General features: G+C 38.2%; 3 protein-coding genes across 4 annotated transcripts, besides 2 other annotated features; 2 read left to right on the top strand and 1 right to left on the bottom strand.

Moving 5' to 3' along the window:
* Positions 22,805–23,720: an enhancer, noted in NCBI's record as "OCT4-NANOG-H3K27ac hESC enhancer chr11:6822577-6823492 (GRCh37/hg19 assembly coordinates)". NCBI's record gives its function as "activates a minimal SCP1, AML or CMV promoter by ChIP-STARR-seq in naive and primed H9 embryonic stem cells {active_cell/tissue: H9 hESC(naive and primed)}" and the evidence as "EXISTENCE:reporter gene assay evidence [ECO:0000049][PMID:30033119]".
* Positions 23,721–24,637: an enhancer, noted in NCBI's record as "OCT4-NANOG-H3K27ac hESC enhancer chr11:6821660-6822576 (GRCh37/hg19 assembly coordinates)". NCBI's record gives its function as "activates a minimal SCP1, AML or CMV promoter by ChIP-STARR-seq in naive and primed H9 embryonic stem cells {active_cell/tissue: H9 hESC(naive and primed)}" and the evidence as "EXISTENCE:reporter gene assay evidence [ECO:0000049][PMID:30033119]".
* OR6A2 (olfactory receptor family 6 subfamily A member 2) lies at positions 25,377–33,330 on the top strand. Its single transcript, NM_003696.3, has 2 exons — positions 25,377–25,522; positions 29,182–33,330. The coding sequence occupies exon 2, from the start codon at positions 29,358–29,360 to the stop codon at positions 30,339–30,341; it is 984 nt and encodes a 327-aa protein (NP_003687.2). The 5' UTR covers positions 25,377–25,522; positions 29,182–29,357; the 3' UTR covers positions 30,342–33,330.
* Positions 33,331–33,507: 177 nt separating this feature from the next.
* On the bottom strand, positions 33,508–42,046 carry OR2AG1 (olfactory receptor family 2 subfamily AG member 1). The gene is made up of 2 exons (NM_001004489.3): positions 41,595–42,046; positions 33,508–40,048 (listed from the first exon to the last, which is right to left on the bottom strand). Exon 2 carries the CDS (start codon positions 40,026–40,028, stop codon positions 39,078–39,080), a length of 951 nt encoding a protein of 316 aa, NP_001004489.1. The 5' UTR covers positions 40,029–40,048; positions 41,595–42,046; the 3' UTR covers positions 33,508–39,077.
* An 11,043-nt stretch (positions 42,047–53,089) lies between these two features.
* Positions 53,090–59,440, top strand: OR2AG2 (olfactory receptor family 2 subfamily AG member 2). Of its 2 annotated transcripts, none has more exons than NM_001386053.1 (2): positions 53,090–53,444; positions 55,575–59,440. In NM_001386053.1, the coding sequence occupies exon 2, from the start codon at positions 56,109–56,111 to the stop codon at positions 57,057–57,059; it is 951 nt and encodes a 316-aa protein (NP_001372982.1). In that variant the 5' UTR covers positions 53,090–53,444; positions 55,575–56,108; the 3' UTR covers positions 57,060–59,440. The 2 variants fall into 2 exon arrangements, with proteins under 2 accessions (NP_001372982.1, NP_001004490.1); NM_001004490.2 differs by having other exon boundaries at positions 55,572–59,440.
* Positions 59,441–61,533: the final 2,093 nt, after the last annotated feature.

Genomic DNA, 61,533 nt, shown 5'->3' with positions numbered 1-61,533 from the left:
GGGCCAATGAATTAACTCCAAGGACAAATACAATTTTAAAAGACTTGGAAAATAACACAAAGAATCTGTACTTGGACACATGGAGGAATACCGAGAGAATCTGTGGTTATAGAAGGCAAGATTATAAAAAGTTTCAAGAGCTAAATTCCATTTACAAAAGCATCCAAGAGAACTTAAAGAGCATTCGATTTCTTCAAGAATATCTTTAGATCAATAGCTGTTCTGAACCTTGGATCACTTGACTCTGTTGTCACTTCTTCCCACCAAAGACCTGGTCCCTCTGGATGTCCTTCTCCAGAATCATAGTCTCAGAGCTGGAAGGGACCCTGGAGACATCAGAGTACAAGCCTAAGAGTCTCTGCTAAGTTCTTTCTCCCTCTAACACAGCTACGCCTGGGCTGAGCTCTGTTATCACTGACTTCTGTCTTCAGTCTCCTTTACCCCTAGAGATGCTGACTAACCACTCTATTAATGAGCAGTCACAGGCTGTGACCTCATTAAAAAGTAGCTAATGAGGCACTTTGTTGTTCAGGAAGCAGTCTACCGAGGTTCCCAGTGGCCTATCTTGGGGCGTGGAGGGAAAGCTTAGGTGAATAGAAGGGATCAGGTCTGGGGGAGAGGGCTAATGATTGAGGCTGCAGAGCCATAGCTTCAAATAAACTCATCTTGGCAAGCAGCCACCTTTGAAGCTCAAGTCCCTGCTGGCCTGCAGGTAGACAGGAGTAGATGTGGTTCAGAGTGGCAGCGATTTCCCTCTGAGCTGTCAGCTCTGCCTAATGCCTGCTCTCTTGACCCATTTTGATGGAGAGCTTTAACATTTGAAATCAAGAGGTGGTTTTGTGTTGCTGTGAGTTTGTGAATTATGAACAATTGTATAAGCCTTTTGATTGGTCTCTATCTCGCAGGCTGTGTCTTCTTGCAATTCATTCTATATATAGAAGGGCCTTGTATGCTGAAGACTGTGTGTGTGTGTGTGTGTGTGTGTGTGTGTGTGTGTGTGTGTGTGTATTTGAGACAGGGTCTTGGTCTGTCTCCCAAGCTGGAGAGTACATCATCTTGCACTCCAGATGCATCAGTGGCATCATCTTGGCTTACTGCAGCCTGGACCGCCAGGACTCAAGTGATCCTCCCACCTCAGCCTCCTGAGTAACTAGGACTATAGGCACGTGCCATCACACCCAGTTAATTTTTGTATTGTTTTATAGAGACAGGGTTTCATCATGTTTCCCAAGCTAGTCTTGAATTCTGGAGTTCAAGGGATCCTCCTGCCTCCTGCTCAATCCCAAAGTGCTAGGACTACAGGCATGAGCCACTGCACCCAATCCCTTCAATATTTTTTTCCTTTCTACCCTTCCACCCTCATCTCCCATGTTATCAATTTCATCATTATTACTACTCTTATCACCATCACCTTCATGGGTATCATCATAATTAATATTTGTATAGTGCTCAAATGTTCCTCAGTGTATTTAAACCTCACAACAATGCCATCAAATAGGTGCTGTGGCTAATCCTCATTTAATAGAATAACGCTGAGGCAGATATGTCATGTAGCTTGACCTATGTCTTATAGCTACTCAGAGAAACAGGATTACATCCCAGGCGTTTGGTTCTAGAGTGTATGCTCTTACCTATGATGTTGTACATCATGAAGATTTAGGCTTCTGTGCTTTTTGCACTCACTACTGGCTTGTCATGGAATGCTCATCTCACAGGCACCCTCAAATCATGGCTCCCATTCCTTCTTACACTTCTTAATTTGCTACTTCTGATCATTTGACACTAGGACCTGGGATCCTAATGTCCAAGGAACATGTCCATCTCCCCACTGAACTGAGACTTCTTGCACATCAAGTATTTAGTTGGGTTCAGTAACTTATAGTGGTATTACTGAATATTTTAGTATATATTATACTTGTTTAAATATACAATACTATATCCTCTTTGGGAAACTGGAAACTGCTCTTGCCCTTTCTATTGCTGTCATGTCCCTGCTCATCCTCCCATTTTTTCCTATCTCAATAAACTTCTACCAAACTGGTTGCTTATGCCAGAAATATGGGTGTAGTCTTTGACACCAGTCTAACACTAAACTATCAGAAGCTCTCACCTAGACTACTGCCATAGTGTCCTACACTAATCTCTTTATACTCTTGCCACTTGCAATAAATTATCTACCCAGTAGACATATTTATCTTTAAAAATACCACTCTTTGCTCAAAATGCTTCATAACTGTCCATTTCATTAGACTAAGATCTAAAATCTATAAGATGGTCCAAAAAATTCTCATTTATCTGACCTCTTTTACCTATACAACTAATTTTACCTGTTTCATTCTTATTCACAAAATTTCAAATAGGTTTTTTTCTGTTTTGGAATCAGGATAATATTAGCCTCACAGAGTGAATTGGGAAGTGTTCTCTCTTTAATTTTTTGGAACAGTTTATAAAAAATTGGTGTTAATTCATCTTAAAAGTATGTTAGAATTCACTAGTGAAGCCATCTAGCCCTGGGCTTTTGTTTGTGGGAGGATTTTTTATTATTAATTCTACCACTTTAGTTGTTACAGGTCTATTGAGATTTTATTTCTTTTTAGTCAGTTTGGTTTTGTGTCTTTTAGGAAATTTGCATTTTATCTAGGTTCTCTAGTTTGTTGACATGCAGTTGTCCATAGCATCCCTTATAATCCGTTTCATTTTGGTAAAGTTGGTTATAATGTCCCCCGCCCCTTTCATTTCTGATTTTAGTAATTTGAATCTTTTTTTCTTTTTGGCTTGATCATTGTAGCTAATAGTTGGTCAATTTTGTGAGTGTTTTCCAAGAACCAACTTTTGATTACATTTTCTCTATTATTTTCTATTCTATATTTAATTAATTTTTGCTGTGATTTTAAAAATCATTATATAAAAATGTTTATTAGTTTATTCCTTCTGCTCACTCTGTGTTCAGTTTGCTGTTCTATTTCTAATTTCTGAAGATGGAATCTTAGGATATTTATTTGAAATATTTCCTTTTAATTTTTAAAATGTTGGTGTAAAATGACCTTTCATAGTTGTATATATTCCTGGGGTACAAACTGATGTTATAATTTATTACAATATAGAATAATTAAATCGAGTGAATTAGCATATCCATCACCTCAAATACTTATCATTTTTTGTGATTAGAACATTTGAAATGTACTCTCTTAGCAACTGTGAAATGTACAATATACCATTTTAACTGTATTCACCACACTGTGCAATAGATCTCAAAAATAACCTCTTTTTTCTCTTGAGACCTTGTATGCTTTGATCATCATCTCCTCATTCTCCCCTCCCCAGCCTCTGTAACCACCATTCTACTCACTGCTTCTAGGAATTTGATTGTTTTAGATTCCACATATAAGTGAGAACCTGTAGTATTTGCCTTTCTGTACATGGATTATTTCATTTAACATAATGTTCTCTAATTCCATCTATATGTCACAAATGACAGAATTTCTTTCTTTTTAAAGGCTGAGTAGTATTTCATTTTGTATATACAATCACACATTGTCTAACAATGTGTCTTAGGATACATTCTAAGAAATGCATTGTTAGGCAATTTTGTTGTTGTGTGAACATCATAGAGTATATTTACATAAACCTAGATGGTATAGCCTACTACAGGGCTATGGTATTGCTCCTAGGCTACAAACCTGTACCAGCATGCTATTGTACTGAATAGTGTAGGCAATTATAACACAATGGTAAATATTTATTTATCTAACCATATCTAAATACAGAAAAGGTGCAGTAAAAATTCAACATTATAATCTTATAGGACCACTGTTATATACACGTTCCACATTAACTGAAATATTGTTACACAGCACACGAGTGTATACAAAATTTTCTTTATCCATGCATCTGTTGATAGACACTTCAGTTGATTTCATAACTTGGCTACTGTGAAAAGGGCTGCCATTAACATGGGAGTGCAGTCATCTCTTAACAAACTGATTTCAAATCTATTGGCTAAATACCCAGAAGTAGATCATACGGTAAGTCTATTCTTAGTTTTTTGAGAAACCTCCATAAAATTTTTCATAATGGCTGTACTAATTTACATTCCCAGCAACAGTATGCAAGAATTCCCTTTTCTCCCACATTTTCACCAACACTTGTTATCTTTTGTTTTTTTATATACTAAACATTCTTATGGGTGTGAGATGATATTTCATTATGGTTTTAATGTACATCTCTCTCACTATTAGCAATGTTGTACATTTTTCATATGTATACCAGCCATTCCTTTGCCTGCTTATGAGAACTGTCTGTTCAGGCACTTCACTCATTTTAAAATTTGAGATCCTTCTTATTTTAGATATTAGCCCCAATCAGATGTGTAACTTACAAACATTTTCTCCTAATCATATGTTGTCTTTTCACACTGTTAATTGTTTTCTTTGCTCTGTGGGAGCTTTTTAGTTTGATGTTATCCCACTTATCTATTTTTACTTTTGTTGCCTGTGCTATTTTTGAGGTCAAATCTAAAATACCATTGTCCAGACCAATGTTGTATAGCTTTCCCCCTATGTTTTCTTCTCCAATTTCTGGTATTACATTTAAGTCTCATTCATTTTGAGTTGATTTTTGTATATGGTGTGAGATAAATATCCAATTTCACTCTTCTGCATGCAGATTATTTATCCCAACATCATTTACTGAGGAGATTATCCTTTTCCCATTGTGTATTCTTGCTACCTTTGTCAAGAATCAATTGACTCTACCTGCATGGGTTCATTTCCGGGCTCTCAATCTGTTCTGTTAATCAATGTGTCTATTTTTATGCCAGTGCCATGCTGTTTTAACTACTTAGCTTTGTAGTGTAGTTTGAAATCAGTGGAATGCCTCTAGCTTTTTATTTTGCTCATGATTGCTTTGACTATTTGAGATTTTATGTGGTTCTATATAAATTTTAGGATTTTTTTTCTCTGAAAAGTGACATTGGAATTTTGACTGGGATTGCTGCTTTTACTCATGGTGGAAGCAAAGGGGAGCCCGCATGTGCAGAAATAAGATGACATGAGAGGAAACAAGAGAGAAGTGGGAGACATCAGGCTCTTCTTAATAATCAGCTAAAAGAGTGAGAACTCACTCACCTCTGAGGCAAAACATTAATTAATAATGAGGAATCCACCATCATGAGCCAAACATCTTTTATTAGGCCTCACCTACAACATTGGGATTAAATTTCACCATAAGGTTTGGGGGACAAGCTACCAAACCATAGTAACCTCCTTGGTAAAATTTATTCCTAAGTAGTTTATATTTTCATGTAGCTATTGGTTCTTGATTTCTTTTTTGGATAGTTCATTGTTAGAGTATAGAAATGCTATTAATTTTTTTTCTCATGTTAATTTTGTATCCTGTTACTTTACTGTATTTATTCGTTCTAACAGGTTTTTTTGGTGAGTAATTTAGGGCTTTCTATATATAAGATCATGTCATTAGCAAACAGTATCAATTTCACTTACTCTTTTCTTATTTGGATGCCCTTTTTTCACTTGCCTCATTGCCCTACCAAGGGCTTCCAATACTATGTTGAATAGTAAGGGTAAGAGAGGGCATTCTTATCTTGTTCCACATCTTAGAGGAAAGGCTTACAATGTTTCATTATTTAGTATAATGTTATTTGTGGGTTTGTTGTATATGTATTGTCACAGGATCCTTGGGATGTTGTTTTGCCAGCCAGAAACCTCTGTGACTGGCAGCACCTTCCGCATGAGTATTGCTCATGTCTGCTGGGCTCATTCTGCCCACTCGCCTGGCTGGCTGTGCTCAGCTCATGCTACCAGGCTGGATGCCACACCTGTCAAGGGCAAGCCAGGTGCAGAGTGGCGAGGGGTGTGTGGGTGAGTGAGCATGGGGTCCAGCCACTGTGCACAGCCAGGCACGCTGATTGCTGTGGCAGGGCAGGCAGCTCCAGGCACTAGCACAGGTGCCGACTCCATGTGAGGCTGTGTCTGGACCAGATGTACTGCATACAGCTTCTGCTGCAGGCACCTGCATCCAGACAAGGGGTACACAGTGGCACCCAGAAGCTTGGAGATGCCAGGAGCTGCAGAGCCCCAAAGAGAGCGTCACAGCCCTGACTCTGGAGCCCCTAAATCCAGGTTCCCTGAAGGGCTGCAGCTCTTTTCTCCTCATTGCCTGCAATGTGGTGAGCTTGGGTGGGGCATGTTTCAGCAGCACCGTTTGTGTTACAGCTCTTTTAGTCCCGCCATTTGGGGGGTCCCAAGTTCTTGTCCTGAGTCCAGGAAGAATGAAGTATGTGGACAATTTGAGGGTGAGCAAGGTAGAGAGGAGCTTTATTGAGCAACAGAACACCTCTCAGGAGACCCAGAGTGGGTAGCTCCTATCCACAGACAGGTCATTCCAATGTGTGTGTAGTCGTCAGCAGAGGAGACCTGGAGTGGGTAGCCCCTATCTACAGGCAGGTCATACTGATGTCTATGCAGCCCTTAGCAGAGAGGAGACCCAGAGTGAGTAGCTCCTATCCGCAGACAGATTGTCCCAATGAGTCTGGTTGAGTCTGGGGATTTTATGGCCTCAGAGGGAGGAAGTGCATGCTGATAAGTCCGTGGCCATGAGTGGGCCCAGAAAAAGTACCACAAGTTCTCACTGTGGTCTGTGGACTCCACCTGAAACTGACAGCCCAGCCCCCATGCTTCAGGCTGTCACTGGCTTGAAGGTGGGGCTTCACCAGGAATGTGCCCCTTTCCACCCAGGAGCCTGTCTGCCTCCTGTTGCCATCAATAATGTCCATGGCACCCAGGCTGTTTGTGCCAAAGGGGCCTGCAGGCCTGCGCCAAGCTGCCCTCAGGCCTACCTCAGTCCCCCTCCCATGCTCATTGGTGCCCAAAGTTCAGAGGAGGCCGAGGTGACAGGAGGCTGGCATGTCAGCACTGCCCCAATTGTGTGAACAACTGGCCAGGTTGCAACAGCACCCAGGCTCAGCCACAGCTTTGCTCTGCCTGTGAGCAGGGAGAGGCCAGGCAGCAGGAGCATGCACTTCCAAGCCTGCAGGGCAGGGGGCTTCCTGGGCCCCCAAGAGTGCAGGGATGCCCAGGTCTGCAGCTGCAGTTAGGTGGCTGCAACTGTGACTGGGAGGGTAGGGCTTCCACCTGGTCAGCTTGGAAGTGGGTGGGGCTCCTGCCTGTTCCTGGCTCCTGCTGGCTCCTTAGAGCCTGCAGCCTTCTGCCATGCCTCCCCTGCTGCTTCTGGCATCTTTGCAGCAGCTGCTTCAGACAGGCCGCTGCTGCCATCAGTAGGGCCTTTATTGTATTGAGCTATGTTCCTTCTATACCTAATTTGATGAGAATTTTTATTATGAAAGGGTGTTGAATATTGTCAAATGCTTTTTCTGCATCTGATGATCATATTTTTATTCTTCATTCTGTTAATGTAGTATGTCACATTTATTGATCTATGTATGTTAAATTATTCTTACATCTCAAAGATAAATCTCACTCCATCATGGTGGATGATCCTATTAAGGCATTGTTTAATTGAGTTTGCTAGTATTTTGCTGAGGAAGTTTGCATGTATGTTTATCAAGGATAGTGGCCTGGAATTTTCTCTTGTTGTAGTGTCCTTTTATAGCTTTGGTGTTAGAGTAATGCTGGCCTTATATAAAGAGTTTGGGAAATCCTTCCTCCTATTTGATTCTTTTTAAAGAGTTGGAGAAGGATTGGTGTAAGTGCTTTTTGTAAACATTTGGTGGAATTCAGCAGTAATGCCATCAGGTCCTAAAATTTTTTTGATGAAAGATTTTTTTATTACTGATTCAATTTCCACATAAACTCATCTTGGCTAGCAGCCACCTTTGCAGCTCAAGTCTCTGCTGTCCTGCAGGTACATAGGAGTAGACGTGGTCCAGAGCAGCAGTGATTTATCTCTGAGATGTCATCTCTGCTTAAGGCTTGTTCTGCTGACCCATTTTGATGGAGGGCTTTAAAATTTGAAATCAAGAGGTTGCTGGTTTTACCATGCTGCAGGGTTGTTGGTTTTCAAGGCTACTGTAGAACTGGAGAGAGAGGGAGGGGAATAGACCAGTTTGAAATGATGCAAAGCTTACTGTTTTTTTCAGTTTATTTTATTGAATAAATGCTCCTTGCATAGTTGTAAGCCTTTAGTTCATTTGTATAGTTCTGAAAATGTTGTTTTGACAATTTTTTGCACTATTTTTATTGCTTTTAGAGAGGAGAAGATTTTTGAAGGTTTTTTTTTTTTGCTTATATCACTAAGAAATCACTTTTGCAGCAGTGTGTATCTTGAGTTATACACAGGCAAGATCAAAGATGGAGGCTAAACTACGTGAGTAATATTGCAATTGTGAAGAGAAGTGAAGATATGAGAGGTGCATTACATCAGAAGACTAGGCTGTAGAACCTGAAGCTAGACTGCATGGATTAAGTTCCAGCTCTGCTGTCTTCTAGATGTGTGCCTTGAGGCAAATTATTTATCCTCACTGTACCTTAGTATCCTCATTGAAAAATGGAGATAGTAATATAATCTATCTATAGGATAATCTTGAGGAATAAATGAGTCAATTCATTTAAAGCAGTTGGAATACTGGACATCATTATGACTCAATATTATGTATTATTTTGCCAAGGAGATGTAATAAACAGGTGATTGTTTATAATTGGAGATGAGGAAAAGAAATTAATTTACAATCATACATAAATCTTAACTTAGGCAATAAATGGTTCAGGAGAGCAAACATATTGACAGTGAAGTTTGTCAAGATCTCAGATTCTTACATTTCTGCATGCATTTTTTTTTTTTTTTTTTTTTGAGACGGAGTCTGACACTGTCACCCAGGCTGGAGTGCAGTGGTGCGATTTCGGCTCACTGCAAGCTCCGCCTCCCGGGTTCACGCCATTCTCCTGCCTCAGCCTCCCAAGTAGCTGGGACTACAGGCGCCCGCCACCATGCCTGGCTAATTTTTTGTATTTTTTAGTAGAGACGGGGTTTCACCATGTTAGCCAGGATGGTCTCGATCTCCTGACCTCGTGATCCACCCGCCTCGGCCTCCCAAAGTGCTGGGATTACAGGCGTGAGCCACCGCGCCCAGCCCGCATTCTTGTATTACATGCTAAATACAAAAGTAGACTCATACAGGTATTTGTGAGTTAGCAAACCATTACTGAGTCAGTAAACCATTCTACATTAGGTAGAAAAGTATCATAAGTGAAGGACACAATTCACACCATAGAAAATTGAGCTAAGTGTGCTTTCTCTTTTTAATTGCTTTTTTAGAAATATTTGCATGCAATAAAATTTACTAATTTAAAATATACAGTATCTAACGACCTTCCTACTCATAATATAAAATCTTAATGTTTCAGTTAGGCAGCAAAAATAAGGTCTGGAGATATATTGTGTATACCGTAGTGACTATGGCTAATATTAATTGCATTAGTCCATCCTTGTGTAGTGTTGCTATAAAGAAATACCTGAGGCTGGGTGGTTTATAAAGAAAAGATGTTTATTTTGGCTTATAGTTCTGTAGGCTGTACAGGAAACATAGTGCCAGCATCTGTTTCTGCCGAGGTCCTCAGCAAGCTTACAGTCATGGCCGAAGGAAAAGGGGTAGCCAATGTACCACATAGTGAGAGTAGGAGCAGGAGGTGGGGTGGGAGGGAGGTGCCGCACTATTTTGAGGAACCAGATCTCACATGAATTCAGAGTGAGAACTTACTCATTACCACAGGGACACCATGCCATCTATGAGCAGTGACCTAAACACCTCCCACTAGGCCCCACCTCCAACATTGACGATCACATTTCATATTGGGATAAAATTTATGGGGGACAAGTTTCCAAACCATATAATTAATGTATTGTATACTTAAACATTGCTGAAAGTAAATTTTAAATGTTCTCATCACAAGAAAATAATAAGTATATAAAGTGATGGATATGTTAATTAGTCTGGTTTAATCATTTCATAATGTATACATATGTCAAGACATCATGTTGTATACCATAAATATATACAATTTTTATTTTAGTTTTAAAAATAATTTAAAACCAGCCAGGCACGGTGGCTCATGCCTGTAATCCCAGCACTTTGGGAGGCCAAGGCAGGTGGATCATGAGGTCAGGAGTCTGAGACCAGCCTGACCAACATGGTGAAACCCCACCTCTACTAAAAATACAAAAAAAAATTAGCCAGGTGTGGTGGCGCACCCCTGTAATCCCAGCTACTCAGGAGGCTGAGGCAGGAGAATCACTTGAACCTGGGAGGCGGAGGTTGCAGTGAGCCAAGATCGTGCCATTGCACTCCAGCCTGGGTGACAGAGTGAGAGTCCATCTCAAATAATAATAATAATTTAAAATCGAAACCTTTTTTTTTGAGACAGGGTCTTACTCTGTCGCCCAGGCTTGAGTCGAGTGGCTCGGCTCACTGCAACCTCCGCCTCCCAGATTCAGGCAATTCTCCCCACTCAGCCTCCCGAGTAGCTGGGATTACAGGCACACACTACAATGCCCGGCTAATTTTTGTATTTTTTTAGTAGAGATGGGGTTTCACCATGTTGGCCAGGCTGGTCTCGAACTCCTGACCTTGTGATCCACCCACCTCAGCCTCCCAAAGTGCTGGGATTACAGGCATGAGCCCCCGTGCCTGACCAAAATCAAAACGTTTTTATCACCCCCAAAATTTCTCTCATCCCTTTTGCAATGAGTCCTCTAGCTGTGCCCCCTGGACACTGGCAAACAATAACTTGCTTTCTATCACTATAATTTTACCTTTCCTTGAATTGCATGTAAATGGAATCACACATTAGGTAATCTATCGTGTCTGGCTTCTTTCACTTAGCATAATGCTTTTAGGTTTCACCCATGTTGTTTCATGCCTCAGAAGTTTGTTATTTTGGTCAAAAGTGTGGACCTACACAAATTCATCAGCAGTTGGCAGTGGTTTGGCTGGATGATAAGGGACTTGGAAAGAACAGGATTTGAATGTTGGTGATAAAGAAGTCTGGGAAAGAGGTACGCTAGGTGAACTTTTTGAATGGGCACAGACTATGAATTATCTGTGTTCCAACAAAAGGCATCCACTGTGGATGGCTAACTAGGGATGTCAGATGTGAGTTCTCTACAGAAAGAAGAGACAAAGTTACAGATGAGTGATCATGGCTGGAGTGGAATGCTGAGGAAGAATGCAAAACCAGTCAGAGAAGCCACAGGAAGAAGCTCAGGTGCAGAAAAGGAAGGCAGCAAGACTCTGGCAGAGATTGACTCCTGAGGAACTTGCAATCCCACAGAAAGTGTAGGTGGGAGTTTCTTTGTTCTCCTTACCCTTGTGACAGGCTGCTGAGGACCAAATTGTTGAAGAGCCTCTCTGCTCTTGTAAGCCCAGGCACTGCGGTCAGGAGGAATTTGGAAACTCCCTGGGGGTCCAGCACTTAGTAGCCAGTTTGTGCAGGTTCACACACACTCCCCTTGAACCCAAGTTGAAATGGTAGGCACCGTGTTGGTTGTACACTGATTGTGGGCTACTATCCTGCCCAGAGAATTTCAGTCTTTGTTTCTTCATACCACTAGATCCCCAACAAACATTTTCCAGATGCTGCTCTAAGTGCAGCGAACACAGGGGAACAGTGGGATCCTTGGGAGTTGCAAGATCCTTGGATATCCAGTTCACAGCATGGGCTGCTGCTGGGAGAAGGCACAGTGCAGCCCACCAAAACACCCTTTAGAACAAAGGAAACCAAATAGAAAGCTCTCTCCTGCCTGAGAGCCCCCTACTTGTGTCCAGTGGGTGACTGTGCCCCTCCCAGAAGAGTGATGGGTGCAGTGGTTGTCTCTGAAGGGGAAAAGTGTTGTTCTGCCCAAGCAGACAGGCAACACCAGTGGCTGGAAATGGATGAGGGGAATCTTCTCCCACTCCCCCAGTCTACTGTTGTGGACAGAGCCAAGGTTTTTCCCACTGTGAATTGGCATAAGTGCACTTAGAGTGAGGCTTTCCAGCATGATTCCAGGTGGTTACACCCCCACTGAAAGTGTACCTGCCTCCTGGAATTGCATAAAGGTGGAGCACATCTCCCCCTCCCTACACAGAGCTGCTGTGTTCCTGCAATGGAATGCAGACCAGCCACAGAGTTACCTGTCTTAAACCAGAAAAAGAGGTTCAGCCTCAAGGCTATCTCAGTGGTACCTGCAGATGGGCATTTTCCACGGGCCCTAGTTTCATTGAGACCTGGAGAAAAGGGTCAGTGTCTATCTGAACTGAAAGTAGCAAGCCTGGTGACAGGGATGTAATAGACATGTAGGTTGTGTTCCTGGCTGCCCAGGATAAGGAGGTGGTGAGGTCCCACCGTGGCACCCCTCACGTTGAAGACATCAGCCCATCCCACCATGAGCTCCTTCCACCGCCTCTGTCAAAGCAGGTGCTTCCATTTGTCATCAGAGATGAGCCCGCTCTTACTCCTTATCGCCATCTACTGGACTATAGACTGAACTGCACCACCAAATAAACCTGCTGACAGAAGGGCATAGTTCTAGGGTATGGGAAAAGCTCCCTGAGACCTCCCCACTCCCAGCACCACAGAAGATAATGAGTCAGCTCATATACCCAATATATCACTAAAACAATCAACATTTGAGAAAGCCACTGCACAAAAGCTATCTATAACTAAGGAGTTCATACATAGCCTTGGCCCCCTGAAAGCACTGAGAAACAAAGCCAAAGTATCATACAGAATATATGTTACAGTCATACCCTCAAGGGAGAAAAGAATAAAAAAGTTAAAAGCACCATTCAAATGGAATAAAGTTCAAAAATCAGAGGTCATAACTTCTCTAGATGAGAAGGAATCAGTGTAAGAACTCTGGCAGGACAAAAAGAGTTTTTTGACACCCCCAAAGCATTACACTAGCTCTCTAGCAATGCATCCTAAACAAAATGAAAATTTTGAAAGGACTAAAAAAAGGATTCAAAACATGGATTTTAGGAAGCTTAATGAGATCTATGAGAAAGTCAGAAAGCAACACAAGGAAATCAGAAAAACAATTCAGAGTATGGAAGAATAATTTACTAAAGAGGTAAGTATTTAAAAGAAAACCAAACAGAACTTCTGGAAATGAAATGTTCATTGAAGGAATTATAAAATATAGATGAACTATTTAACAACATACTAAACAAAGTAGAAGAAGGAATTTCAGAGCTTGAGGACTGGTCCTTTGAATTGACCCAGTTATATATAAAAAAGAAAACAAAGGAGAATTTTTTAAAAATGCAGCCAGGAAATATGAAATTATATAAAGCAACGAAATCTATGAGCAATAGCCATTACTCAGGGATAATAATAAAAAGTAAAAACCTTGGAAAATGTATTTGATAAAATCATTCAGGAAAATATTTTTGGTCTAGATAGAAATTAGACATCCAGATACAACAGGTTCAAAGAACATCTGGAAGATTCTTTGCAAGATAAATCTTATCAAAGTATATTGTCATCAGACTGTCCAAAGTCAACATGAAGGAAAAAATTCTAAAGATAGCTAGAGAGGCCGGGCGCGATGGCTCATAACTGTAATCCCAGCATTTTGGGAGGCCGAGGCGGCGGATCACGAGGTCAGGAGATCGAGACCATCCTGGCTAACACGGTGAAACCCCATCTCTACTAAAAATACAAAAAAAAATTAGCCAGGCGTGATGGCGGGCGCCTGTAGTCCCAGCTACTGGGGAGGCTGAGGCAGGAGAATGGCGTGAATCCGGGAGGCGGAGCTTGCAGTGAGCCGAAATCGCGCCACTGCACTCCAGCCTGGATGACAGAGCGAGACTCCGTCTCATTAAAAAAAAAAAAAAAAAAAAAAAAAATATATATATATATATATATATATATATATATATATATATATAATCTAGAGAGAAGTGTGTAATCACTTAAAAAGGAAATTCCGTCAGACTAACAGAAGATTTCTCAGCAGAAACCTTACAAGCCTGAAGAGGTTGAGGACCTATTATCTTTCTTAAGGAAAAAAAATTCTTTAAGAGTTTTTCAATAAAGCTTAAAGTAAGCTTTATAAATGAAGGAGAAATAAAGTTATAGACCATCAAACCCTAAGGAAATTTATCACCGTTACACTGGCCATATGAGAAATGCTCAAAAGAGTTCTCACATGGAAACAAAAGGACAATACTTGCCATCATAAAAACACTCATCAGTATAAAGCTCACAGATCCTATAATGCAATTACACAATTGAGACTACAAAGAAACTAGGTAACATCATTATGACAAGAACAAAACCTCACATATCAATATTAACCTTAAATGTAAATGGCCTAAATGCTCCACTTAAAATATATAGACTGGCAAACTGGATACAAAAACAAGTCCCAACTATCTGCTGCCTACAAAAGACCCAACTAACAGATAAAAATACCCATATGTTCAAAGTAAAGAGCTGTACAAAAAGAGTCCTTCAAAACTGCTGTATCTAAGGAAAGGTTAAACTCTGTGAGTTGAACGCACACATCACAAAGTGGTTTCTGAGAATGATTCTGTCTAGTTTTTATATGAAGATATTTCGTTTTCTTCCATAGACTTCAAAGCACTCTAAATATGCACTTGGAAATTCTACTTTGAAATTCTACTATGAAAAAAGAAAACAAAAACAAGCATGAGTAGCTGTACTTACATCAGATAAAACATACCTTGAAGAAACAACAGTTAAAAAAAAAAAGACAAATGGCTGGGCACAGTGGCTCACACCTATAATCCCAGCACTTTGGGAGGCCGAGGCAGGTGGATCACAAGGTCAGGAGTTCAAGACCAGCCTGGCCAAGATGGTAAAACCCCGTCTCTACTAAAAATACAAAAATTAGCTGGGCGTGGTGGCAGGTGCCTGTAATCCAAGCTACTCGGGAGGCTGAGGCAGAGAATTGCTTGAGCCCAGGAGGCAGAGATTGCAGTGAGCCCAGATCACGCCACTGCACTCCCTCCAGCCTGGGTGACAGAGCGAGACTCTGTCTCAAAAAAAGAAAGAAAGAAAAAAAAAAGAAAGAAAGACAAACAAGGTCATTATATAATGATAAATTGTTTGATTCCACAAGAAGATATCACAATTCTAAATATATATGCACACAACACCAGAGCACCTAGATTCATAAAACAAATACTATGAAACCTATGAAAAGGAATTGGTAGCAATACAATAACAGTGAGGGAATTCAACATCCCACCAACAGCCCTAGACATATCACTGAGGTAGAAAATCAACAAAGAAACTGTGTACTTACTGCACTCTAGACCAAATAAACTTAACACATTTACAGAACATTCAACCCCAGAACTGCAGGATATATATTTTTCTCATCTGTACATGGAACATTCTCCACAATAGGCCATATGCTTGGCCGTAATGAATAAATTCAAAATATTCACAACTATCCTGTCATACCACCGTGGAATAAAATTAAAAATTGATACCAAGAGGAACTCTCAAAATGACACAAATATATGAAAACCAAACAACTTGCTCTTGAATGGCCTTTGGGTAAACAACAAAACAAAGGCAGAAATAAACAATTTTTTGAAATGAATTAAAATAAAGTGATGACATACCAAAACCTCTGGGATATAGCAAAAGTGGTGTTAAGAGGAAAGTTTATAGCATTAAATACCTGCATCAAAAAGATAGAAAGATCTCAAATTAACAACCTAATTTCACTCCTCAAAAACCTATAAAAGCAAGAACAAACCAAACCCAAAGCGAGCAGAAGAAGAAATAACAAAGATCCAGAGCAAAACTAAATGAGGTTGCAACTAAAAAAAAAATAATGAGAAGAAGAATCAATGGAATGAGAAGTTGAATTTCTGAAAAGATAAACAAAATGATAAACCACTATCTAGAGTAATCAATAAAGAGAGAAGATTCAAATAAGCACAATCAGAAATAATAAAGTGACATTACAACAGATACCATGGAAAAACAAAAGATTATCAGAGACTACTATGAGCATATTTATAGACACAACCTAGAAAACTTTGAAGGAATGGATAAATTCCTGAAAGCATAAAATCTCCCAAGATTTAACCAGGAAGAAATAGAAATCCTGAAAGTCCAATGATGAGTAATGAAATTGAATCAGTAATTTAAAATCTCTCAAAAAAAGCCCAGGACCAGATGGATTAACAACTGAATTTTATCAGAGTTACAAAGAAGAGCTGGTACCAATGTTATTAAAACTATTCCAAAAAGATGAGGAGGAATTCCTCCCTAACTCATTCTACAAAACCAGTATCACCCTGATACCAAAATCATGCAAGCATGCAATAAAAAAAGAAAACTACAGGCCAATATCCATGATGAACATAGGTGCTAAAATCCACAACAAAATACCAGCAAACTGAATTCAACAGTATGTCAAAAAGATAATGCATCATAATCAAGTGGGTTTTATTCCTGGGTTGCAAGCATGGTTCAACATACACAAATCAATAAATGTGATTCACCACATAAACAGAATGAAAAACAAAAAGCATATGACCATCTCAATAGATGCAGAAAAAGCATTCAATAAAATCCACAGACAAAAACTCTTGAGAAACTAGGCATAGAAGGAAGATACCTTAAAATAATAAATGCCATATATAACAAACTCAGAGCCAACATCATACTAAATGAGGAAAAGTTGAAAGCATTCTCTCTAAGAACTGGAACAAGACAAGGATGCCCACTCTCACCACTCTTATTCAAAATAGTACTTAAAGTCCTAGCCAGAGAAGTTAGGCAAAAGAAAGAAAGAAAAAGACCTCTAAATTGGAAAAGAAAAAATCAAATTATCTGTTTGCTGATGACATGATCTTATACCTAGAAAAGCCTAAAGGCTCCTCCAAAAGACTAGACTTGATAAATGACTTCAGTAATGTTTCTAGACACACAAAATCAACATACAAAAAATAGTAGCATTTTTATATAATGTTCAAGCTGAGAACCAAATCAAAAACTCAGTCTCATTTATGATAGACACACATGCACACACACACCCACACACAAACACACACACACACACACAATACCTAGAAATACATTGAACCAAGAAAGTGAAAGATCTCTAGAAGTAGAATGATGAAACACTGATGAAAAAAATAATAAATGACACAAACAAATGGAAAAACATCCCAGCTCATGGATTAGAAGAATCAATATTTAAAAAATGAACATACTGCCCAAAGCAATATACAGATTCAATTTGATTTCTATCAAGTTACTAACATTATGTTTCACAGAATTTTAAAAATCCTAAAATTCATATGGAATTAAAAAAAGGGTCCAACTAGCTAAAGCAAACCCAAGCAAAAAGAACAAAGCTGAAGACATCATCACATCGCTTTACCTCACACTATATTTCAAGAGTATAGTAATTAAAACAGCATAGTACTGGTACAAAAGCAGACACATAGGTCAGTGGAACAGAATAGAGAACCCGGAAATAAAGCCACATAACCTACAACCAACTGGTCTTTAATAAACTTGACAAAAATAGACACTGGAGATAGGACACTATATTCAATGAATGGTGCTGGGAAAATTGGATAGTCATATGCAGAACAATGAAGCTGGGCCCCTATCTCTTACCATATACAAAAATCAAATCAAGGTAAAGATTTAAATTTAACATCTCAAACTATAAAAATCCTAAAAACAAACCTAGGAAATACCCTTCTTGGCATCAGCCTTCACAAAGATTTTTTGGCCAAGTTCCCAAAATCAACTGCAACAAAAACAAAAATGGACAAATTGGACCTAATTAAACTAAGGAGCTTTATGCACAGCAAAAGCAACTATAAATAGAGTAAACAGACACCCTACAGGATAAAAGAAAATATTTGCAAACAATGCATCTGTCAATGTCTAATATCCAGAATATATAAGGAACTTAAATCAACAAGCAAAAGACAAATAACCTCATTAAAAAATGGGCAAAGTGTATGAACAAACACTTCTCAAAATAAGACATACAAGAGGCCAACAAACATAATGGAAAAGTGCTCATCACTAATCATCAGAGAAATGCAAATCAAAACAACAATGAGATACCACTTCACACCAGTCAGCATGGCCATTATTAAAAAGTTAAAAAAAAAAAAAAATCAAGGGGTGATGATAAGGCTGCAGAGAAAAGGGAATGCTTACACACTCTTGGTGAGAATGTAAATTAGTTTAACAACTGTACAAAACATTATGGAGATTTCTTAAAGAACTTATAACAGAGCTACTATTGAACCCAACAATTCTATTACTGAGTATATACCAAAAGGAAAATAGATCATTATACCAAAAAGACATGTGCACATGTATGTTCATTGCCATTCTATTCATAATAGCAAAAACATAAAATCAACCTAGGTGTCCATCAATTTGGTGGATTAGATAAAGCAAATGTGGTACATATACACCATGAAATACTATGCAGCCAGAAAAAAGAAATAATGCTCTTTGCAGTAACATGGATGGAACTGTAGGCCATAATCTTAAGCAAATTAAGGCAGAAACAGAAAATCAAATACCTCCCTTAAAATTGGGAGCTAAATCTTGAGCTCACATGAACATAAACATGGGGACAATAAACCCTGTGGGTTACTAGAGGGAGGAGGGAGGAAGGTGAATGTGGGTTGGAAAACTACATATTGGTTACTATGCGTAGTACCTGCTGTAATATATCCATGTAACAAACCCACATATGTAACCCCTGTATCTAAAATAAAAGTTGAAAAAGAAAAAAAGATAGTATTTTTACTGATTAAAAAGAATAATCTAAAAAGTTAGATTCAATGGGATTTACTTTATTCAATGAAATAAAGGTTAATATTAGAGAAGATTTTATTAAGGAGAAATGTATGAAATTACAATCAGATTTTACAGAATTTATAGAGATAAAGATAACCAGCTTAAAACAACTGACTGTGATAAATAAACTTATATTTAAAAAATAGCATTTTTCCTCTAGAGACTGAAAATATACCTAATATAAAATTGATTTCCAAAAATTAATTACATTCATAGCCACTAGTAAAGTTACAAAACATTTTAAAGTAGAAATTGAAAGGAATATAAAGCAAATAAATAACACATGAATGAACAAACATACCAATAGGCAAACTTCTGATGACTTAACTGGAAATCATTTCACTTAGATTGTGTTTGGATCATAGAGAAACTTCAAAGTTAGAATTTTCAGACCACTTAGACAATATCGATAGTGACTCTTGAGGACAACTCCTTCACCGTGCTTTCTCTTCCTTGAGGATACTTCATGTAAAAGATATTTACAAGCTCCCATTAATGCAGGAAAAAAAAGACACCTAAACAAGTTTCTGCTCTAAAGGTGCTGAACAGCACCATAACAGAAGAGCATTCTCCAGCACATGAAAGGTTAAAGAAGAAAAGGGAGTTTAGTGTGAATACACACTTCCTTTTCTGTTGTTTGTTTTTAATAAATACAGAAGTAATTTTTTACTGAGTTGGTAAATACTTTCTTAAAGAAAATAATTATTCTAGTGTAAATAAAGGTAACATTTTTCTTTGCTGTTATGGTCATTAAAAGCACATTCTTATGTAATAAGTTAAAATACTTTGAAATATACCCAACTATTGCCCAGTCTATAAAATGACCAACATAAAAAATAGTCATGGTTTGAAAAAAAATTGATTGTTTTAAAATTAATAGTAAGTTTACAGTATTTTTCTTGAGACATATTATAACCAAATGATATAAAAACAATCTGGATAGAGGTTAAGATGAGCAACTGAAAATTAATCTTCCTACATTGGTGGACATATAAGTGAATTTTTGATGTTTTATTTTAGAAAACATCCATATATAATGCAGTGTGTGCATTTCATTCTCATAACCTTTTTCCAATATGTATTAATACCATGTAAATCTCTTACTTGCCCCAACCGCAAAGACTCTTTTTGCCATAATTGACTGAATCAAGCCAGATATTGGAGTGGACTTTGAACTAAGCTGAGCCAGTTTAATCTCTTGCCCCACTTACCAAAAAACAAAAACAAAACAAAACAAAAAAACTTGTAATAGGAAGACAAGCGGATGGGGAATTGTTAATGCTGGCAGTTATGTTTTGTTTTTTTTTTTCTTTTGATACAGCATCTTGCTCTGTTGCCCAGGCTGAATGCAGAGATGGAGTGACACGATTATAGCTCACTGCAGACTCAAACTTCTGGGCTAAAGCAATCCTCCTTCCTCAGTCTCTCAAGGAGCTAGGACTACAGACATGAGCCAGCATGCCCAGCTAATTTAATTGTGTGTGTGTGTGTGTGTGTGTGTGTGTGTGTGTGTGTGTGTGTGTGTGTAGACAGGACCTTGCTGTGTTGCACAGGCTTGTCTCAAATTCTTGTCTCAAGTGATCTTCTCACCTCACCCTCCCAAAGCACTGGGACTACAGGTCTAAGCCACTGTCCTCAGCAAGTAACAGTGTTCTTAAGATCAGGAAATGCTGGTGCTAAAATTCTGCTTCCATTCTTTCAAATATCAACTACTTCTTCAATTATATGAAACATATTATAAAGATCTTACAAATGAATATTAAGTTTTCTTTTATTCTCAACCTAGCGTAGTTTTAAAAATGCAGCTTTTCAAGTCTGTAACACTGGCTCAGCTGTCACTTTTGAGAACCAGAAATCCTCCTTCCTTTTTAACTTAAGTGTTAAATGTCCCTAATATAAATTCTACTCTAGTGTCCTCTAACATAATTAGCAGCTGATTACTCAAAAGGTGGTATGGTATGGTGAATCTGAGTTTGGGGTCTTGAGTCAGAATGTGAACTCAAAATCTGTTTCTATTACTTATTGTATGATCTTGAGCAGATTACTTACTGCTGTGACATAGTATCTTCATCTATAATATGGTATAATATTAACTTTCTCATATTATAATTATTAGTATTAAATGAGATAATACAATCAAGTAATTGGATGCTTGACATAAGCACACAAATGCATATTATTATTGTCATGTTTCATAACTTGTTGAAACAGTTTACAACTGGTTGTTTTAAAGTATAAGGCACCACTATCTATAGTTGAGCCAAAAATAAGACTTTTTACTCTGTATTTTGCTGTCATTGTGCTAACTCAGTAAATATTATATTCATTCATTAAACAAAGAATGATATAACAAATTAATGTGTGTTGAAATAACTCATAAGCTCATCTCCATCATCTCTTCCACTTAATTGTCCACCAAATCTTATGAACTCTTCTCTGTATATTTCTCTTATATCTATTAATTCCCATTCTTTTACATTATCTTAAGTTGAATCCTTGACAGTTATCATTTAGACTACTGCAATAGTAGTAATATTAGTACAGAGTAGCCTGTGTCATCTCTGTCTCTAGGTTTTCATCTCTAACTCATCTTTCTCACTAATGTTGGGAAATATTTTCAAATTGAAATCTATATCTACATCAACTCAAAACCTTCTGAGGACTCCTCATCACCTATGGAATAAAATAATAACCTTTTATCAAATCATAAATTATTCTGTAAACTGCCTCATTTTACTTTTCTGGCCTCTTTTGCAGCTATTCCACCATTTATAGTTCTGGACGGTAATCACACCAAGTCACCCAAAGTTCTTTAATAAACTGTTGTTTCAATAAGATTTTGAGCCTCTACTACAAGCTAGTGATGTGTTGAGTGCTAAGAAACCTTAAATAACTTAATAGGGAAGATATAAAATAATTAATTGTGTAATTATTGCTCTCATAAAGGTACCTAGACTTTAGTAGGTGCAAATCTGGTTTATGGTTACTTGCTGTAAATTGGAAAATAGCACTGGTATAGTTTGAATCTGTGTCTCTGCCCAAATCTCATGTTGAAATGTAATCCTCAGTGCTGAAGGTAATGTTAGATATGAGTTCTAAATTTCTTTTCAAAGAATCAACATGTCAGTATGTTCGATTCTTTACCTTCTACTTTTAAACTTAACTTCCTTGTAAAGCAACCTTTTTCAATTACCTACTCCACCCTGACTCATTCCGATTACCTGCTCTGTCATAACCATTTTTCCTGCCAAACCACTCACCCCATCACTCTCTTTAAATTAGCCAATTGGAATTAGCTTAGCCTGTGCGGTCTAACCCTAGCCAATAGGGGAACGACACAGCAGCAGGGGCCACATGTGTCAGGGATAAGAACCCCTTCCCCTCCCTTGTCCAAGTGTGTGCTCACCATTGCTCCATCTGTAAGGTTGGACCCTTCTATAGAAGTAACTTGCCTTGCTGAGAATTAAAAAGAAAATTTTATATTCGAGTGCTATTTCTTTTGTGGCACCAAAACTTTATTTATAATGGTAAGGACTTGTGGAAGGTGATTGGGTCATGAAGACAGGGTTCTCATGAATGGTTTAGCGCTATCCCCCCCTTGGTGCTATATAGTGAGTGAATTATCAGGAGATCTGGTTGTTTTGAAGTGTAAGGCACCTCCCCTCCCCTCTCTCTCATGCTCCTACTCCAACCATGTGGTGTGTGCTCTCCTTTACCTTTCACCATGACTGTAAGTTTCCTGAGCGTTCCCCAAAAGTTGAGCACATGCCAGTGTCATGCTTCCTGTACAGACTGTAGAACCATGAGCCAATTAAGCCTCTTTTCTTTATTACCCAGTCTCAGGTATTTCTTTATAGCAATGCAAGAATGGACTAATATAGAAAATTAGTACTGAGAAGTGGGGCATTGCTATAAAGATATCTGAAAATGTGGAAGGAACTTTGGAACTGGGTAGTGGGCAGAAGTTGGTTTCACTCGCATCCATGTGAAGAGACCACCAAACAGGCTTTGAGTGAGCAACAAGGCTGTTTATTTCACCTGGGTGCAGGTGGGCTGAGTCCAAAAAGAGAGTCAGCAAAGGGAGATAGGGGTGGGGCCATTTTATGAGATTTGGGTAGGTAAAGGAAAATTACAGTCAAAGGGGGGTTCTCTGGCGGGCAGGAGTGGGGGTCACAAGGTGCACAGTAGAGGAGCTTTTGAGCCAAGATGAGCCAGGAGAAGGAATTTCACAAGATAATGTCATCAGTTAAGGCAGGAACAGGCCATTTTCATTTCTTTTGTGGTGGAATATCATCAGTTAAGGCAGAAACTGGCCATCTGGATGTGTACATGCAGGTCACAGGGGATATGATGGCTTAGCCTGGGCTCAGAGGCCTGACAGTTGGAAGAGTGTGGAGGGCTCAGAAGAAGACAGGAAGATGAGGGAAAGTTTGGAACTTCCTAGAGACTTGTTAAATTGTTGTGACCAAAATGCTGATGGTGATATGGATGTTGAAGTCCAGGCTGAGGAAGTCTCAGATGGAAATAAAGAACTTATTGGGAACTGGAGTAAAGGTCACTTTTGCTATGCTTTAGCAAAGAGGTTGGCTGCATTGTTCCCCTGCTTTAGGGATCTGTGGGACTTTGAACTTGAGAGTGATGATTTAGGGTATCTGCTGGAAGAAATTTTTAAACAACAAAGTGTTCAAGATGTAGTCTAGCTGCTTCTAATCGCCTATGCTCAGATGTGTGAGTAAAGAAATGATGTGAAATTGGAACTTATATTTAAAAGGGAAGCAGAGTATAAAAGTTTGGAAAATTTGCAGCCTGACCATGTGGTAGAAAAGAAAAGTCCATTTTCAGGGAAGGAATTCAAGCAGGCTGTGGAAATTTGCATATGTAAAGAGGAGCAAAGTGCTAATAGACAAGACAATGAGAAGACTTGAAGGCATTTCAGAGACCTTTGTGGCAGCCCCTCCCATCACAGGCCCAAAGGCCTAGGAGGGAATGGTTTCAAGGGCCATACCCAGGTTCCCACTGCTCTGCACAGCCTTGGGACAGTGCTCCCTTCATCCCAGCTGCTTCAACTCCAGGCATGGCTAAAAGGGGCCCAGGTACAGCTCAGGCCACTGCTTCAGAGGGTGCAAGCTATAAGCCTTGGTGGCTTCCAAGTGGTGTTAAGCCTGTAGGTGCACAGAATGCAAGAGTTGAAGCTTGGGAGCCCCCACCTAGATTTCAGAGGATATATGGAAAAGCCTAGATGTTCAGGCAGAAGCCTGCCACAGGAGCAGAGCCCTCACAGAGAACCTCTACTAGGGAAGTGCAGAGGGAAAATGTGGGGTTGATGCCACCACCGAGAACCCACATGGGCACTGCCTAGTGAAGCTGTGAGAAGAGGGTCCCCTTCTCCAGAACCCAGAATGGTAGAGCCACCAGCAGTTTGCATCATGTGCCTGGAAAAGCCACAAGCACTCAACACCAACCCATGAGAGTAGCTGTGGGGGCTGACCCTGCAAGGCCACAGGGGTGAAGCCGCCCAAGGCCTTGGGAACCTAGCCCTCACACTAGTGTGTCCTGGATATGGGACATGGAGTCAAAGGAGATTATTCTGGAACTTTAAGGTTAAAAGACTTCTCTGCTAGGTTTCAGACTTTCATGGGGCCTGTAGCTGCTTTCTTTTGGCTAATTTTTTTTTTCCTTTTGTAATGAAAGTATTTACTTTCATTACAGATGTGAATTACAATGTGACTGTGAATCCCATGTAATTAATTTGCTGGACCTCAATATGACACAGAATACTGTGGATTGAGTAGGGTGCCAAATCTTGTCACAAACTTAAAATGCTTATCATGTATGTTATTTTCATAATATATATAGATATCATTATATGGAAAACAAACATATACAACAAAACCCCAAATTAAAAAAAAAAATCCAATGCAAACATGGAACTCAAACCCAGAAACCCTAACTCTCAATTCAGTGCTCCTTGTATGACATCATGGAGTTAATGAGTGTCACCTATATGGCATCAGGAGATAAAGAAGGAACTGTCTAGTATTGTTGAGCCCCTGTCATGTTCCAGGATCTGTACATATATTAATGACATTTACTCCTCTCAACAATCCTGTCAGGCATATGAATCCTATTATGTAGATTAGGAATGTAAGGGCCAAAGAGGTTAAATAAATTGCCCAAAATTATATATCTGAGTTAGAATATCAGCCCGTGTCTTTCTTTTGAACAGGAGTATGACATGATAGAAAGGGGAGACTGACAAGGAACAGGAAGGCAAGAGAGGGAAGTATGAGTTCGTAGGGGTATCTTGACATTCTCTCTTTCATGAAACTTCCTGACAAAACCCTATGGCCTGAGCTTTCCAAACATTCCCCTTCCCTGTCCTCTGCCCCAGCCTTTTTTTCTCTCTTGTATCTCTTTTGGTCTCTTGAGCTTCTGCCTCAGAGACATCTCAAAGCATCAGAAGGAGGAGGGAAAAATGGGGACTGAGGGATTGAGGTACAGGATAAAGGAATCTTTCCTAGCTTGGCAGTGTTCTCTATCTATGGGAGGAAGAGAAAGTGGAATCTCTGTATCATCTTTCTTAGTCCCGATGACTCAACTTTTTTTGCATACATTTTAAATCCTCTCCTAACCAACCCAGCCATCTCAGGAGGACCTTGATGAGTCAGTGACATCTGAATAAAGTGAGTGGATTCTGTTATCTGCTGATTCCTCTTCAAGTGGTCAATTATCCCAAGTTTTCTTTACTTATGTCTAATATAGCCATCTTCTTATTCCTCTCTATACCTAATAAAATCCCAAACCTCTCAATATTTTCCACATATATTAATTCTGTTGATACTTAGACTAATATCACTTTCTTTATCTTTTCCTCTCATAGCTGGTCCTTTATTTATTCATAATATACCTGTTCTCCCTACAGTATTTTTGATCATCCATTTCCAGTCTATCCTTTCAACATTCTAGTTATCTCCACCTTATCTCTCATTGGTTTATTGTCTATATAGCAAGTTCATTTTACCCAAATATTATATCTCTTATTCATGTAAATCCAATCTTCTTGCACTTCATCTAACTTCCTCATGTTTTATCTGGTCCCTGCAGATCTACAATCAATGCATGTTTTACTTGCATATAATTCCAACTCTGTCATATTCTCAGTTAGCCACTTAAATTCTCTATTCCTGACCATTTCCACCAAAATCCTTTTTATATACTTTTTTCTTTATATTCCATTCCTGTTATCTGCAATTCATCTGTTCTGCCCACATCATACCTTTCTCCTTTTTGCCATGCATTCATGCAACCACATTATAAACCTTTAATAATCAGTAAGTGAAACCTTATAACAGGAACTACTGTCAGAAGGAGAGATAGATGCTGCAACAAATAATCTAGTGTATAGAAATATGGGTAATTTTGGAGGGGTAATAACTAAGGGACTAAAACATTACGATAAAAATTCCTAGGAAGAGAGTGGGTGTTTTTGACAGAAACATGTTTAAAGTTACAGAGTTATATAACGTCATGACGTGTTTTTAAAAAGTTAAATAGTGGGCAATGATTAGATTGCTGTATAACAGCTAAAAGGAAATACATTTTGATTCTTTACTGGAGGATTTTGTATGTGTTCTCAAAAACTGGATGCTCTTGTTGTCAGCAGTTTCTATACAGAAATATGACTCTGAAAACAAGTGGGAGTTATATTGATGAGGGTACAGGCTGGAGGAAAAAAGACCAGGTAAGATCCTATCAAAATAGTTAAATCAAGGAATATCAATGACCTGCTGTGAGGAACTAGGAGGAAGGCAGTAGAAATAGGACAGAAGAAAAGGGACTGATATGAGAGATAATTAAAGAGGCATTTTAGCTAGAACTTGGATTAGTTAAGTGTGGGATGTGTGTTGGGGGAAAGGGTGGATGGGTACAGAATATCTAGGAAACTTCCAGATGGCTTGCATAGGCGACTGTATGAAAGCTAATGCCATTTATTGTAATAGAGGAATAACTTGCTTGGGAAAGGTTATTCTAGACATAGTAGATTTGTGGAACTCCTGTGACATCCATGGAATTATATCCACTCCATACTCCACCATTAAGGACGTGTGGAACCACTTCAGCTACAGAGGTCCTCCTTTACATCCACCTGATCAATAGCTGCAGGGATGTAGCAAGCAAAATGATATATAGACTTTCATGGACTCTAATGAGACAAGTAACCACAGGAATCTCACTGAACCTGTGAAGGGAAAAGTTTAAAAAAAAAAAGTACCTAATGTCTCTATGGATAGAAGCCTTATGAACCAAGACTTGAAGGCTAAATAGGATGTAGCCATGCTCATGGAGATTGCAGCATGAGGAAAGCTATGAGGTGATACACATGGTGTGCGCTGAGAGCTGCAAGGTATAAAATACAGTGTAGACTGTGGTAAGAAATAAGGTTTAGGTGGAAGCAGTGGCAAAATCATGAAGTGCCTATAGGCCTTGTACCTGTAGGCTAAATGATTTGAGCATTTATTGTGTACACAAAGGGACTATGGACAAGTTTTAAGGAGAGTAAAATGGTCAGTTTTGAGCTAAGATCTCACCTTTAAGGGTAAGACTATAAGCAGAAAAATCAGTTGGGAGTCCATGTGTGAAAGGCTATTATTTTCAAGTATGCAGAGCATCAGACATGAAGGTTGAAGTGACCAAAGGATATGAATGAAGGTCCGAGGCCAAAAGGATCAAAAGCAAAAAGAAGGGTTTATGAGGTAGGTATTGAGGAGAAAGGATCAAGGCTAAGGTCATAAACAGCAATTGTAGGTTTGATGTTCCCACTTATCTATGTATGTACATGTATGGCATTGGGACAGGCATGTAGCTTAAACTTTCAGGGATGAGAAGGTGAAGATATGCCCCTATAACTAGATTATAAGATCCTGAAGACTCAGCATGTGTCTGTGAACCTTTATATACCACAACTCTTAGCCCATGGTCTAGAGCATTGCCGATCAACCATCAATTTTGAAATAAATAAAATTGTGGGTGTGAATGGTAAGAATAGGAGTGATGGGAAATGAAAGCCAGGGTCATAGGTATTTTGTAATTGCATTACAGTATTAAGAGAAATTCAAGGGCTCAAGTACTGAGTAATGCTCAAGTAATGATAGCAGAGCATACAGAGAAGAGAAAGTCAGGCATAAAATTATTAGCAGGTTGTTTTAATTTGTGAGCACATTCTGCCCCCACTAACCTCATAGGGACAGATTTAAGACTAAAAGGTAAGAAATCTGAGAAGAAATCGCACCCAGATGCTCAGCTGACTCTACCCCATTCTCCTTTCTAAACTCCACACTCTCTCCCAATGCTATATCTGTACAGGGGAACAGGGTAAAAATAACCCTTCCTTCATATCAACTCCCATGTAAAAATCCCAACTTCTTGTCTACATGAGACACAAAAATGGCTTGAAGTTTTTAAAGGGAAAGGGAAATTTTTATCTTTGATACCAAGGTAAACAAACAGTATCCTAGTAAATGTATGTTTTTATATGGGCCTTAATGTTAAAGGAAGATACTCTATCCTCATTTCAAGATACTTAGTACAACTTCCAGCATCTTGTAATTCTTAGTCTTTCTGCCATCCAGCATCCATTTCCTAATCTGATTTCCTAGTGAATCTCATGTCTTCCTTGTAAGTACTGGGTTCTGCAGACTTCCACTCTACAGGTACTGTGACCTTCTGGTATTCTGCTTTTGTCTTTCTTTCCTCCTGGCAGGAAGGAACTGTTTCTGTAACTGATCTCAAAGATTCTCTCTCCCAGCTGTACATCCAAGATGTATTGTACAGTCCCTCCTTTACATCACCTAAATATTTTGGAAGCTCCAAGGTCCTGACTTCCCAGTTCCACCTCTTGCTATTTCTGCAACCCAGAATTAGTCACTTAAATCTATATTTCAGTTTTTTTAGGCATACAGTTGTAGCTATTAGTAGTACTAGCCCACAAGATTGTTGTTAAGATCAAGCGAATTAATACTGCAAATGTTTTACAGCAGTGCATGCAATAATAACAGTGCCTGTGCTAATAATAACTCAATTGTGTTATATATGATTGTTATTCCTCCATTGTGTAACTTATTTCCTCAAAACAGAGTCATGATCCAACTCAAAGACAAACTCTCATTTTAGGGCAGCCGAGACTCTTTCAATTTTTTGGTTTTGATCTATGTTCTTTGGGGACAAAATAGTGTCATTTTTCCCCAGTGCATCTCAATGCATGCTTCTCCAAAGGTCAGAACAGACTCCTTCCTATCTTGTTTCCAAAAAAAAAAAAACATTTATTTTTGTATGTTTGCCTTAGCTCATTTCCAGATTAAAGAAGAGAGCAGTGGCCTCAGCTCAGTGATTAATTACATGAACTCCTTACGTGGTATTCGACCAATATAAGCCCATTAAGAGAAAGGCTGGGTTCTTGTTGTGGCCTACTGAAGACTCTCTACTCTCATCTCCTGAAGAGCAGTAAGAGAGACCAATGACATGGAGTGGCGGAACCATAGTGGGAGAGTGAGTGAGTTTGTGTTGCTGGGCTTCCCTGCTCCTGCGCCACTACAGGTACTATTGTTTGCCCTTTTGCTGCTGGCCTATGTGTTGGTGCTGACTGAGAACACACTCATCATTATGGCAATTAGGAACCATTCTACCCTCCACAAACCCATGTACTTTTTTCTAGCTAATATGTCCTTTCTGGAGATCTGGTATGTCACTGTCACTATTCCCAAGATGCTTGCTGGCTTTGTTGGATCCAAACAGGATCATGGACAGCTAATCTCCTTTGAGGGATGCATGACACAGCTCTACTTTTTCCTTGGCTTGGGCTGCACTGAGTGTGTCCTTCTCGCTGTTATGGCCTATGATCGCTATATGGCCATCTGCTATCCTCTCCACTACCCAGTCATTGTCAGTGGCCGGCTGTGTGTGCAGATGGCTGCTGGCTCTTGGGCTGGAGGTTTTGGCATCTCCATGGTCAAAGTTTTTCTTATTTCTGGCCTCTCTTACTGTGGCCCCAACATCATCAACCACTTTTTCTGTGATGTCTCTCCATTGCTCAACCTCTCATGCACTGATATGTCCACAGCAGAGCTTACAGATTTCATCCTGGCCATTTTTATTCTTCTAGGGCCACTCTCTGTCACTGGGGCCTCCTATGTGGCCATTACTGGTGCTGTGATGCACATTCCTTCGGCTGCTGGACGCTATAAGGCCTTTTCCACCTGTGCCTCTCATCTCACTGTTGTGATAATCTTCTATGCAGCCAGTATCTTCATCTATGCTCGGCCAAAGGCACTCTCAGCTTTTGACACCAACAAGTTGGTCTCTGTACTGTATGCTGTCATTGTACCATTGCTCAATCCCATCATTTACTGCCTGCGCAATCAAGAGGTCAAGAGAGCCCTATGCTGTACTCTGCACCTGTACCAGCACCAGGATCCTGACCCCAAGAAAGCTAGCAGAAATGTATAGAAGGGATGTGTGAAATCTGATAAAATGCTATTAAACTTGGGATCAATGTGTTCTATGAAGTCCAGTGGAGTTCTTAGGGCCTAAATTGGGGGCCAGAGTTTCAAAGGCATCACTATGGAACTAGGAATACTTTCTTTAACTAGTCCAAGAGGAGAGAGAGGAATAGGTTGCAAGCTAGAAAATGGATTTCTGCAGGACAGGGCCATAAAATACAGGATAGAGCTGGGTCCACTATTGTCTGTCCCTTTGTAATTTGCATAGACAAGGTTCCAATCAAGGAAGCACAGGCTTCATTACGGAAAAGCAACACAAGACTTTTTGATAAGATCTCTATTAGGTAGCAGAGGCCCAGGAGATATCATTCTAGCGTGTGTTACAAGGCAAGGAGATAAGAAACTAGGAATTTTTGTTTTGGGAACATATCACCTATCAAAACATAATGGTTTCTAGGTTTATTTTCAAATTTACTGTGGTCAGTGTCCACATTGAACTAGTGGCTGAGTGCAGTTGTTTCATCAATACTCTGTCTCCCTGATTAGACTATAAGCACCATGGTGACAGGATCAGATTTTCTTTTACATCCTTTTATTACCATGGGCAGGAACAGTATCTAGTGCATGATGGCTATGAATATGTATAATGAATGAATATAGTTTGGAACCATGTAGGCAAGGCATGTGTGTCATGCCTATATGTGGGGTTGGCAGGTGCAGGAAGTAAACCCCTCATACTTTACTAGTATGCAGAGAGATACAAATTGGCTCAGCCTTGCCAGAAAAAAATTTTGAAAATATGTATTACAAATCCTAAAAATATTGCAACCATTCTGATTCGGAAAGATTTGTGCAGATAGACACTTTTACTTATAAATACAGAAACAAGGAAAGGAAATAAGCAAAATATGCTCAACTTTCGCAAACAGGGCACTGGTCAAATAAATTGTAGCTCATATGTTACATGGAAAACTATGCAGAAATTGAAATAAAGTGATCTAAATAGAGTTAATGAAAGAAAAAATATTTCTAACTTAATAAAAATATTATGTTATATAACAGTATCAAAAATATCAGCCATATTTGCTTGTTTAAACAAGACTAGAAGGAATATGACTAAAATGCTGGCTAGATAATGCTGGACTGCTTACACCTGTAAATTGCATTCTGTGGCTAAGCATTGCCATCAATATATTTATTTAAATGCTTTTTTTCTTAGCCCATATTATATATAACTTTATTTATCTGGACAGGGAGATGGATACAGGGTATGTCAGTATGATTTTCAGAAATTTAGCTCCCTACTGTCACCCGACAACCAGAACTCTGAAGACAGTGAAGATTCTATCTCCAGATATGGATCCAACTGTTGCTCAAGATGTGGGATCTAACTTTATTGCTGTATGTTACTTAATAAAATTTACAAAAGGATATTACCAAGGATATCATGCATTATTTGCTAGCCCATACTTATTAAAAGTTTTAATATAATGTGCATATCTATTTGTGCCTAAACAGTATAAGTATCTTGTTGTAATAATTTTTTAAATGACTGGATATAAAGTTCATCAAAAATCTACTGTCGAAGTGTCCCCGTAGAAGAAGTTTCTGAAATGGGGTTGTGATCAGGGATGGGAGAGTCCTCCTCTAGGCATTGTTATTACAACTCTTTTATAAACTCTTTTATAAGTTAACTCGAGTTAATAGGAAGTAAAAGCATAATGTTGAATTTCTTCATTGTGCTTTTCTTTTATTTTCCAATGCTTTAAAACACCTCTAATTCTGATTTCAAGTATTGGAATAGGGTTTAGCACAGTATTCCTCACATACTCACCTTTCAATAAACCACGAATGAGTTTGAGTCCCATGTACTATGGTGAGATTGACACCTCTCCAGACGGGGACTGAATTTTTAGTGAACATATGACCCTCAGGACTCATATTGAAATTGAGGTCACAAAACTTTGTAAACTTTTTCATGTGAAGTATTGATTATCAGATTAAGTATCCCCCATCCTCCATTTATGTAACTGATTTTTCCCATAAACGTAGATGTAGAACTTTATTTTATCCTTGTTCCATTTGATCCTGTTTGTTTTCGACCATCTTTGTAATCTGCCGGTCTTTCAAAGTATTGCTTAGATAATATAAGTCTTTTATAATTCCCCTTTGCTAATACAGTATCTGGAGAAGCTTCTAGTCTCTTGCATCAGTACAAGAGGTGGGAGTACTGGATCTACCCGGGTTATTCAGAGTGGCCAGAGGCAACTAACAACTACAGGCAAGTGAGGATTAATATAAATGACTTCTGTGCTCCAGGTGTCTAGTGGTTTCCAATGTTGAGTAAACTCCAGATTTCTCAGTCTGCCTTTTAAGTTTCTTCACAGCACATTCTTAATTTTCCTTTTTGTCCTTATTTTAATTTTTTGTCCACTACAAACCTTGTACAGGTGAATTCTAGATTGTGATTAACAATTTTTATTTGAGACTAATAAGCCAGTGTATTTCACTGTTTGCTAAAACATCACATTGACCAGGATCAGGAAACAAAAATCCTTCTTGATAAACAGCATTTTAAAAATAACAATTGTTCTGCAGCTCTGTAAACCCTATTTCCCTTCATTAAAAAACCCTTACAGTTATGAACAAGTAAAGACTGAGAAATATCAGATCAAAGCTTGTCAAAGAGACAAGATACCTATATGGAGTACGGTATATTGGATTGGACCCTGGAACATAAAGTAATACTAACAGAAAAGATAATAAAATCTGAATAAAATGGCAAAATCTGAATAGTTTAACAGTGATGTATCAATTTTGGTTTCTTATTTTGACAAGTATGTATGCTAATGAAGGATGAATATATTAGAAGAAACAAACTGAGAGATGGGTGTGTGAAAAACTCTCTTTAGCATCTTTGCAATTTTTCTGTAAGCCTAATATTGTTCCAAAATTTAGAAGTTTATTTTAAAAAGAAACACGTTGTTAGTTTTTCCTTACCAAATATTTTAAGAGAAGTTTGATTTATTTTACTGGCTTTCATAAAATAAAGATATATTTTCCCTTCCTTTATAGTTACAATAATATGTACAGCTAACACTTGACTTTTTTGAATATTTACCTGAATTTTTTTATTATCATGATATTCATGAATTGATGCTGTTTTTATTTAGCTAATTGATAAGACAGAGATGAAGTGAAGTATAATTAACAAAATTGATAAAGTTAGTGCTTTATATACTTAGCAACTCTAAAAAATTATGCCAGCTCTTTTGAATATCACCATTTGGTGCCAGCAAGAATAAGTGGACATCTCCGTGTGCTTGGTAGAGAAGCGGGCCTATAGGGCAGGTGTATTCATTTTCTCTTAGAAGCATTCCTCAGATCAAGATTGCCTTGTGTGATTTTCATGTTTCATAGTCACACTTCATGAAAACCAATGGCCCCCGCCTTCCCAGAATTAGTGACAATACACAATATGCCTTTCAACAAAGATTTTGGTTGGTTGGAGTGGGGAAAGAGCTAGGTCCGTTCTTCTCCACCAAATATCAGTCACACATAGGCCTTCAGATCCTCAAGGACTGGAGAACATTTTCTAAGACTTCTCATTTTTTCAGTCCCTTGCTTCAGCTCCCTGCAGCTAACTTTGGCTACTCACCAAGACACAAGTGCATCTCCTTGGCCTTTGTTCTTGCAAAACTTCTAGCAGTTGACTCCAGATTTTATGGTTACTTTTGGCACAATTAGCAGCAGAGACAGAAATAACTAGGCTGTGGATGACTTGATGGACAGAAGGGTCTGTCAGTTCACCCTTTTCTTAGCATGCAGGGCACACTTCACAGATGTTAATGTCTGAGTGCTTCCTGGAGTCCAAAGCAGTGGTGGGGCCTCTTGTCACTGAGGAGGAATTATTATCCTATAGCTTCACTGTTTGCTGTCATTACTCTGCGTTCCTTCCTGTTCTAGGCTGAAAGCCTAGAGGGCTCTACACTGCAAGTCGTCTCATCTAATTTGTACTATTCAAATCCTGGGTGTAGTTCATATTCCAGCAGAGGTAATATTTTACATTCCTATAATGAAGACAAAGCAGCTTTAGAAATGTTTTCAAATGATTTTTTATGTTTATTATTATGTATAATTTGCCCATAGTTTTCTTTTTTTTCCAACTTTATTGAGATATGGTTGACAAATATGACTAGAATGTATTTAAGGTATACAGTGTGATGATTTGATATACGTATACCCTGTGAAATGATGACCACATGCAAGCTAATTAACAGAGCAACATATCAATCACCTTACATACTTACCCTCTGTGCGTGTGTGTTGTGAGAACACGTGACATCTACTTCTGCAGCAAATTTCAAGTACACATTTTTATTAACTTCAGTCACCATGCTATATGTTGGAACCTCAGAAATTATTCATCTTAAAAATAAAAGTTTGTATCTGTTGACTAATATTTTTCATTTCCTCCCACAGTCACCCCAAACCCTTGGCAAACACCACTGTACTCTCTATTACTGAGTTAGACTCTTTTCTAGCTTCCGCATTAAGCAAAATTAGACAGCATTTGTATTTCTGTGTTGGGCTTATTCCACATAGCATAATGTCCTCCAGGTTGGTCTATTTCATTGCAAATGACAGAGTGTCCTTCCCTTTTAAGGGTAAATAATATTCTATTGTATAAATAGACCACATTTTCTTTATCCATTGGTCTGTTGATAGACTCTTAGGTTGTTTCCAATATTTTGTCTATTGTGAATCATGCTGCAATAAACATGGAGTGCAAATATGTCTTGGAAACAGCGATTTAATTACCTTTGGATATATAGTCAGAAGTGGGAATCTTGGATCATACAGTAGTAATAGTTTGAATCTTTAGACCTCCATACTGTTTTCCATAATGGCTGTACCATTTTACATTCCCATGAATTGTGTACACAGGTTCCATTTTCTCCCCATACCTACCAACACTTGTTTTGCTTTGACTTTTTTGGTTTTCAAAAATAATACTAACAGGCAAGACGTGATATCTCGTTGTTTTTTGTTTTTTTGTTTGTTTGTTTGTTTGTTTTCTGAGATGGGGTTTCGCTCTTGTTGCCCAAGCTGGAGTGCAATGGCGCGATCTTGCCTCACTGCAACCTCCTCCTCCCAGGTTCAAGCGATTCTCCTGCCTCAGCCTCCTGTGTAGCTGGAATTACAGGCATCCACCATCACACCCGGCTAATTTTTTGAGTCTGTGGATTATACAAGTAGTGAGGTCTTTGGGACTCAAAAGCATATGGACAGAACTTAAATCTATGTAAGTGGATGAAATTACTCAGGAAGAGATTCTTGATTGAGAAGACAGGGAAGTCCATGTTTGTATCATCTGAATGTGGAAACATTCAGAAAGAAAAACGAATCCAATAAGGCAAAAAAGGTTAGGGATTAAAGAAGCAAGCCAGAGTTGTGTGGTGTCTGGAAGCCAAAAGAAGAAAAATTTCCCAACAGAAGGGTGAGGTCAATTATATCAATGTTGCTGAAAGGTTGATGAAGGAGAATATGGAGGTAGACATTTTATTTAGCACATTAATGATAATTTTCACAAAGAACAGGTCCATAGAAAGAGACCAGAGCTTGATTGAAAGTGTGTTAAGATGCGAATAGAAGATCAGCAGAGGAGAAAATGGGCATAAGTGTTCCCTTTGTATTTTTTTTTTTTCCTGTGAAGAGAAGCTGAAAATAATGCTACAGTTACTGAGGGGGATTGGAGTCATGCAAAGACTTCTTACTTTATTTATTTATTTATTTATTTATTTATTTATTTATTTATTTATTTTGTGACAGAATCTCACTCTGTTGCCCAGGCTGGAGTGCAGTGGTGCAATCTCGGCTCACTGCAGTCTCTGCCTCCCGGGTTCAAGCAGTTATAATGAGGGAAAACAGGAAGTGTACACGCAGGCACAGATATGTGGAGGATTTGAAGAGGGCTTTGTAGCCAACTGCTTCTGTTCTAGTGAAGTGTGAGGCAAGGCATCAGCTTAGAATGATGGTGTGGAATGTTCATTTTAAAACTGACTGAGACTAGGTTCCAGAAGTATAGTCATGCACCATGTTCAGGAAGGCAAGGCTGAGTATTGTAAAAAATGCTCAAATTACAAATTAATTTATCAGTTAAATATATTCACAATCAAATTACAAGTGAGCTATTAAGATGTGAATGATAGAATCAAATGTCTTCCAAAAGAGTAAAGAGGAGAAAGAAGCTAGAACTGAAGAGTTAGCCAAAATATAGCTTACTAGAACATGTCTGATGAAGGTAGTAAAATAATAGAAAATGAAAGGATTACTTTAAAATATTGCTAGAAAAATGGTACCTTTGACAAAAGTTGAAATATCATCATTTTCACATGTAAAGATAAGTTTGACATTTATTGTTAAAGTTAAACATATAGAGTGACAAAACACATAAAATATATAAATTGTTACCTAAATTGAACTGTATGATGCACAGCAAAGACGTCAATGAGAATAGAAAATTATATCCTAACAGTAAAAATCACTGGAAAAAAAAATAAAAGATATCCTTCACTATACAAATATTTTAAATATTTCTCTTTCTAAAAATCTCTGCCATGCAGATATTAGAAGCCAAATAACAAATTGAAAAGAAGTTATTACCACAAATATAACAAAGTCTCCGTGTTCCTAACCTGTAAAAAAACTTCAACAAATCAATAAGAAAACTGTGGACAAGTTACTTAAGCAAATTAAAATAGGCAAATTTTATACCTTATCAATTAGTGAAGACTACTTATATGTAAAATTTAACATGAAAAAATATGTAGTGGGCTAAGTACACTTATATGTTGCTGGTAAGAATGCAAAATATTTAACATTTTAAGAAAACAATTTGTCTTTTCATATGAAGAGTATTAAACAGATTTTTAACCTTGGTTCGAGTAATTTCACTCATAGGAATTTTCTATAGAAAAAAAGTCACACATCCAAGAGATTGACATTATTGATTTCACACACACATACACACACACACAGAGACATACACACACACACACACACACACACACACACGACAATGTTAAAGGTAAAACAATGATAAAATAGCTAATAATGTTACAAAACACCCATATGATGTAACATTATACCATCACTCAACAGTATTTTCAGGGCCATTTATTCTGTAGGTGTTAAATTTATTAAATACTTATTATACGACACATGCTGATTACAAGTATAAAGATGTCTTTATATTTATATTTACTAACTTGTTTCATCCTCACAACACTACAAAGTAGGTCTTATTGTTAATGTCAACTTACACTTTGCAAACTTGCAGACTTGGGCACAAACAGGTTAAGTAATATGCTAAAAGTTATAGAAATAAGTGGGGTGTATTCAATTCTAACTTCTGTACGCTGATAGCTGACCCTAGACTCTTTGCAGTGCTGTATACTGCCACTATATAATATAGGAAAAATAACTATATGCTTGTAGGTTAAAAAAATCTGTTTTACACACACACATCAACTCAGTAAAATGCATGCCTGTATTAAAATGGAAGGAAATTCATATAAATACGTGTAGGAATTATCTCTACTCAGCCTTGCCTTCCAAACATGATATACTACTACTATACTTTCTGAACCTAGTCTCAGTTACTGTTTTAAATTACTATAGGAATTGATTTAAAAAGCGTTAGCGAATCTTCAAACAGCAATATCCCCCAAAAGAGTGTCATGTAATTAGCCATATCATTTTATATTATTTTTAATCTTCAAAATGCAACTCACAGCTTTTGTTCACATCTTTTGTTTTCAATATTCTCAGACTTATAGACAAACTAATAGTAGTGCAGCATAATTAAGCTGGTGAGAAAATGCATTATGTTGTCCTCTCCATCTTTAGCACAAACACACAGACACACTGACTTAAATATCCACACCCACCATGCATGTGAACACTGCAATGGTTGGAATGTTACAAGATAGCCTTGGATAATGGAAAATCACTATTTTGCTTGTTTGTTTTTGTATTAGCAAGAAATAAGCAAAGTTGTTTATCATGAACCTTGCTTATGGACTACCTTCACCTCCTATTTTCTTCATTTTATTAATAATTGCATTTTAGGAACTATAAAGTATCTCCATGTCAAAAACCAACAAACAAAAACAAACAAGCAAAGACACTTGTTAGAGTGTTTCATATGGCTGATGTTTAGAAAGAAAAAAAAGAGCAAGTACAATGCAAATACAAGCAAACTACTACCAGTTGGGGCATTAGACAAGAAGTCTATATAACCTTTTAATAAGGTCAGTTGGTCTAAATTTGTGCAAATCTCAAGACATCTCCCCCTTTGATGTCTGGGTTTTACTTACACCACCCACTTGAAACTTTCCTTTCTCTGGTTCTTTTCCTTTCCCTGATCCAATATAAACTTCGAAGGTTAGGGGTCATGTCCCAAGGTGGGAACCCATTTAACTAAATACCTTCCTGGGAAAATAAAGATTAAATTTTAAATAGAGTGAAGAGTAATTTTAGATAGTGTAAATCATGCCCTATAAATTACTTCATGGAGAGAAGATTTAAAGAGCATTTGACAAATCCAGTTACATTCCTTCACTTTTCTATTAAATGCTATACTCTGCACTGTATTGGTTTTACCATTAGTATTTGATTCATAACATGAATCTTTTGACTCTCAGGAGAAGGAATTCTGGAAGCTAGCCATGATCCTTCCCTAGAGCGTGGAGTGTGCTGGCAGCATGTATTTTCCCAGGACCCTCCTCAAGGCCCGCATGACCTCCTTATTCCTCAGGCTGTAGATGAGTGGATTCAGGGCTGGAGTGACAATTGTGTAGAAAACAGAGATGATGTTGTCTTGTCTGGTGCTGTGGAAGGAACTGGGCAAGACATACATGAATGTGGCAGCTCCATAGAACATCCCAACCACAGTCAGGTGGGAAGAGCAGGTGACAAGGGCTTTCTTCCTCCCCTCATTTGATGGCATATGGAGCACAGTGAGTAGAATTTGTGTATAGGAGGCCAGTATAGCAGCAAGAGAGGGAATCAGGAAGGTCACACCCATCACATATACCATGAGCTCATATCTGGAGGTATCAGCACAGGCCACCTTCAGCAAGTGTGGGATCTCACAGAGAAGATGCCTGATCTCCTGGGCCCTGCAGAAGGGATAGTGCATGGTATACACGGTATATATTAGGGCACTTAGGGATGCCAGGATCCAGGACGTGGCCACCATGAGCCAGCAGGCTCTTGAGCTCATGAGGGTCATGTATGTCAGAGGATGACAAATGGCCACATACCTGTCATAGGCCATGAAGGCCAGTAGGAGGTCCTCAGCACCACCCATTGTCAGTGCCAGGAACATCTGAAGGGCACAGCCTCCAAAGGAGATGGTGTTTTCTCTGCGCAGAAAGTCCGCAAGGGCCTTGGGAGTGACAACAGATGTGAACAGGAGGTCCATGAGAGAGAGCTGCCCAAGCAGGAGGTACATGGGCATGTGGAGCCGGGCTTCCATGGTGATAGCCAGGAGCAGTAGGCCATTGCTGATCAGGGCCAACAAGTATAGGATTGTAATTGTAGCACAGAGCAGTTCAGGAGACCCACTGTCATTCAGAATCCCCACCAAAATGAAGCCACTTCCCAAGGTGAAGTTCCAGAGCTCCATGCTGTGGTTTCTTTCATCACCTAGAACAAGATGGATACTTCATGAATTTTTGCTAAGATGAACTCTAGTTTTGAAATATCAGAGGCTTCTTAGGACATGAATCCACTGAGATGTTACCCTTTCCACTGATAACTGACTTTGCCTCTCGATTTCTGAATGTCTGACTTCTCACTGTATTTTGATAAAAGTTCCATCTAAATGGAGAACAGACATCACAGTAATAACTAAACATTAAGAGATCACACATAAAATCTTATTTAGGACATTAAACCTGAACATGTATCTTTCCAAAAGCAAAAAATTATCTTTCTCTTAAGATTAAAGAAATATTCTGCCACACAAATCCTTGATTATCCTTGTAACTATCCAGTTAGTTTTCTTCATAGACTTGTTTTGATATGAAATTCCAAACAGGTACAGAGACTGGTTTTCAATAAAGCACTTTCACTTCTTTTTCCGTAGAACTTACAGCCACATTTGTTTGCAGTACTCAAGGCAGTAGATGAAAGCCTCATTAGTAGGCTAAAACTTGTCCACCTTAGTTACTTCTCTCTTGGCCAGCCCCACGTTCTACAGAAGCTTGAGAGAGAAGGGATAATGGACTGCCTGAGACAAGAGAATGTTGTGTTTGAGAAGATGTTGCATTTAGAGCTAAATACTTTAGGGTCAATACAAATGTGTTTATTTAAAACAGGTTATATTAAGATGTGAGCTTGGAAGGGCTCTGAAATATAACATATGAGGGCTTTCCTAGGAAGATCAGGATGTTTGTGTTTGGGAGAAATGGTGAAAGGGAGCAAGAGAGCATCTATTATATGCTGTAATTATGCTCAATAATTCTATCCCCTCTCCTGCCTTTGACCAGATGTTCACTCTCCCTTCTGCAGGGCCAGAACCTTTAAACTTGGTAGAAGGACCACAGGAATAGGGAGGAACTGCTTTTCCAGAAAGCAGCTGTTGGCATTGTGGTACCCAATCCCATGGAGAAGCCAAGGAGAAGGACAAGGGCCTAAGATTGACAGGAGTCTATGTGCATTGTGAAACTGGATAGATAAAGCCAACTGTGAACATGCAGTTAAAGATTTTGAAGTGAAGCATCCTTTGTCAATCATTTCCCCATATATGGCATCTATGTTTTCATATTTCACTGGTTTCCACTAGCCTCTTATGGGGCCATTAGTACCTTAATGGTTAAAAGGTATAAGAACATGCAATGGACATATCATCACTTTTTAGATGGCCCTTTAGGATATTCATCATCTGATAGATGCAAAAATGCGTTACCGGGAGCCAGCAGAGCACACAGGGTCTAAAGACAAGTATTGCGATTTCCACCAGGAAGCAGATACCCATGCCTGGGCTGTAGCACAGTCCTTATTGGTTCTCTTTTCGGGTTCAGAAAATTAAGAATAGACAAATTGGAACAGGCTATGAAGCCCAAACATTATACTAGGGAATCTGGCAGACCGAGTAGTTCAAGTTCTTAGGGTATGCTTTGGACTCCATTTTTCCTACTCAGCTTACCTAGAGGCACACCTTCCCCTGAAATAAATACAAAGTCCTTACCTCAGGTTGTGAGAAGCTTAGCTGTCCGACCACTCAGACTTTCCTAGGGATTGTTTGAAGTTCAAGGATGTTCCAGTCGAAATGGGAAGAAAGGACGTGGCTTTCTTCAGCAGTGTTCAGTTGGTTTAATATTGCCAAGTTGGGTTAAGTGTCTGAAAAGTACTAGTGAGATCAGATGTCAGGGCCCTTCTATTCCTTCCACTTATCTGCAGGTCTACCCTAGAGATAGCAGTGGATGCAGGCAGACAGCTAATACAGAATTTGGGTAGTTTCCTATATAGGAAGAAGATTACTTTCTTGTTCTCACGCCTGTGAAGAACTAGTAGCAACTACTTTCATACAGGTTGCCAGGGAGAGAGCCCCTCTAGCCCTAGAGCAGTTACCAGACTGAGTTCTTGGGTTCAGATACTCAGACTTTCCTTCATTCTTGCTGGGGTCAGGGAGCAAAGATAAAAGCTGCAGGGTCCTGGAGGAAGTAGATATTGAGTCGATATTGAAAGAGCTGCCCAAAGGAGATTCTGTTGTCCCCTGCCTCACTCTCCCTGGAGCCAAAGGTGAGCCAGAGCCTTGTCCTGAGAGAGGCTGCCCTGTCTTTTGATCCATGATCTCTTCCCTCTATTTTACCCCTATGTTCCGAGGGACTTATCCTCTCAACTCAAATGGCTTCCCTGGAAATGCTGGCCCAAGATCAGGATGACAATTAATCCTCATGGGTGTGTTTCCTGGCCTGGTACTCCTATATTCTTCTTTCACTAAATAAGCTCCTAGGCTCTATGTTTCTATTCCACAAGGGAGGCACTGATAGCTTGTTTCTAAATTAACTAAATAGAGCAGGACACAAAGTCTCCTTATGTGGCCAGCCCTCTGTCCCAGAAAATAAGGTGGCTTTCCTTACTTATGTGGCATGCTGCTTCCTTCTTTATGATCCTTTTACCCTGGACTATCTCCTATTCAATATGACTGCTCCCTGAGGAGTCTGTAAATGTGAGGTCTTCCCCTCATTGACCTTTGGCAATCCAGTATGGCTTATATGTCTTGGTGTTACTGTGTTCTTCCACCAGTGATGCTTAAAGAGTAAATAGACAGTTTTCTAAGTATTGGGCACGAAAACAAAAAGGAATTCATACAGTACTGAACTTGAAGAGTATCAATATCAATGAAAACATTTTATATTCTCCAAGAAATAAAAGACAGATTACCCACTAAGTAAAGACAACTAGATAATAGTGGACTATCAATAGCAGCAATAGGACAAGGGAGAAATATATTCAAAAGTGCTGAGGAAACTTAACTGCACACCTATGATTCCAGGCACAGCTGAGCCATTATTAATGAATTAGGACAAAGTAAAAATGACATTGGAAAGTATTTATCCCCAAACACTCCCAATAAAATAATTTCAGCAAGGAGAAAAGTGGCACCTAGAAAATGTATACAAGGAGAAATAATGAACTTAGAAATTGATTCAATAAGTGAATTGGCTAGTTTAATTCACGAATAATAAAATATGTTTATATTTTTAAAAGAGTAAAACTAAAATTCTTCACAAAAATAATAACATGAGTGGAATTTTCCTATGGGTACTTGAAGTCTGTAGAAGCAGAATATTAAAAGCTTCATCCTCGTTTATTTAACACTATAATTTCCTTTTTTCATTATTCATTAAAGTGCAATCTACATACAGTAAAATTCACCTTTTTTAGTATACAGTTTTACAAGTTTTGACAAATGTATATAGTCTTGAGACCACCACCAAAATCAAGACACAGAAGTTTCATCAGCCACAAGAATTCTCAGGTGCCTGTTTGTATTCCTCCCCTCCCCCTCCCAAGCCCCTGCCAACTGTCTGATCTGTTTACTGTCACTATTATTTTGTCTTTTCCAAAATGTCATATAAATGACATCATACGTTTTGAGCCTAGCTTCATTCACTTAGAATAATATGTTTTAGATTCATCCATATTCTTGTATCTACTAGCAGTCCTTTCTCATTTAATACTGAATAGTACCCAATTGTATGGATCTATCATCGTTTGTTTATCCATTCACCAGTTGAAGGGCATTTCTGTTGTTTCCTATTTTGTTGATTATGAAAAAGCCATCATAAACTTTCATGTACAGGTTTTGACATGAATATAAATTGTCTATTCACTTGGGAAAATACCTCAGAGTAAAACTGATTGGTTATGTGGTAAGTGTATGTCTAGGTTTATAAAACTTTGCCAGACTTTTCCATATTGACTGAACCATTTTGCATTCCCAATTTTATTTCCATTTTGCATTATTTTAAGCTGTAAAGAATAGGCTTTTTAAATTTTAACTCAAAATGGATGAAATATTGCCTGAGGCCTTACATTTCAAGTCTTCCCAATTAACATGCAAAGAAAAAATAAGAGTTTTTTAAAGGAAACAGGATTATTCATGCCAATAAAGAAGGAGGTACAATTCCAAACAGAAAGTCATCTAAGAAAACACATACATGCATACATGCTTAGAGCTGGAGACTGAAAACATTATCACAATTAAGTGCTGTCTACATGGTAACATTGAAAATGTTCTTACAAAATTGCTTAAAAATTTTTTGAGATATGTAAATTATAAAGATTTATTTTATTTACTATGGAATATAGCTTTTAATCTCTAAGCCCTTTTATACTCATTTGTCATCATAGGTAATGATATGAAAATTCCCACTTAACAGTTTATAAAAAATAAAAAAAATCATTTTCTTTGTCAGACACGTGAGTCATAAACTTTGAGTCATAAAGTCTTTGTGTCAAAATATAATTTTTGGAAAGCTACAAATATGATGCCCACAAATATAGAATGATATATATGTTAACTTAATAAGAAAGTTTGCGAGATAGTAAATCTGATTCAAAAGGCATTTGAAGAATAGTTAATGTTAGAACATGTCTATCTTGTTGAAATATATAAGATTACAAGAAATCTTCATTCTGTTGATATGATGTATCACCTTGTTTGATGTGTATGCTGAACCATCCTTTTATCTGTGGGCCACCTTAACCATTTTTAAGGTGTACAGTTCAACAGCATTAAGTACACTCATATTGTTGTGTTGCCATCACCACCATCCATCTTCAGAACTTTTTTTTTTTTTTTTTTTTTGAGATGGAGTCTCACTCTGTCATCCAGACTGGAGTGCAATGGAATGGTCTCAGCTCACTGCAACCTCCGCCTTGCAGGTTCAACCGATTCTCCCACCTCAGCCTCCTGAGTAGCTGGGACTACAGGTGCGTGCCACCACACCTGGCTAATTTTTCTTTTATATTTTTGGTAGAGACGGGGTTTCACTATGTTGACCAGGCTGGTCTCGAACTCCTGACCTCGTGGTCCGCCCGCCTCAGCCTCCCAAAGTGCTGGGATTACAGTCGTGAGCCACCGCGCCCAGCCTGCTGTTTTTTAGAACAAGAAAAATTGTGGTATTAACAAATTTTAGGAGACTGAATCAAACACTCAGTTTTGGATTAAAAGTGAAGTGCTTACTAGCCATCCAGGCAGAAAGGTCACATCAGCAATTAGCTAAATGAGTTTGTGCTTCAGAGGAAGTCATGTCCTTGGGAGTTGATATGTATTTAAACCTATGGGATGATGAAATTGCCAGAGAATATTGAATGAGAAGGAAAGGAGGCTTGAATGGAGCCACAAGCCACTTCAATATTTAGATGTCACGTTGAAGAGAAGAAGTTGGCCAAGTAAAGACTGAATCCAGTGGAGTACTTAGAAAACCTGTTGGTTGTAGTGGCCTGAGAGTAAAAAATGATGCTCCCAAAAGGAGAGAATGATCCAATTCTGTCAAACGTGGCTGAATGTGTGAGCAGGATGAAGATAAAGAAGTGATACTGAGTTTGGTATCACTTCTTTATCTTCATCCTGCTCACACATTCAGCCACGTTTGACAGAATTGGATCATTCTGAAGCTGGAAACCATCATTCTCAGCAAACTATCGCAAGGACAAAAAACCAAACACCGCATGTTCTCACTCATAGGCGGGAATTGAACAATGAGAACACTGGGACACAGGAAGGGGAACATCACACACCGGGGCCTGTTGTGGGGTGGGGTGAGTGGGGAGGGATAGCATTAAGAGATATACCTAATGTAAATGACGAGTTAATGGGTGCAGCACACCAACATGGCACATGTATACATATGTAACAAACCTGCACGTTGTGCACATGTACCCTAGAACTTAAAGTATAATAAAAAAAAAAAAAAAAAAAAAAAAAAATATATATATATATATATATATATATATATATATATATATATATATATATATGAAGTGATACTGAGTTTGGTGTAGGAACATTATTGCTGAATCTGACAAGCACAATTGCAGTAATGTGGTGCTGAGGGCAGAGAAGACTGATTACAGTGGCATGAGCCATAGATGGTAGAAAAGGATGTGGAAACTTTGGGTTTAGACACATCTTTCAAGGTGATTTGCTGTGAGAATTGGGGGAACTGTAAGGGAAATGTAATTTAGACAGAAGACTTCCCTTAGATAGAAGATATTGGAGCATGTGTGTAACCTATAGTAATTTTCCAGTAGAGAGATGATGTAGAAGAGAATCAGGTAATTGCAAGACCAATTTCTTTGGGTATTAAGAGAATAATATATGAAGAGCATTAGTGGAGGATTTGGCCTCTTATAGGCATTTTCAAAGATGAAAAGCTATGTGAAGATGTATGGTAAATTGGTAGTGGAAAATGAGGAAGTCCTGTATGATTGCTTCTGGTTTTCCATTGATGTATGAGGCAATTTCAGAAGCTGAGAGTGAAGGTATAAAATGGTATTTTCAGAGAATAAGAAAGAGGTTGTATTAGGGCTGTGCAAGACACTGTGTTCTTGGTGCAGAAGACTGAATATTGCAAAGAGCCAACATTCCCAAATTAATTTATGAGTTAAATATAACCACAATGATTATAATAATGGGATTTTTTTGACATTTGGCAGATGAATGAAAAGCTTATCAGAAATAACAGGTAATAAAACATAATGAAAGGTCAGTGATGAGAAACAGAAAAGGAGAGCCTTGAGAGACTACTGGAACTAGAGAGCTAGCTCAGAAAAACTCTTCATTACTATATGTATAAGAAGTCAGTATATGGTCAAGCAATTACAATAAATAATAATATATTTTTAAAGGTTACTAAAAATGCTAACAAGAAAATATTTGAAAACATAATAAAGTCTCAACATACATAATACAGCTAAATAATTTGGAGATGAAATAAAAAGTTAAATATCATTAACAAAATTTTTAAGCATATGTAAAAGAAAGATATGTAAGTATTTTCTGAAATAAGAATGAAAATTTTAAGAGTAAAATTCTCTGAAAATTTTAAAGAATAATATAGATTTTTATAACTACATAAATATTGTGATACTTCCCTATCTAACAAATCCTACCATGTAGCTAAATTAAAAAACTGAAAAAAATTGCCACATACATAAGTGTTAAATTACTTGTGACTTTCATCTATAAAGATCTGCACAACATCATTATAAAAAACGAAATAATGTAAATTAAAACATCTGTTTTATTTCCTTGAAGTATTTAATAAATTAGCAAAGATAAGACAGAATTAGAAATAACATAGTAAGGCGGGCATTCTCACATAATGCTAGCCAGAAAACAAAGTGTTTCTAACTTTCTGAAAACCAATTTGGCTCTTTGTAATAAGAATTTTAAATAGAGTCTTGATCTTTATCACAGTAATTTCACTTTTAGAAATTTGATCTAAGATAAAATTAGACCCTCATATAAGAATATTTGGAGGAGTAAAACTAAATGTCAGCAAATGCCTACATATATGCTAGAGAACTCATCTGATAAAATATTATATAATCATTAAAATGAAGTTTTTCCTAGACACATACAACCTACCAAGACTGAAACATTTAACAAAGAACTAATGCTGATCTTTCTCAAAATCTTTCAAAAAAAATTAAAAGGAGAGTGTACTTCCCAGCTCATTTTACAAGGCCAGTATTACCCTGATACCAACACCAGAGAAGAACAATACAAGAAAAGAAAATTACAGGCCAATATCTCTGATAAGCATAGATGCAAGACTCCTCAACCAAATACCAGCAAACAAAATTCAACAGCCTATTAAAAGGATCATTCACCATGATCAACTGGGATTTATCCCAGTGATGCAAGGATGACTTAATATATGCAAATAAATGATATAATACACCACATTTATAGGCTAGAGGACAAAAACTGTATGATCATCTTGATATATGCAGAGAAGACATTTTATAAAATTCAACATCTTTTCATGAGAAAAACTCAACAAATTACATATTGAAAGAATGTACCTCAACATAATAAAGGCCATATATTACAAGCCCACATCTGACATCATACTTAGTGGAGAAAAGTTGAAATCTTTCCTCCAGTATCAGGAAAAAGACAAGCATGCCCACTCTTGCCATTTGTATTCAACATAGTACTGGAAGTCCTGGCCAGGGCAATCAGGCAAAAGAAAGAAATAGGCATTCAAGTTGGAAAGAAAAAAGTAAATTTTCTCTATTTGTAAATGCTCATTTATATAAAAAACCCAAAATACTAAAAAAAACTGTTAGAACTAAAAAATTCAGTAAGGTTGCAAGATACAAAATCAATGTATAAAAAGCACTTGCATTTCTATAGACTAAAAATGAACTATCTGAAAAGGAAATTAAGGAAATGATCCCATCCGCAATAGCCACAACATAAAATAATAAATTAATTAAAGATAAAATAAATGATAAAAAAGATTAAAGATAGCCACAAAATAAAATAATAAAACAAATTAAAATACTTAAAAATAAATTTAACCAAGGATGTGAAAGATTTGTACACTGAAACTATAAAACATTGATGAAGGAAATTGAAGGAGATACAGAAAATGGAAATATATCCCACGTTCATAAATTGGAAAAATTAATATTGTTAAAATATCCATACTACCAAAAGCAATCTATAGCTTCAATTCAATCCTTACAAAAATTTCAATGACATTCTATACAGAAATATAAAATACAATTATAAAATTCATATGGAATCACAAAAGACCCCAACTAACAGAAGCAATCTTGAGCAAAAAGAACAAAGCCAGAGGCATCACATTACCTGATTTCAAAATATGCTTGCAAAACTATAGTAATGAAAACAGGATGATAGCATAAAAACCTACACATACACCAATGGAATAGAATGAAATAGAGACCTATAAATCAATCCATACAGCTTTGGTCAATTGATTTTTGACAAAGGTGCCAGGAAAACATAACGGGGAAAGAGCAGTTTTTTTGGTAAGGAGTGTTAGAAAACGTAGACATCCACATGCAGAAAAATGAAATTAGACCCTATCTTATACCACATACAAAAAACTCAACTCAAAATGGGTTAAAGACTTAAATGTAAGGCCTGAAACTGTAAAACTACTAGAATAAAATATAGGAGAATAGATCCATGACATTGGTCTGAGCAAAGATTTTTTTAATATGACCCCAAAAACACAGGGAAAAATAGGCAAATGGGACTACATCAAACTAAAATGCTTCTGCACAGCAAAGGAGACAATTATGAAAGTGATAAGACAACCTATGGAATGAGAGAATATATTTGCAAACCATACATTTGATAAGAGATTTAAACCAAAATATGTAAGAAACTCAATAGTAAGAAAACAGTCTGATTAAAGAATGAGCGGCTGGGCGCGGTGGCTCACGCCTGTAATCCCAGCACTTTGGGAGGCCAAGGCGGGCAGATCACAAGGTCAGGAGATCGAGACCATCCTGGCTAACATAGTGAAACCCCGTCTCTACTAAAAATACAAAAAATTAGCCGCACGTGGTGGCGGGCGCCTGTAGACCCAGCTACTTGGGAGGCTGAGGCAGGAGAATGGTGTGAATCTGGGAGGCAGAGTTGCAGTGAGCCAAGATCGCACCACTGTACTCCAGTCTGGGCAACAGAGGGAGACTCCGTCTCAAAAAAAAAAAAAAAAAAGAATGAGGAAAGAAAATCAAAGACATTTCTCAAGAGAGGACATAAAAATGGCCAACAAGTATATGAAAAATGTTCAACATTACTAATCATCAGGAAAATGCAAATCAAAACCACAATGAGATATCACTTCCCATCTGTTAGAATGGCTATCATCAAAAGGACAAAAGATAACAAGTGTTGGCAAAAATATGGAGAAAAGGGCACACTTAAACAATGTGGGTGAGAATGTAAATTGGTACAGACATTAGGGAAAGCAGTATGGAGGTTCCTTAAAAAAATAAAAATAGAACTACCATATGATCCAGCAATACTACTACTGGGTATATACCCAAAGGATAGGAAATCAGCATGTGGAGGAGATATCTGCACTCTCATGTTAATAGCATCCTTATTCTCAATAGCCAAGCTATGAAATCAACCTAAGTGTCCATCAACTGATGAATGAATAAAGAAAATGTCATATATATGTGTGTGTATATATATATATACACACACACACACACACACACACACACACACACACACACACATTGGAATACCACTTAGCTTTTTTTAAAAAAAGGAAATGCTATAGTTTGTGACAACATAGATGAACTTGGTGGATATTATGTCAAGTAAAGCAAGCGAAACTCAGAAAGAAAGATACTACATGTTCTCTTCATATGTGGAATCTAAAAGGGTTGAACTCACAAAAGCAGAGAGTACAATGGTGGTTACCAGGGGACAGTAGAGGTGCAGGACATTGGGAAGATGTTGGTCATGGGATACAAAACTTCAGTTATACGGGAAGGGTAAGTTTAAGAGATCTATTGTACAACATAGTAACTACAGTTAGTAGCCATGTATTATATTCTTGAAATTGTTCACAGTATATTTTAGTGTACTTACCACACAAAAAAGATAAATGTATGAGGCAATGCCAATGTTAATTAGCTCAATTTATCCATTCTACAATGTATACCTATTGCAAAACGTCATGTGGTACACGATAAATATATACAATTTTTACTTTTCAACTAAAAATTTTTAAAGGAACCTATTACAAAAATGAGAGGAATTTAGAGAAATAGTATGAAAGAAAAGGAAAACCTAGGGATTATTTTCTGAGCAGAGAAGTCATGATCATCTTTGAAAGCTAAACCAAAGGATTGAGAGAGGGATTAGGATACAAGAAAAATACATAAATGAAGGAGTAAAGGCAGAGAGAATAGGGAATGAAGATGTAAAAGGAGGAATCTCAGTAATAATTGGAGAAGGCAACCCTAAAGTGGAGAAGGAGAACTTACTCCTCTGAAATAAAAGGCTGAGGAGTAAAAATAGTTCCTATATAAGACAATGAAAAGGTGTAAGAAAGTTTTCATCTGAGAAACTTAATCATCTGTGATCTTTACTTTTACCTATGAAATAGAAAGAAAGGTTGAATGTCAGGTATGTAGGGACTAATTGATTATTACCATAAACTCAGCTCCCAGAATGCAAGCTAGGACCTTGATAATATCCTCACCTTCCCATAAGGTCATGAAACAGTGAGAGAAATCTAATGTAGCTGATGCCATCTTACTTCTGACCTCACAAGCTAACTGCCTTTGCTCATTCCTACTGTGGACCAAGCCAATCACAAAAAGAATTTAGATTATACTTTAACTTTAGAACTAATGACTCTCTCACTTTTGAAACAGACCCCCAAGGAGGTAAGGAAGTATGCATACAAGTAACAATGATTAAAGATTTATAGAAACAAGGTGGACTTGACAAGTAGTTGACCATGAACAAAGAAGTTTTGCCACCTCCTCAGACCTTTGCTGATGCCCAGACATCTGTGTTCACCAGTCACCTCCTGGTCTTAGCCCCATCCCTTTTCCCCCTCCCTCTAACATAAAAGGAGCCTAAAAATTAATCAACTTTAGATAGTTCTTTAGGATGTTAGTCCACCATCTTCTCAGTTTGCTGGCTTTCTGAAATAAAGTTGTCTTCCTTGCCCCAACACCTTTTCTCTCCACTTATTGGCTGTCGTGTGGCAAGTAGTAGAAGATTTGGACTCGACCACATTTAGCAGTCCAGCTCTCTGCCTCCTTTCACTATAACTATTAACGCAAATTTCATGTCCATCATTTTCTTTCTTCATTTATATGTAGTTTTATTGAATGTACACATATTTATAGGAAGTTTATTTTCACTTAAGTTCTTAACACTGCAAAAGAAGTACCACGATATATAATCCTAAGGTGTCTCTTGCTTCCCTTAATATTAGTTTCCTAAGTTGCTTTTTTTGTTGTATGCTCTGGTTCCTTTGTTTAGATTCCTACATAGTAACCCTTTGGTGCATATCTATCTATTCCACTGTTGATGGGCATAAAGGTCGTTTCTAATTTTTATTGTACTGTGAATAATGCTGCTCTTATAATTTACATGTTTAAAACCGTCTTTTCAGTACATTCCTTTTATAATTAAAAAATAAAAAGATTTTTATATTAGTTCTTCTGTTGCACTTCTGAAATAATTTTGAGTATATATTTTATATAAACAGAAAGTGGAAACTTATTTTTATTTTTTTTAAGTTCAAAGAGAAAAGATATGATAACTCCGGAAGAAATTTTCAGCATTTCCTGGTGAAATGGCTGATTAAAGAGATACTAAAGAATGAGGAAGATTAAGCACAGAATTGGGTGAGAGATGGGAAAGCCTGAACTAAAAGCAGAAGTGAGTGCAAGCAGGTGCTGTGTCATCATCCCAAAGCTCTGAGCAGCTCAGCTGACTGATCACAGAATATGTAGGCCCATGAACAAATGAACACACACAAGAGGGAGTAGAAAGGAGAAACAAAGAACTGAAAAATAAATTAGTGCTGGATCCTCATTAAAGCTCAGTGAAGGAAGACCTGATATTAACAGAAGCATAGTTAACTCCCTCTAGTTGGTAATAGCCCAGGCTAGTGGCACAAAGAGGGATATGTGAGTGGCAGCATCTATAGAACCCATGAGACAGACTTTATATTTTGGACAGAGGGCTGGACAGGGAGGTGTTGCTTTTCAGATTGGTTACTGACACTATCTATTTTGTCAGAAACAGCCTCTGTCTGGTTTTCCGGTCAGTGATTTCTAGGTTAAAATTATAGTTTTGGTTTTGTAAGGCAGGAGAAAGATCTTAGACTCCAATGAGTGGTGAGACACAGCAAGCCCATGGCGGGCAGAACAAGGCCTCAAGGTTCAGAGCTCATTTGGTGGTAAAGTTTGAAGAAATGGCAGGCCAGGAGACATGCCCAAGGGGATTTATTAAAATCCCATTTCCTGGAGCAATATTTTCAGGGGAGGTCATGTCAGCTGAGAGGGTGAGACTATGAACCCTCCCCCAGGACAGGCCTCACTGTTGGCGCAGAGACAGTAAGGCTGGGCATTGGTGGGTCTCTTTTAAGCAGCTCTTCTTATACCTCTTTTCTCACATTCCTGCTGTGCTCCTCTTTTATCATGAAACACAGCATGAGGGGAATATATGAAATCTGAGGACCTGGACTTAAGAACTCAGCTAGAACCATTCCAAAGCAGTAAGGACTTTCTCGCAAGGACAGTGAATGAGAGAACTTTGGAAGAGATTCAGCTCCTCACTTCTGCAGGATCCTGCCCTAGGTTCTCAGCTGCCTGTCTGCATCTATCTCTACTTCCAGAGAGGACTTGCAGTGCCAGTGACTGGAGGAGCCTTTGATCTCTGATCCTAGAGACAGCCATACACACACCTACATTCATCCTGGCCAGAAGAAGCAACTTTTCTTTCTTTGGCTTCTTGAACCTCTTTACCTGGAAGCTATGCCCCTTCCCATATGAGGTAAGGGCTCTGTCTCCGTTTCAAGGCAATATGGGAAGTCTGGAAGTCCTGAGAAACAGGGTCAAGACCTTACACTGCTCTCCTTCTCAGATTCTCTAGTTCCTCAGGCTTTATGATTCACTCACTCCCATCTATATCTTATCAACCTTGTACATGTACCCATCTTGCACATGTAGGAACAACCAAAATAATTCTATGCCATTGGCCAGCCGTGAGTTCCTAGAATTCCTGATGATGGCCTCCTGGTAAAAGTCTCAGTACTTACCTTTGTTACATCTAGATTTTCCTGGCCTCCAGTAGTTTGATGTGAGTCCCCAAATGAATAGTACCTCAAAGGAGGACTATCTAAAATATGCTGAAGTGCCTTTCCCCTGCAGGACTGCTTGGCGCTAAGTCCAGTGCCACACAAAAAGCCAAATGAAGTAAATACAAAAAATAAATATACTGAGCAGAGATGAAAAAGAAAAACTTATAAAATATACTTCCAAAAATTTAGCTCTACCTTGTTAATTGACTGACCATTTTCCATAAACTATAGCAATGCCTCTTAATATCAGCCTCTGCTGACTTCTCTTGGTTTGAAATACCCGCAACCACCAGCAGTTTTCCAGAATGAAGCTCTTCCTCTGTAGGCCCAGTGTGTGTTCTCTGGCCTTTCCCTTTAGATGACCCCAGAGAGAACTCAGTAAATGGAAAGAAGGGAAAACAATAGTCCCGTATCAGAGGGAGGAGGTAGGTATGTAGGATCCTGAGTCCTGGTTACACCACCTTACCCAAGCCCTGATTTTTCTTCTCTTTGAAATCCTGTCCAAACATCTGGTGCAGGAAGCTAGAAGAATGTGCCCAGCTAATTATGTTCCTCCTTTTATTTACCTGTCCATTCATCTTTTTATTCAAGAAAAATGAAGGCATTTCAAATCTAATATTTAGCAGAAATAGTGCTTAGAATTGACTTTGGACTTGTGTTTTTGTTGTCAACAGACAAATAAGGTTTTCCGGTCAGTGGGTCAGTGGTTCCTAGGTTAAAATTATAGTTTTGATTTTGTAAGGCAGGAGAAAATTCTTAGACTACATTGCGTGGTGAAACACAGTTTTATACAGGGTATTTTTCTGGGGGTTTCTTGTCCAGACTTCACTGGGCAAAAGTGCAAGGAGGACATTCATGTACTGTATTTTAAGGTTCTGACTTTCACGGTACCATCCCTCACTTTTTTTTTTTTAATTATATCCTGACCCATTTTGATTTAGCCACCTCCTATTTATCCTCAGCCTTTAGTCTGTATACCACTTCCTTGGTGAATCCTTTCCTGAAAACTCACTTATATGTTCTCCTAGTGTATTTTCTTTCATGTATTTTTTTTTCACTGGATGTATGTAGGTGTTTGTGGGATCGATTTTTCACATCTACACAGTTGCCCAAGTGCAGTGCCTGAGATATCATAGGTCCTTAGTAAATATTTATTGAATGAATGAAAGGAGCAGGATCAGATGCGCCTTCCAATGTCAGGTTTTTGTATGACCTTACCACTTAAAGGTTCTAACTCTGAGTTGACCAGGATAGGGACATAAATGGATAGTTGGAGAAGTAGGTGCAGATTATGGAAGGGAAAGATGAATAATTTGATCAAGAATTATTTGTCTCTTCCAAAAGGCCTCCTAAGTCTTCCATCCGACTGTGAAAAAACTGCATTCACAAAAAGCGAGCCAAGTGAACGCTGTCCCACATGGACCTCACACTCCACTCCTCCTCCCCAACCCCTAGCAGCAGAGCTATCATATGGATTCAGGGTTCAGCAGAAACACCATTTTCCTTGTATTCCTAAGATTTGTGGGGAGAAATCTTCTTCTCACCTTGTGTGTGTTGCTGTGGCTCACAGGTAACGCTATTGCTTTGGGCCGTTTCTACAATGTCTCCTCCTTTGTAGCTCACCCCTTGTATCATGTGCCCTAAACACAAACACCTGCCATGCCACCACAAATCTCATGTATTGCCTTTATTCCTGCCTGTTTCTGAGAAAACATCTTATTATCTCAGCAAACACCTTTTGTACTGTTCCTCTAGATTTACCTCTAGAATCGATACCGCCATGACTGTTAAATTCAGCCCAGAATTCTCTTTCCCTCCAGCAGAGCAGCACTTGAAGAGTCCAGGTGATCAAGCAGCCCAAGAACCCAGAGATTCTCCTACTGAGGAAAGTAATCAACAACAATGAGACTGGTTTAAGGGAGAAGACAGCAAAGAGGTTTTTTATAAATAAAATTTTAAAAACTGAATTGGAATTCCAACTACATTTTAAGCAGAAAAATAGCTAGATCTTAAACCAATCCCCAGTATATTTGTTCATTGTGAAGAAAGAGATGCTTTCATCTATCTACAAAGATGTTTGCTTGGGCTTATTCTTCAGGATACCTTATTTGAAGGGATTTCTAAATGATTACTATTAACAACATGTCAAAATACCTGATACCAGTTTAGCTGATGGTTTATTTCAATAAAAGCATTCAGAAATCAGAGGCATACTAAGAAATGGAAAATATATCATATTATGGGATTCCTATTGGCCAATGCACAGTGACCTAGAACAATCCAAAGCTAGAGTGAACACCTTTAGAAAAGCTTCCACTGATAATATATTTGGTTCTAGGCAACTAAAAAAACACATCATGGAGCTCCGGAACTCCACCTTGGGAAGCGGCTTCATCTTGGTGGGGATTCTGAATGACAGTGGGTCTCCTGAACTGCTCTATGCTACATTTACAATCCTATACATGTTGGCACTGACCAGCAATGGTCTGCTGCTCCTGGCCATCACCATAGAAGCCCGGCTCCACATGCCCATGTACCTCCTGCTTGGGCAGCTCTCTCTCATGGACCTCCTGTTCACATCTGTTGTCACTCCCAAGGCCCTTGCGGACTTTCTGCGCAGAGAAAACACTATCTCCTTTGGAGGCTGTGCACTTCAGATGTTCCTGGCACTGACAATGGGTAGCGCTGAGGACCTCCTACTGGCCTTCATGGCCTATGACAGGTATGTGGCCATTTGTCATCCTCTGAAATACATGACCCTCATGAGCCCAAGAGTCTGCTGGATCATGGTGGCCACATCCTGGATCCTGGCATCCCTGATTGCTATAGGACATACCATGTACACTATGCACCTCCCTTTCTGTGTGTCCTGGGAAATCAGGCATCTGCTCTGTGAGATCCCACCCTTGCTGAAGTTGGCCTGTGCTGATACCTCCAGGTATGAGCTTATAATATACGTGACAGGTGTGACTTTCCTCTTGCTCCCCATTTCTGCCATTGTGGCCTCCTACACACTAGTCCTATTCACTGTGCTTCGTATGCCATCAAATGAGGGGAGGAAGAAAGCCCTTGTCACCTGCTCTTCCCACCTGATTGTGGTCGGGATGTTCTATGGAGCTGCCACATTCATGTATGTCTTGCCCAGTTCCTTCCACAGCCCCAAACAAGACAACATCATCTCTGTTTTCTACACAATTGTCACTCCAGCCCTGAATCCACTCATCTACAGCCTGAGGAATAAGGAGGTCATGCGGGCCTTGAGGAGGGTCCTGGGAAAATACATACTGCTGGCACATTCCACGCTCTAGGGAAGGATCATGGCTTGCCTCTCACCATTCCTCCTCCAGATAAAATTCTCTACTCACTCATTCCTGCTCCAAATAAAATTCTCTACTCACTCATTCTTCAATACTGTACTCTGAGATGATAGATACATTTTTTAAATTTTACTTTTATTTTCAACTGTGAATCTGGTGTGTACAATGATCTTGAGTTAAACTCATTTGGCACACATCATCCTGACTTTGGAAACCCATGTTATAAAAATAACCAGATGGGGGAAAAGCCTTGAATGGGTGTTGTAGACTCACTCTGTGGTAGGCATCGTCCTGACACATTACCAAGTAGACATGGTAGGGGATTAGCTTTCCATTTTAACATCACATAGCAGTGAGAAGCAGCAGTAGTTTTGGACTGACCAAATTCCAATAGCCTCTCAGCATCAGAGGAGGACTACTCCCTTTGAAGCAGATTCTTAAACTACTAATAGAGGGAAGAATTTTCAGAAGATATATTAGACTTCCTGTTTATTAAGTAGATGATTATTTGAGCAGTTAGTGGAAATGAATAAGAGTTATGTGACTGCATTTGTACTCTAGACCTAAGGGACCTTCACATTGGTTACTTGAGTAATGATAAATAATTACATTGAAAGAGTGTGGCCAGGCGCAGTAGCTCACGCCTGTAATCCAAGCACTTTGGGAGGCTGAGGTGGGCAGATCACCTGAGGTAAGGAGTTCAAGACCAGCCTGGCCAACGTGTGGAACCCGGGTCTCTACTAAAAATACAAAAATGAGCGGGGCATAGTTGTGGGTGCCTGTAATCCCAGCTACTCGGGAGGCTGAGGCAGGAGAATTGCTTGACCCTGGGAGGCGGAGGTCGCAGTGAGCTGAGATCGCGCCACTGCACTCCAGCCTGAGCAACAGAGAGAGACTCCGTTTCAATAAATAAATAAATAAATAGAAAGAAAGAATGGAAAAGGATAAAGAAAGATATTTCTACTTGGAAATTTTGACAGTCTTTTTGAAAATGGGCATTTTTACATTGCCTAAAATTAAAACTAAAATAAAGAATGAATAAAATAGAATTGAAAGTACCAGTTTTAAAGTGAGTACAATAACAATGAGAGAAATTTGTTGGGAATATTGTCTAAGTTTTTTAAAATGTGGACTTGCAGATATGTGAATGTGTTTTTAAACATTAAAACAATTGAAAGAGGTTATATTCTTGAGGTGAGTGTATGTACATGTGTGTTTCCATAGAAAAGGAAGTATAAAATTTATAATTTGCTTTCTAGCTAGCCTAAATAAGCCTTATTTTTTTTATTCTACTCATCAGTGTGGGAAGATTTATAGCAAAATTTGGGAACTTAAATTTGTTGAATGCAGAATTCCCAAAATATCTTGGCTTACATAGGTGTTATTATTCTTGAGAATAGTGCTTTGTCAAAACACAATAATTCTTGTTTTCTTTATAGAAATAATATTACATTATTTAATCTATAAAGCTAAACCATAAAAAATAAAAGATAAAGCTAATCTATAAAATTAATCCAACTTTGTTATAAAAACTGAGAAAATTAAAAAAATTAGAATAAATCAAAAATCACTTATAAATTTTTCTTTTTTGTTGCACATATATGCATTTTACTGAATTTAAATGTCCATGATGATGAAGGTCCTGTGTTTTTTCCATTTGAAATTTGGTGAATCTTCTTCCTTGCTATGAGGGAATATTTTAGAGTAGTGATGAGAAAGCAGACCAGAGTGCCCGCATTTGAATCCCTCTCTTCCTTTGGTCATCTATGCATCTTTGAACGCTAAATTAAACTCTTTGTACCTTAGTCTGCTGATGTTAAAAGTGGTGATATTTACTGGCCTGCTCTTGTGATATTGTTGGGTAGATTAAATAAGATAATTAATATCAGGTACTGAGACCACAGCTTAGTAAACTGTGCTTAAAACATTTTGGCTGCTATATGGATAAATAGTAAAAAGCCTTTTTAAAAAATCTTATTTTATTATTTCCTTTTAGAAATGAAACATTTGTTTATTATTTTTATTGACAAAATATGTATGTCTTAATGTAGTAAAACATGATGTTTTGAAATATGTATACTTTATGGAATTGCTAAATCAAGCCAACTAACATATGCTTTACTCCACATACTTATCTTTTTTGCATTAGGAAAAGTTAAAATCTACTTTCTCAGCAATTTTCAAGCACACAATATAATCTGATTAACTATAATTGCCATGATCTACAATAAATCTCTTGAACTTATTCCTCCTGTCTAACTGAAGTTTTGTGTCCTTTCACCAGCATCTCCCAAATCCCCCTACCTCAACATTTGGTAACCACCATTTTACTCTCTGTTTCTGTAAATTCAGCTTACAGGTTCTGCATATAAATGAGATCATGTGATATTTTTCTTTCTATACCTGGCTTATTTCACTTAAAATAATGTTCCCCAGATTCATTCATGTTGTTGGAAATTATACGATTTCCTTCTTTTTTAAAGAAGGTAAGACTTTCTATTCTGAGTGTGTGTGTGTGTATCTATCTATATCTATATCTATATCTATATATATATATCACATTTTTTAATCCATTCATTCATTGATGGACACTTAGGTTGATTCCATAGCTTGGCTATTGAGAATAATGCTGCAATGAACACAGTAGTGCAGATATCTCTTAAACATACTAATTTTATATTCTTTGGGTGTACACTCAGATTGGGATTGCTGGATCATACAGTAGTTCTATGTTTAACTTTTTGAGGAACTTCCATACTGCTTAAATTGGTACAATGTAAAATGTACCAATTTACATTTCCACCAACAGTGTGCAAAAGCTCCCTTTTTTCCATTTCCTAACCAACACTTTTCATATCTTGTTTTTTGGATAATAGCCAATCTAAAAGACGGAAGGTGATATCTCATGTAAGGTGATATCTCATTTGATTTCCATTTCCCTGAAGATTATGAATCTTAAGAACCTTTTCATATACATGTTGGCCATTTTTATGTCTTCTTTTAAGAAATGTCAATTTAGGTTCTTTCCCCATGTATTACTCAGGTTATTCCTGCTATTGAGTTGAGTTCCTGATATATTTTGGATATTAACCCTTTATTAGATGTATGATTCAAAATATTTGTATCCGTTCTATAGGTTGTCTTTTCACTCTAATGATTATTTCCTTTGCTATGCAGAAGCTTCACTGTATAAATGCAGCATATCACATTTACTGTTTTGCACACGTTGAACCATCCTTGCATCCTCGAAGTAAATCCCAGATTGATCATTGTGAATGATCTTTTCAATGTTCGGTTGAGTTTGGTTTGGTCATATTTTTGTTGAGAATTTTTGCATCTATGTTCATTAGATGAATTGGCCTGTAATTTTGTTTTCTTGTAGTGTCATTCTCTGCCTTTGGTATCAGAGAAATACTTCCAAAGTAGGCAGAGACAGCATGAATTCAAAGACAATTTTCAGGCAAGGGAAAACAATTACAAACAGTTCTTCTTTTTTTTTTTTTTTACTTTAAGTTCTAGGGTACATGTGCGCAACGTGCAGGTTTGTTACATAGGTATACATGTGCTATGCTGTTTTGCTCACCCATTAACTCGTGATTTACATTAGGTATTTCTCCTAATGCTATACCTCCCCCAGTTCCCCACCCCACGACAGGTCCCAGTGTGTGATGTTCCCCGCCCTGTGTCCATATGTAGTCATTGTTCAATTCCCACCTATGAGTGAGAACATGTGGTGTTTGGTTTTCTGTCCTTGTGATAGTTTGCTCAGAGTGATGGTTTCCAGCTTCATCCATGTCCCTGCAAAGGACAAGAATTCATCCGTTTTTATGGCTGCATAGTATTCCATGGTGTATATGTGCCACATTTTCTTAATCTAGTCTATCATTGTTGGACATTTGGGTTGGTTCCAAGTCTTTGCTATTGTGAATAGTGCTGCAGTAAACATATGTGTGCATGTGTCTTTATAGTCACATGATTTATAATCCTTTGGGTATATATCCAGTAATGGGGTCACTGGGTCAAATGGTATTTCTAGTTCTAGATCCTTGAAGACTCGCCACACTGTCTTCCACAATGGTTGAACTAGTTTACACTCCCACCAACAGTGTAAAAGCATTCCTATTTCTCCACATCCTTTCCAGCACCTGTGGTTTCCTGACTTTTTAATGATCACCATTCTAACTGGGGTGAGATGGTATCTCATTGTGGTTTTGATTTGCGTTTCTCTAATGACCAGTGATGATGAGCATTTTTTGATGTGTCTGTTGGCTGCATAAATGTCTTCTTTTGAGAAGTGTCTGTTCATATCCTTTGCCCCCTTTTTGATAGGGTTGTTTGTTTTTTTCTTGTAAATTTGTTTAAGTTCTTTGTAGATTCTGTATATTAGCACTTTGTCAGATGGGTAGATTGCAAAATTTTTCTCCCATTCTGTAGGTTGCCTGTTCACTCTGATGGTAGTTTCTTT

This window comes from Homo sapiens, chromosome 11 (assembly GCF_000001405.40).
Source record: "Homo sapiens chromosome 11, GRCh38.p14 Primary Assembly".
Taxonomy (NCBI): domain Eukaryota; kingdom Metazoa; phylum Chordata; class Mammalia; order Primates; family Hominidae; genus Homo; species Homo sapiens.
The sequence above is the reverse complement of the archived record's forward strand: the minus strand, read 5'-3'. Positions and strand labels throughout refer to the sequence as shown.

Excerpts from the sequence above, each read along its gene's own strand:
- OR6A2 (NM_003696.3), top strand. The coding sequence starts at position 29,358 with ATGGAGTGGCGGAACCATAGTGGGAGAGTGAGTGAGTTTGTGTTGCTG.
- OR2AG1 (NM_001004489.3), bottom strand. The coding sequence starts at position 40,028 with ATGGAGCTCTGGAACTTCACCTTGGGAAGTGGCTTCATTTTGGTGGGG.
- OR2AG2 (NM_001386053.1), top strand. The coding sequence starts at position 56,109 with ATGGAGCTCCGGAACTCCACCTTGGGAAGCGGCTTCATCTTGGTGGGG.